The sequence below is a fragment of the Homalodisca vitripennis genome, chromosome 3, assembly GCF_021130785.1.
Source record: "Homalodisca vitripennis isolate AUS2020 chromosome 3, UT_GWSS_2.1, whole genome shotgun sequence".
Taxonomy (NCBI): domain Eukaryota; kingdom Metazoa; phylum Arthropoda; class Insecta; order Hemiptera; family Cicadellidae; genus Homalodisca; species Homalodisca vitripennis.
The window spans coordinates 180,413,550-180,485,638 of NC_060209.1; the positions used below are offsets into that span (position 1 = coordinate 180,413,550).

General features: G+C 33.2%; 1 protein-coding gene across 1 annotated transcript; it reads left to right on the top strand.

Annotated features, from left to right (window-relative positions):
• The first annotated feature begins 39,071 nt into the window (after positions 1-39,071).
• Positions 39,072-50,292, top strand: LOC124357826. Its single transcript, XM_046809890.1, has 7 exons — positions 39,072-39,279; positions 40,603-41,255; positions 41,618-41,851; positions 42,505-42,863; positions 45,485-45,745; positions 47,866-48,142; positions 48,272-50,292. Exons 1-7 carry the CDS (start codon positions 39,249-39,251, stop codon positions 49,490-49,492), a joined length of 3,036 nt encoding a protein of 1,011 aa, XP_046665846.1. The 5' UTR covers positions 39,072-39,248; the 3' UTR covers positions 49,493-50,292.
• Positions 50,293-72,089: the final 21,797 nt, after the last annotated feature.

Sequence of the window (72,089 nt, forward strand, 5' to 3'; positions counted from 1 at the left end):
GCATAAAATACCAACAATTTAGTTACTTTTGTACCATTTCAAACGGAACATTTTGCAAAGAAAACCGTAAACGCATAAGCGAGCACGATAACTTTATAAGTATGCTCACAAGGCGGGAGCAACTAAGATTTTGTCTATTGATAGGCATCAGCTGTTTTAAATAGGTATATAAATTTAATAGATACCAACTACTTTAAAATTGTTGTGAAAATTCCAACGGTACTTTTTTCAACGAAATCCGTCAACGCATAAGCGAGTACGGTCACTCTAACGATACGCTTGCACAAGCCTGGAGCAACAAACAACTGAAAACTCCCGACTAGTTTAGTTATTTTAACTCGTATGTGACAGAAACAGCCAGGTACAGAATAATCGAAGGAGTATGAACCGTAAAGAGACTCTGTTGTGTAGTGGTAGCGCACTCACCCATCATGTGAGAGATCCGTGTTCAAGTCCCTGCCGAGGAAATACTTTTTGTGATTCAATCTTTATTTAAATAATATATCTAATTTAATTGTTAATTTTTATGTGTCAACAACAACTGTATCCCACAAAAGTTCAGTTTAAAAAACAAAATATAATTTCGTGGCTTTACATTATGACCATGTAGCAATCCCATTCTTGATATCGAAACATGTTAAGATAAATGGATTGAATCATTTGCATACTTTTATTGAACTTCTCTGGAGCCTAATCCTTGACCCTTCGATTACAGAGCCGTGGCCTTACAACTACACTAGAAGGTGAAGGTGAAGATTTTAGAAAGGGTGTTAATCGTTTTGCAGTACAGCCTGGAACAGAACATGCAAAACGTCTTGTTTCTTTTCAGTATTAGTGAACTAGATTAAAGGGGGTACTTTCCCCAACATTTTTGTAAGAAAAATTTCACATGTCATATTGGTTTTAAACATTATTTATAATATATATATATATATATATATATATATATATATATATATATATATATATATGTATATGTATAAGTTATATACTATATATAAAAATAAAAATAAATGTAAAATAAATTATATATATACAATAATATAAATAGAGTAAAATATCAATATAAATAAATTTTTTAATTGAATTATACTATTGCGTTTAATTAAATTTAATTATATTTAATCGCTATGAATGTAAGAGATTGTAGATAATGGTATACGTTCTGTTACAAAAGATAAGTATTCACGAACGTCTACACTACAACGCATAAATCTCCGTCAAAAGAGGATAAGGGAATCTAAGAACGTTACATCATGTAGAGGTTCAGGCAGAACACAAAACCACATTGTCACCAAGCTCTGTGATCTCGCCGAGTGAAAGCTCCCGGACTGGCGGTCCGGTACTTTCTCGGGTTCTTTATTTGCATACGCTGCCATGTCTGTGCGGAAACCCAACCGACACTTCAGGAAGTGATAACGGCAAAACGTATATTTAACTTTTACTTTGTATTAGGGAGCCAAGTATTTCCCATAATAACTCGTATTTGGTGAGATCACTGTGATCAATTTGAAAGCTATCTAAACTGACGAATTGATCATACGTCGACGCGTTGTGTAACACCAATCAACGCAGTGGAGTGAGATTTAGCTAATGTGTTACAAACATTCTTGGGTTGTATGATTGACAGATCAAAATCATAAATGCAGAGCTACTTTTAATCGTTGTTGTTTATATTTAACGTCAATAATAATGTCAGAAAAATGTAAAAAGTAAATTTTCTACACTCTTTTGTTACACTCTGTTTACTTAATTTATTATAGTTATCGTCCTGATTGTTAAAGTTTGTTCTAAGTTTATATTTTTTTATTTCTTTTGGAAATTTAATTTTGCTATTTTCAAATTTGTATCATATTGTTAGAGTTTTTTTACGTTTATCTCTTGTTATTGCTTTACAAATTTTAATGTGTTGTCTTGCCTGGACACTAGACTTGTTACGCTTCTTGTTTACTGTTTTTGCTCACCAGCTCCTGACTTCCTTTTTGTCTTATTTCCTGCCTGCATAATTAATGCATGTATTATTGTGCATTTATATAGTATTAGTAGGCCTATATTGTTATATTGTATTAATTATACAAATATTGTTAATTTTTATTGTAAAAATAGTGGATAGCGTTGATGAATAAATAAATAAATTTAAAGAGTGGGAAGTTGGGGAAGAGTACAGATACAGTTGTTCATATAGTTTTATATGTTTTTACTGTCAATTTTAGTAGTGATTTATTCATATAGCGATGTATACTACTATGTACCATTCCATTATGTTTTTTGCAAACAAATTGTTGTAGTTCGTAAGATTTTTTATATGATATATATTTATTTCCCAATGCATAAAGACATCAAGTTATACAGGGTGTACATAAAGTCCTGCACGGGTATAATATTTTCTGAACAATAACAGATAAATAAACAAGATTTGGTACATCAATACTACACCTAAAAATCTACTTTTTGATGGAACTATCAGTTTTCTGTAATATCATGGGAACGTCCCGCAAGGAGTCAGAAGGAAATCTTAAATAGGAGCATAGGTCAATATGGACATCATTTTAAAGGGCTTATCTAGCAGAGTTTATTGCCGCAAACCGCACTCAAAAAGATTGATCCAGTACAAAATGGCGGCTGTTCAAAGATTTTACTTGGTTACATTTTATTAGTAGCCATAACCCCAGTAAAGCAAAACTGCAACCAAACAAATACTGCAGCTAACTACTACATTATGCTTGTCAGTTGTACAGAAGTGAATTATGACATTAGTCATCCTCAAGGGTTACAAATTTGGTCCTAATATATTGATAACGGGGAAAAACCTGATAACAGTAACAATTAGAAATCTCAGCGACCTATGACGATCGGAAACACTTCCTATTTCCATAAAGTGTTGAACAGTTCTCCCTACAGTTGTTCTAGAAATTGGCTGCCTTTCGTGAAAGTAGTCATTAAATAAATGGCATGCTTCCTCGTGTGATCGTCTGTTATTTCCCCAACCAACCATCATAAGAAGTGTTATACGTTCACGTTCGTCAAGCGACATAATGTAGTTGAAGAACTACAAGCAATACGACAAACTCTTTTGTACTAAAGCGCACTGATAAAATGGATGGACAGCACTACTAAAACAAGAAAACTAGAATAGCCTACTATGAATAGACTGGCTAATAGGAAAGTCCTAACTGCGACCCAAAGATAAGAGATTTCTAATTGTTACTGTTATCAGGTTTTCCCTGTTATCAATATATTAGGACCAAATTTGTAACCCTTGAGGATACCTAATGTCATAATTCACTTATGTACAACTGACAAGCATAATGTAGTAGTTAGCTGCAGTATTTGTTTGGTTGCAGTTTTGCTTTACTGGGGTTATGGCTACTAATAAAATGTAACCAAGTAAAATCTTCGAACAGCCGCCATTTTGTACTGGATCAATCTTTTTGAGTGCGGTTTGCGGCATTAAACTCTGCTAAATAAGCCCTTTAAAATGATGTCCATATTGACCGATGCTCCTATTTAAGATTTCCTTCTGACTCCTTGCGGGACGTCCCCATGATATTACAGAAAACTGATAGTTCCTTCAAAAAGTAGATTTTTAGGTGTAGTATTGATGTACCAAATCTTGTTTATTTATCTGTTATCGTTCAGAAAATATTATACCCGTGCAGGACTTTATGTACACCCTGTATGTGACTTAATAAGAAACAAAAATCTATGACAAACTAAGCTTTCTTTTCTCACTCCATTACCTTTGTACAGGTTGCCTTTTATACGTCTCCAGTTATTTTTGCCACGTTTCATTAAACATCAAATCCGAACCACGGCTCATAATTGTAGAGTTACCAAGTACCTTTAATCAAGTTTATATTTTCTGTCGCCATCTTGGACCCATCATATTGGATTTTAAAACATTTTTAAAATTTAAATGTTTGTTGTTTTGTATTGAACACGATATAGCAATCCGTGTTTTACTCCGAACAGGTAGAAACTAGTGCATGTGGATCTAGGTTTAATTCACGTTTTAAAAGGAACACATTTTAAAGTTCAACGTTTTGGTAACCCTCAATGGTAACTTTTTAAAATTAGGTACTGTCTGAGAGCTTTTTTAGTTACTCGTATAAAAATGCGGTGGATGTTCCATATAACGTGATGGTACTTTTAGAGCTCTCTAATCAAAGGATAGATGGTAATTGTCAATCCATGCCAAATTATTCTTAATGAATATGATAATATTAAACATGCAAAAAAGTTTGTACTTTCAATGTGTTGTTCTAATGATGGCATACAGTGAGTTTTAGCCACAAAAATTTAGAAAATACGAATTAATTTATGGTAACTAAATTAAAAGAATAATTTAGTTACCATAAATAACTCATAAGTTATCCCCCCATAAAAGAAACATATGGTATTATGCTGACACAAAACCATGCTCTTGGTCTACTATATAATAAACCAGAATCAGCTTTCTTTATGGTCAGAGACCGCTTCCGCAGACAGCAAAATAGAAAATGAATTTTGTGTTTTACACAAAAAACCTACATAATATTGAAATAAAGTATCTTCGGGCGAGTCCGTTATAAATATTAAGGTGCAAATCTGTACATCTACCAAAAAAATCCATTTATCCTAACTCAAACTGAAAACAAAATTAATTTTGTTAGAAGTTGATGGAAAGTTATAGGCTACACATGACCATGTAAAATTGAGTAAACCATCTAATTCAGAGGAACTTTTGAAATAAAGCCAGTAAAATTCATTTATTTAAACTCAATCATTTTGCTAACATAAAACTATTACTAGTTTTATTATAAATTAAACTACACCATTGTCTGTATGCACTAGTAACAAAATTATTTAGAATATAATGTTAGTGACATAGGAACAATTACGTTAAAAGTGAGATTTCTTGGATGGAGGGAAAAATGTAAAAGAAAATACTCTTAACAGAGTCGCATTTGTCACTTTCAACATAGTGTATTATTTTCTGTTCACGCTATAAAATAAAGCTACCTTTATCTGCAAGAAACGTTTTTAATTGTTCAGTATATAAGAAACTTATTTATTTAATTCTTTTTAAGTTATTTTATAAGCATATTTTTATAGCATTGTATATAAAAATATACAATGCTATAAATGGTTTCGAATGGAGCAAAGAGCCTTCACCCGTGAACGAAATGAGCCCTTTCTTGCAGCAAATTTTGCAGAAGCTGTAATAAGGCACTATATCTGCGTTCTAGCGAGGTCAGGGGTTTATCGCAGGACATCTGGATAATGAGCTCCTCTGCCAGGTACTCTCCCTTAGACCATCTCTTGGAAGTAATTCTTGGCCTGAAGTCAATGAGTATTTCCTTCAATGGTAGCGGTTAGTATGCTTATCGCAGAGAAGATCCGTTGTTAAAGAATGATTGATAATCTGATTGAATGGAAATACCTTTAGTTATATGTGATGTTGGAAAGTGGTCTGAACCTGTCTGGCATTAATACCATCAAACTCTACAGCTCTAACTCTACAATACATCTCATCAAGTGGTAAATCTGAAAGATAAACATTTTTGCTGTTAACAGCTCAAAGTAATATTTGGACTCTTGTGCGTTTATTGTCCCCTAAAAGACTCAAAATTTATTTAATAATGATTTTTCATGATTCAAGCACATTTAAAAATTAGGGATTTGGTTTGTGATTACTTAAACAATGTAGGCATAAAGTTAATATATTGCATTTTAAAATTTTAGAAAAACAGTTAACATTTTCTAACAGTCTCAAGGTAAAAATCTTTGCAATTGAGAACAGACATTATTCTATTGCACCAGGTTCTAGCACCACCTACCGGTCTTTTTTACTTTATTTCACAAAATTTTTTATCCAATTCCCTGAAATCACTAGTTCTACGGTTTTCTCCGAAGAAGTTCTTCAGTCAGTAAATTGGGGTGCACAAGAAACTACCTCCTACTGTACAATAGCACATTGAAGTTTTTGTGCGCTTCATCCGTATTGGGCTGAGACGTACAAACACCACCTTTTTCACAAAAAATGGTTGATAGTAGACCTTAGTCTTACGCCATAGTTATGTTAACTGTAAATTTTTTAGCTATACTAAAATTTTTGCATAGAAATTTTTTTATTTTGATTAAGAATCCATGCTGATTTCTCTTTTACAAAAATCTTCCTCAAAACGTTTTGGACTTGAAAATAAAAAACAAAAAGTTTCATTCATTCAATTACAACATAAAACTATTCTTAAACAATTAAAATGTTTTTAATATATACGAACAAATTTCATGAATATATATAGCGCTGAGGTTTGACGAACAAATGTGATTATATAGATGAGTATTTCATGTAAAGATTTAGTTGACATTTGAAATTATGTTAGCCATTGATACTGCACACTTCCATACTACGTCATCTCTCAATAACTTAACTGTTTTTGATAGATTTCACTGAAAGCTTTAAGCAAAAATTAGTGGTACATGAGAATTATACATTTATAAACAGCTGTTATTTTCTAAACGATGAATAAATTAAAAGTCGTCCATGTGTATGGTAAACCTCAAACACATGGTTAGGTTTGACCTCGTCAGCAATGTAAGAAGCTTATCTGATCGATGTCTATTCCACACAGGAGTCTGTTATATTCACAATACAGAAGAGTAAACAACTCTCTTTATAATAATAGACCAGATATGATTATAAATTGTTGTTATAATCGCCGATAACCATCCATTTTTACTTTCTCCCTTAATAGGAAAAGAACCTGAGAAATTGCAAGTAGTCATAAAAGGACCTTTGCTCTTATTCCTTAGTGACAGAATATTCTTTAATGGGTAAGGTTGGGAGTAGGGGCCGCCTCCAAGATTCATAAGGAAGGATTTTGATAATTGTTTAAATTATGTCTCTTAGAGGAAGGGTACCAACCTATGCAGTCAAAGAGAGCAGGGAAGGGGTGCACACTCATGTCTCGACTATCAACAGCCCTTAACACTTAGGGAGCTCCACCATTTCCAATAGTTTTCTCCCGAAATAGACTAGACATATTGATCTTCATTTGCACCTCAATATCTCGACATTTGCGGTTAGTGATGTGCCGCTCCTGGACATCCAAGTTTGCCCAGATTAAAGTGACACATCTGTTTTTGCTGTACCCAGTCTAGGTTCAAATAGAAGGAACCTAAACAAATGTTTATAACAGTTGTAAACATAATATTTATGGTTTATTTTGTAATTTTTATTTGTAATGATATATATATATATATATATATATATATATATATATTTATTATATATTTATATATATATATATTATAATTATAATATAATTACAAATACAAAATTACCTAAGTAAATACCAAAAGACTAAGAACACGTGATAGTTGGACCACATCCTTGCAATAAACCCAGGTGTTTAGTATGGAACATGAGCTCTACTTCAAAAACATTTACAAGTAGTTCTACGCAAATCGTACAGTATATTTGAAGACTTATTATGTGAATCGAAAAATATTGTTTATCAAATTCAGTGCAAGTTATGCCCTAAAGATTATATTGGGTAAACAATAAATTATATTAGAACAAGGATGGCAGGTCACAGGTATGCATATAAACATTAACATTCAGAGCAACCTGTAGTGGCACATGGTTTAAAACATAATTTAAATTTTGAAGAAACATATTCCGTGAAACCAGTTACAAAGATATCAGAAAATTTTAGCACAGTCTTAGAACCATGGAACAAGCCGATCAGCTTGTTACCAAATCAAAATTTCCAAGTGGGTTAAATTTAAGGTGACAGACAACAAATTAAATTTATAAAATCAAATAATATTTTTTCCAATCTACATAATTCATTCTTAATTTTCATTTTCTGTGTTGATGTTTATATTTATTTTGTTCTTATACCCTATTTTTAATTTTTAATTTCCTGAAGACGGTTCAGCCGAAATTGTTTAATATCTTCCTATGTTTTATAGAAGATTTATATATGTATATGTGGGATTCTAAAAATATTTATATTTAACCAGCAGAACGCCACTGCGAAGGAATTGGTGATATGCAAATTAGCTTGAGGAACAGTGGGATATCGTTTGTTGCACGTTGTTCAGAGTGTGGCACAGTGGGAATGGAGATAAAAAAGCGTGAACACGACAGAAAACTTGATCAGACTATGCAAAGTTTTGTTGGGAGAAGAATTTGGAGTGGTCATTACGGATTCATATTTAAATTTGAAATTCAAAATCGCAAATGTATGACGTCATGTCTTTCTTTGAATTTTAATACTCTTTATATTGTATGAAATCATTTTATGTTGCTATATTAAATAATTATCTTTTGATTTTAAAATAAAAATCTCAATACCTTTTCATTATACTAACAGTTAGTAAGTGGTAATTATTCAAGCCAGTAAAAGTTAAAAATAAAGACAATAAAACATTTAGGTAAGAGAATGAAATGTTAATTAGTGTGAAGAACCTTACTAACATTAACTGTAAGGTACTTTTAACGTAAGCTGTTTCGTTGGGTGAGTTATAACTTTCTCACGGTCTACATAATGGATTCCAACTGGAGTTGTTGTTAGTGCTAGAGAAAAGCCTCTTTCTCTGCTTATGCATCTATAATATTGCTTGAAACTCTGACGTCATTCCGTTCGGGATGTTTTATCAAGTTAAGGGTTTCTCTCAGCAAATGTGCAAGGTTTCAAGTACAATTTCCATTGTTACTTTTGAGTCCGAGATTAGTAATAAAAATTAATTCAGAGTGTTAGTAATCTGTAACTATATCTTCTTGAGATACATTCTCCTAGTGTCAAAAAACCTTTGTTACCTGATTCATGATTATTTTATGTTAATTTGCCTAAATAGTAACTTCATAATTATAGTGTAGACGTCTCCTAGTGAATAATTTTGTTGTTTATTAAGCTAAAACCTTAAAGACATAGGAAAACATTCTGACTTTTTCTTATGTAAGTTAATGTTTTTTGCCCTTTGTTTTAATCCTTTCAATCAGTGCAAGTGCACTTAACGCTGTAAGCAAACCGTACAATATGGATATGCATGTCATAATTCTCTGTGAGATAGTTAAACTCTATGAGCAAACTATATCAAGCTGTTTATAGGTAATACCTTTAAGTGGGGGTTTACATACATAATTGTAAACACATTTAATGCTGGCACACCATTTTAAATTGAAAATTTTGTCAATTAGGAACAGTTTTGGAAGTTTTAATTTATTATCTGCATTACTGGAGCTACTTAGAGCTTATGCACGTAGCATAATTAACTGGAGTATGCCCGGCCATGATTCCCTGCTGATGCAGATTCAGTACATTATCATGACGCTAATTAATATTAATCCAAAGTCAATGAGTATTGAATGTTAATTTAATTAAGATAGATTGCGCAGTCGCAAAATACATTCGTACTCACGATATCCTGCAATGTTATGTGATTTAACGGTTCAACTATGCAGGTATGTGTGAGATTTAAATTAAATTTTGAATTTAAAACACTAGGCAACAGTTTTAATTAAATGTGTATTTTTTCCGATATGTGCACATGATATGAGATTTTGTAATGTTATATAAAGAAGCTAAAGCTTATATTCCTCCGCTGTACCAAATTGCTCCCAGATTTAATGTAATAACTAATTTAATTAAAATGCGGAAAAAAATAATTTTTACTAGGTCCATTTTATGGAATAATGATGTTTGAATGATTGTATATTGGTTGTGTTGTTTATTCGGTACTGAATCACATAAAATCTAGTGGAAAGACTTGGACAACATTTGGAATCAATATTGTTAGGTAACTAGAATAAAACATAGACATATTTTTATATCACGAAAAAGTAGTCGCAATAAAACAATTATTCCAGGATATTACAGTTTCAGTCTAATTTTACTATATGTGACAGCAGTAACAAATAAAAGTCAATTAGTTTATCCGGAAACTCAAAATTAGATTCCTTTAAATTGGAACACAAACAGAGAACCCATGCACTAAAATGAATCAAAAAGCCATTCTTTGATTCAAATTAAGAAAAAAAAGATCAGTGAACTTGAATCCATTGAATCTCAAAGCAATGCATCAGAGACAGACTGAAAAATGTTATACGTCAGAAACCCATCTTAGGAGTCAGTGGGTTATTTTTGCATTAAAAAGACTACTGCACTGATAACCTTAGGAATCGTTTGACATACAGTGGAGATATTTATCACCAATAATGGTATATTGAAGAATAAGGTACATCCGTAAGTTACGCTTTTTCACTCTATCCCTTATACATAAGTAAATTACAAGCTCCAGAAATAATCGTATTTTGGCTTCTCAACTGAACCATACTGTCTTGATCGAGCAAGAAGGTTAACTCTACTTTGGTGACGGATGTATAATTAATTGTAACCAGAAGTGCTCAAGCACGCGTAAACCTAAAAAGAAGAGGCACTCGCAATAAAATTCAAACTTTGATCCTCCTTATCATTAATACTAGACAATATCACCTTAATTCATACCTACTTCTGCTTTAAAAAATCATCTTAGGGCTCCATGATATTACCTAGCAAATTCTATCACTTGAAAAACTACGAATTTATTGGACACGGACTGTATTTCTTTCTGCATATCGGCAAAAAATATTTAAACTGTTACTGGAATCATCGGAGCCAATCTGACAAATATTACGGAATTTTGGCAGAGAAATTCGACTTTTATACTGGGCTCCAAAATACGACTATTTAAAATTAAAATCTAGTTATTCAAAAATAGGTCAGGATATTGGAATATCTTCCACTAACCATCACTTACAGTAGTGTTTGGTATGTCATTAAAAAAATAATATTCCTATGATGTGTAGCGCGAGTAAACCGCTAGTATAAATTATGAAATGCCAGAATTGTGGTCCAACTCACTAATTAATAAATATTATCAGTTTTAATATGCATTGGTAAATTTAAAAAAACTCAACATTTACAAATTGATTGGTTAATCTGATCCAAATAAATTAAAATAAATAAAATCTTATCTGTTATTTTTTTATTTATTAGTAATCTATATCCCAAAACTTTGCATAAATATGTAAATTTCTAAAAGGCTGTATAAAACAAAATAACTGAAAATAAAAATTAATAAAACATATTTGACCGAAAACCTCAATATATTTGATACTTTTTAATCACATAGCAGTGTCATAAAACAAAATATTAATTGCATTGAATTCTTTGTGGTTCGTTTTTAATGAATTCCATATTCATTTGGTTATTGGATGAAGGAACGCAATAGGTAAAAAATTCTTGGTCCATTAAGTATGAAAGATGAGATGATAAAAAGAAGGAGTTTTGGCCAGTAGGTGAAAGCAGCATTACCCTTGGACAGCTTTGTACCTAGTTTTCGTGAATATTTAGACATTCGGTAGCTAGGCCTAGAGGCTATGGTGGCCACTTTGAAAGAGTGCAAATCCAGGATTTCCAAATGTTGGTGACCGCGATAGTTGTTACCACAATCCCGCCAAACACCAATTAGTTTTATGCCAAGACATCATTTAATAAAAAAGTGGTTAAGCACGTACTCATTCATTACTGGTTTTAATTACAACAATCAAAAGGTCAGAAGCCAATTGCTTTTATCATTTACTGAAAAATACATTATAAGGTTACTATGTAGGATAAGTTTTTTACTTTAAACTGTTAATGTAATAAAATAAGAAATTTATTGTCAAAACTCACTGGATTTCAGTGATATGTCTAAGACGGACCAAATTGTCTAAAGAAATTCGCCATAATTGTATCTGACGCGGGTTTTTATCTCATCCACGTATATATAAAGAAAGTGTTCAGACCTATTGCTTTATCTTAACGTTCTTTATAATTAATTACAGTTGTTATGAGTTCAATAAATATTGAATTGCAATTATTCAATCTAAAAAGAAAAAGATGCAATTGGGGTTATCATTTAGTAGTTTTTAAACAACTTTTAAAGTTATATTGTGGTTTCGATAAAATTAAAAATATGCTGACGATAAAAATCCAGTAAATACCGTATGGTTAACATTCTAAGCATTTACAAAAATATAATTTAAACTGAATTCACAAACCATACACAAATTTATTTTCCAGAACATATAACAAACAAAAAGGAAACTAATTGTAAGTAAAAACGCGTGTTAACAAAAACCCAAATGTCTTATGACGGGAGAAGCTCTCGTAATATGCGCAGTTCCCACGGGTGTAGTTTGGCTGATAATGTGTTTATATCTCCACCAAGGGAGCAACTCCATCTTTCCTTTTCGGTTTTCCATCTCTACGATTCATTTCTTCCATTCGATGCGTTGTTTGTGTTTTAAAATAAACTTTTATTTTTCCTTTATTACGTCTACGAGTATTTATTTATATATTATTCTAGCACGTTCTGTTCTCTTTTTTTAAATGCTTAAGAAATTATTGAGGAAAATCTGTTTGTTGTAACAGTTGTCTGAATCTATTTCAGATACATATTCCTTTATGCCCACACCAAAAATATAAAATGAACACATTATAATCAATGCATAATAAAATTACTATTATATTATTATACATTACTTTAAACATTATTTTGAACATTCTTGAAGAATATTTTTGTTTGATCGTTGAGAGGTTGCGCAACAGATTTCTCTAAAACTGCGATGTTTAAAACAGGTTAAATCGATATATTCTTATCTTATAAATAAAAATGAATGTCGAAATGTGTTGGTAAGCGCTAAACTCGATAACGGGGTGGACGGATTCGGTTAATTCTTTTTGTAAAATGTTCATTGAAATCCGAGGAAGGTTTTTATAAAGAAAAAGTAAGTTAAGAAAATATATCTGGAATATTTTGGAATTCAGGAAAAATTGTAGTTTGTACGTTTCATAATTAAAATTAAACTGGCACTAAACAGCTGTTGACAGCTATAGTTCGACAAACTTTCTGAAACATCTGCTTACATTTAAATGTTACCAATAATAAATAAACAGTGCGTGATCGTGTAATGCAGATAGTAAATAAAACATTAATATATCTGTGACCTAATCTATTGAGTTTGCTTTTGTCAACTGATACACGAAACAAATTCGTATATCGTGTTTTTGTGCAGAGTGTTTACTTAGTTAGTGTTTGTTTAGTTCGTGATTAGTGAAAAAATAATTTATATTTGATATGCCTCCTATAAGACGAAAGCAATTTAGGTAGAAGAACCAGAAATGCTACAAACCAAGCTAATTACCGATCTAATCGTACTGCACAAGAACGTGACGACGGAAATGGAACGTGAAAGAATTCGGATATTACAAACGCGTGAATCGCGAGCGCGACATTCAACTAATAATCGCGCAAGTTTGAATCGAGCTGCTTTCAGTTACGATGTGTCAATTGACTACAGTAACTACCAATGTGTTGTTATTGGTTCTATGAACTCGGTTTGCTCACCACTGTAAGGCATTAAAATACAAAAACGAAGCCAATGGATTGTGTTGCGCAAATGGTAAAGTAAAATTGATACCATTGGATCCACCACCAGAACCATTTGTACTCATTGGTTTTCAGGAATAGGAACAGATTCTATACACTTTTTGAACACATATCCAACAATATAACAATTGCTTTCAAATGACTTCATTTGGGACAACAAATGTACTTCGGGAAAATTTTATGCCAACTTTCAAGGTATGTATTATAGCAGTTACTCATAATTATTTTAGCGAACAAAATTTTCTGTCACCAAAAGTTAAGATGTGTCACAAATCTTAAATTTCTTAATCACTTATATATCACTTAGTCATCATATTATATGGTGATTCAGTTTCAGTGACACTTTTATTATATTTTATATTTGATAGATATTAGTTAAAACTAAAATATTACTTTTTAAGATAAAATATTATTTAAGTTTGATCACTGACAATCCATTAATTTATACCACACCATAATATTTTTTTTTATTTACAGATTACAAGGGCAAAATATATCACAGAGCAGGTTCACTGTTACCAGTGTCAGATAGCGACAACAAATTCCAGCAAATTTATTTTATGGGCAATTCACCACAAGAAATTGATCTGCGTTGTGAACATAACAATTTAGTAAAGAGGTCTATTGTAGAAACAATTACAAACTTTATTTCATCAACACAATCAATTGATTATATTGTTTAAAACTGCCCTGGATCTGATGCCATCCGATAATCACAAAATTGTAATCAGAGCTGATAAAACACCTGCAGGTCAACATACAAGACGTTTTAATGCACCAACTATTGATGAAGTTGCTATCGTTGTAGTTGGAGAAAACTTGGAATCCCGTGATATTGTTTTACATCGTCGGAATGATCAATTACAACGTATAAAGGAAACACACCGCTCATATGATGCACTGCAATATCCCATTATATTTTGGCAAGGTGAAGATGGCTACGATTTCTCAATAAAAATGATAAATCCCATTACAGGTAACTAAAATATTAGTTTAGCTATGGCGATAATATCTCAGTCATTATATTATGTATATTTTAATTTTATATTTGAATGTTATTAAAACAAAATATATTTACAGGTTCTGAAACCAACAAAAAAGTCAGTTCAATGAACTGACTTTTTTGTTCATTCCCGAATCATTTCATACCGCCTAATGATTCGGGAAAATGAAGAAAATCACATATTGAAATGTCGGCGATTTATATCACAAATATGTTGTTGACATGTATGTTAAAATTGAGAGATTAACATTCATCAGGAGAGATTAACATTCATCAGGTTGAATCAAACCAAACTCCTATCTGAAGAGTATATTCACCTTCGAGATGCGATTAATACTGATGGAAATGCACAGAATGTCGGTCGGATGACTATTCTTCCAGCAACATACATCGGAAGCCCTCCGCATATGCACGAATTATGCTCAAGATGCCATGGTCGTATGTTCGTCATTATGGTACAGCAGATTTGTTCATCACATTTACATGCAATCCGCAATGGATAGAAATCAAGCAGGAGTTATTCCCTGGGCAATCACCCATTGATCGTCATGATATTTACAACCAGAGTCTTTAGACAAATATTGAAATCTTTAATGGATTTCATCGTAAAACATAATGTGTTTGGTGAGACACGCTGCTGGATGTATTCTGTGGAGTGGCAGATACGAGGATTGCCACATGCACACATTTTGATTTGGTTGGTTGAAAAGATAAGGCCAATGAAGTTGATGCAGTGATATCAGCTGAAATCCCTAATGTACAAGTAGATCCTGGATTGCATGAGGTAGTTATCAAAAACATGATACATGGTCCCTGTGGAACTCTTAATCAAAAATTCACCGTGTATGATGGATGGTAAATGTTCAAAAACGATATCCACGGACATTAATATCGGAAACAATTACTGGTAATGACGGGTTATCCATTGTATCGTCGCAGATCGACAGCAGACAATGGAAAATCAACAATTGTCAAATTAAATCAACAAGATATTGAAATAGATAATCGTTGGATTGTTCCATATTCACCCATTTTATCAAAGACATTCAAAGCACACATCAACGTTGAATCTTGCCATTCAGTGAAATCTATTAAATACATTTGCAAATATGTAACCAAAGGGAGTGATATGGCTGTGATTGGAATTGGTGCAGAGAATTCCAATGATGAAGTTACCCAATACCAAATGGGCCGCTATGTCAGTAGTAATGAAGCAGTTTGGCGAATATATTTTCTTTTCCTATTCATGAGAGACACCCTTCTGTTGTTCACTTAGCTGTGCATTTAGAAAATGGACAAAGAGTGTATTTTACAGCACAGAACGCAGTACAAAGAGCTGCTCAGCCACCATCTACTACATTAACCAGTTTTTTTGAGACATGCCAAAACGATGATTTCGCACAAACATTGCTATATTCTGAAATGCCAAAATATTTATACCTGGAATCAATCCTCAAGGAGATTTATACGACGGAAACAAGGAAACCAGTTCCAGGATATACAGATGTTATTCCACCGATGCGATTGGCCGGATTTATTCAGTACATCCAAGCAATGATGAATGTTTTTATTTACGACTGCTATTTAGTCAATGTACGTGGCCCAACATCATTCCAACAGTTACGAACTGTTGATGGTGAATTGTGTGGATCCTACAGAGAAGCCTGTCAACGTTTGCAATTGCTTGAAAATGACGCTCATTGGGATCAAACTCTCAATGATGCTGTAATATCATCACACGCTCATCAAATACGAACATTGTTTTCTATAATCATATCTACATGCTTTCCCATCAAACCCAATTTATTTGTGGATCAAGTACAAAGATTATATGTGTGATGATATTTTGTATCAAATACGGAATAGAATGGGAAATCCAAATATACAAATCAGTGAAAGACATTTTCAATGAAGCATTGATTTCAATTGAGGACATGTGCTTGATAATGTCAAACAAACTATTAATTCAATTAGGCCTGACCGCGTCCAATCGTCCAATACATGACGCTTTTAACCAAGAGTTGCATCGAGAAAAAAACTGTATGATTTCAACGCTTTGAAAGAATTAATTCAAACAAATCTTCCACTGTTAAATGAACAAACAGAAGTATGTATTTGAAACTGTTATGAAAGTAACAAAATGATGAAAACTGGAGGGATTTACTTCTTAGATGCACCTGGTTGTACAGGAAAAAACTTTTTTGATTTCATTAATATTAGCAACAATTCGCTCACAAATATAAATTGCACTTGCACTCGCTTCGTCGGGAATCGCAGCAACTTTGCTTGAAGGTGGTCGAACAGCCCATTCAGCACTAAAATTGCCATTAAATATGCAAAGCAATGAAACTCCAACCTGCAATGGCAAAGGTTTTGCAGCAATGAATTGATTGTTTGGGATGAATGCACGATGGCACATAAAAAATCTTTGGAGGCTTTAGACAGAAACTTAAAAGATATACGGAGCAATAATAACCGATTTGGTGGTGCAATGATTTTATTAGCAGGAGATTTTCGTCAAACATTGTCAGTGATTCCACGATCAACACCAGCTGATGAACTCAATGCATGTCTAAAAGTCCTCCAATTTGTGGAAACATGTCAAAGTACTTCATTTAAGCAAGAATATGCGTGTCGAGTTGCCCCAAAATGACCAATCTGGAAACATATTTCTCTAAAAAACTCATTGACATTGGTAATGGCAAATTTCCTATAGACATGTTGACTGGCTGCATTAACTTTCCTCAAAGTTTTTGTCAGTTAACTCGATCAAAAGATGAACTTATTCAGAAGGTGTTTCCAGATGTTTCTCAAAATTACAGAAACCATGATTGGTTGAGCGACCGAGCTATACTGGTTGCAAAAGACATAGATGTAAATGAATTAAATTTCAAAATTCAAGAACAAATTACAGGCGAATTGAGGATATATAAATCAGTTGATTCGGCTACTAATTCAAGATGATGTAGTTAAACTATCCACCGGAATTTTAAACTCGCTGGATTTGCCCAGGATTGCCACCTCACAATCTTCAATTAAAGGTTGGATCGGTGGTTATAATGTTGCGAAAATATCAACCAACCGCGTCTTTGCAACGGCACACGGTTAGCGATAAAAAAATTTACTAAACAATGTGATAGAAGCAACTATACTCAAAGGAAAGTATAAAGGAGAGGATGTTCTCATTACCGCGCATCCCAATGATTCCGACTGATGTGCCATTTGAGTTTAAACGACTACAGTTTCCAGTGCGGCTTGCTTTTGCTATGACTATAAACAAGTCCCAGGGGCAATCATTAAGTGTTTGTGGTAATTAATCTAGAAAACCCATGTTTCTCACATGGTCAATTGTATGTTGCCTGTTCCCTTGTTGGAACACCATCAGATTTGTTTATCTATGCGCCAGGTAATCAAACAAAAAACATCGTATACCCACAAAGCACTACAATGATAATAATAATAATTATGATTTCACATGATTAACAATAAAGCGATTACATACTTTTAAATCCTTATATATGTTTTATTTAATTATTTTTTATTCACAACGCCCTATCACCAGGGTGACGGTTTCTGTTCAGGAGAATTTTTTTAAATACGTAGGCAAAAAAACTGCCACATTACAAATCTTTTTGACAGGACGAAGTCTGTCGGGTCAGCTAGTTATTATTAAATCTATGGCAATTCTCTGAACTAATGAATTTCATAGTGAATTCATAATTTTTGCAATTGGCTTTGGAATTTGGGAATTGAATATCATTCCTATTCTATATTACTAATGTCATAAGTAAATATACCATGTATGTAAAAAATATGAAGGCTTTAACGTTTCGACAGTCAAGAAATTAAACTAGTGATAGTTTTAAATATTGGTTTACTTATCTTAACAAGTAAATCCTCACTTTAATAATGTAGTCATACTGCTTATGCAATTGAAAAATCCGTACATTGATATCTTTTAAAATACATTAAAATATACTTGTTTTTCAGCCTACACAATATTACTAAAATATTTGTTTGGGAGGCAATCACTAACAGAACTGGGTGGCTCAATCAGCCATTTAATGAATGTATCGAATGGATAAATAACTTATTTATTGGCTGAGCTTTAGTGAAACATCACTCAGCGGGGATGTAGATTGCATGTCATTATTTATTTGTTTGTCTTAAATTAAGCCTCGGTAGGATGATATTGCACGTTACTACGTCAAATATGAAACTTTGTATTGATCATTCTGAAGAAAAGAATGTTTGCTTTTATCTGTACAGTGTTTGGGATATTAATTGTGACCGGTTTAGTGTATGAATTCATCAAAATCTGGTAAAAAACCATCTATTCTAAAAATCCTTAAGTTGTGTATACAGTAACGAATATTAGAGTTTAAAAAAAATAATGCATTATATTATTATGCGAATTTAATCAAAAGCATATGTGACGTTAGCTTATGTTTAATTTAGGGTTTTTAAGTGAAGAGGAAATTAGAAAACAAATTTAATGTCAAAACAATCCAAACAAGTACGCCACAGTCTAAACTTTACGAAATCTGACTCCTCCATTTAAAGACAACACCTCAGACACAATAACGTTGAAATGGAATATTTGAAAAATCATTTTTCCTGTCTCCTTAATGTTTTACAATCTCTAATAAATAGTTGTCCAATCTCTAAATTTATAAAATAAACCACAAATATGTTTCACATCGGCAGAAACACTGTATATTATGTTTATGTTAAATATTTCCCCACCGTTGCAACACATAATGGAATTCTAGGGCTTTGGTTAGCCACATTAGAAACCAGTTTTGGACGCAAACTATCCACAGATTATGATCACCTAGCAAACTCCTGAGACACAAAGATGTCAATAGGGAAGTGAAACCTGTTCGTGACGATAGCCTGGGACGACATCAATTACAACACCCTGAGACATTACAGGAGTTGCGGAGTCTCTGTCTCTGACAACACTGGTGACGCGCTTGTAATTATTACTCTCCCACGTAGGTTGTTCAACTTTATTGCTATTTTAGAGGCAATCACTAACAGAACTGGGTGGCTCAATCAGCCACTTAATGCATGTATCGAATGGATAAATAACTTATTTATTGGCTGAGCTTTAGTGAAACATCACATAGCGGGGATGTAGTGTCAGCAAGCATATACATGGCAAAGCTATGTTCCCCTAAAGTTCTAAAAATGGCCTAATTCACCCACACTTTGCGTATGGAGTAAGACTTTGGGGAGGCTGTGCCAAAATAAATTTGAGCGAGTCTTTAGACTACAATAAAGGCTGTCAGAATAATTAGGAAGTTAAATTACGGAGAGTCGTGCAGGGAATCTTTTAGGAAGCTTGAATTTCTGACATTGCCCTGCCTCTACATCTTCGATGTGATTCATGTATTGCAGATCAAAATGCATTTTGGTCCGCGGTGAGGACATTCACCGATATGAGACAAGAGACAGGGAACAACATCACAGGCTCACGCTTACGCAGCATCTACCACAGCAAGTTGGTGTCAGATTGATCAATAAGCTCCCGGAAAGTATAAAGGACTCCAACAATTAAAACCAATTCAAAACTCGTATAAAACGCATATTGGTGTCTAGAACGTTCTACTCTGTCGCTGAGTTCATGATGAACCGCTGGGATTTATGAGAGGCAAAGGATCTGAGGTCAGTGAGAGTGTGCTTGAGTGAATGTGTGGAAATGTAAGTATGGGTGCATGTGTGAATGAATTACTATTTACAAAATGATTTTTTAAATTTGCAATGTAATGTAAAATTCTAAAAATTCAATAAAATATGATTTGATTTGATTTATGTTCTGTCTGTCTGCCTTTCCGCACGATATCTAAACACTGACAAGTATACTTTAAACTTTTCTTGAAGCTACATTTCTATATAAGAAAAGAACTAAGTGATGGTACACGAGTAACATAGCACCAAATGGGATATGGCAGAGCGTTAGCGATAGCGAACATACTCGTTTTCAAATACTTCATAAAACCTATTGCACTACTAATCCCTTCTGCGCACAGAAATGTACCACAGCCACTTAGGATATTTGAAGAGTACGCGTAGTCTAATGTTATATTTACAATAATTAAGTAATTTTTTAGTATAGGAAGGATTAACACATAGTAAACTGGCAGTATAGATTGCACTAACCCTGGTAGCTGATCCATCGCGTTATTGTCCCGCATGTGTGCGCGCGTGAGTGGATACGAGTCCAACGGGTGTGCGTGATTGTGTGAGCCTGAATGAAGGCCTGAGTATGTGTGGGGTTTGGGGATACAGGTTTTTTATTTATTCATCTAAAATTATACATGAGCATTAAACCATATGTCATGTAAAAAATAAAATAGTAACAAATTGCAAAATTAAATCTAAACACAGACACAAACTATGTCATAAATTTCAGAAAGTGATTTTTCTTATATTTGTAAATAACCACTTAATTTTACTACTCTAATAAGCAAAAATAACAGAATAATTATAAATTAAGGGATAAGTAATTAACTCATATATTACGAAACGAATTCCGAACCTTCTTGCCGCCTTAGTCTACAGCTGGTAGTACAGGTTAGCGCTTCCCTAAATATTTTGTTCTACACTCATTCGTCTAAAAATAACTCAGTCCTAGTACTTTTTAAATCTTACAGCAGCCTTATACATTCATGTTAAATTTAAAATGCAATTAATCAATAGCGACTCTTCCCACGCACATCTATGCTTACGTGAGAGTCCATTTAAGTAAATAACTAATAGTAAAAGCTAATGTATTTGTTAGATATAAATAAAAATAGCTGCTGTTACATGTGTTATAATGTATGAAATAAACGATTTTTGATTTGATTTGATATCTATTGCTCGTATGGGTGACTATGAAATCGCTAAATAAACAAATTTGTAAATACACTGAGCACAGTAATTTTACATTTTTAGTAATGCTTGTGGTTTGTTATTTTTTAGATTGTTTGTGTAGAATTTTGTTACACTTGTCGGGTTTTTAATACCTCGTTGTATCGGTTTATGGGTAAACGGGTAAGAAGATGATAATGATAGTGCATCAACGTCGGATTTGCGTTTTGGGCTAAACACCTCAACAATGAAATAATGCATGAATTTGAAATTCTCCTTGCAGCTTCAGCGAAGGAAAGGCTTGTTTTATCATGCCATTCTTACACCTACCTGACACAAGAATGCATGCACTTGAACTGTTGCGTAATGTACAGTAAATACAACACAACATGGCCGTATTTGTCTGTGTAGGCTACGACCTATACTGCTGATGTAAGTGAAATTCTGTAGCCTACCTTTATATTATGTTCTAGGCGCATCATGAAAAAAATTAAAATAATAAATATTATATTAAAGTATTTTTAATTTTTCTATTTTCGAGAAGATCAAAACAATTAGTGAATGGGGTTGAACAGTGTATGCTTTAAAAAGAGTTTGTTATATCAAATTAAAATTCCATTGCCATTGAAAAAAAACCCTATAGATCAAACGACGATTATTTATGTAAAGCTGTATAAAAATTCTTCAGCCTTGGTATTTAACCAGTTTAAAATAAGAGTGGATACAAATATGTACGATTTTTGTATTTTAATTGGAAGAGTTCATATATACACGAACAACTATTTGGCTACACTAAGTAAATCTAGTAGCAATTTTTAAAACGCTCAAACACTTTTCGGTTGATAAAAATATAAGAAAAAGAATAAACCTGCATTTATTTTAGTATGTGTGCGTATATTGTATTTTTGTGAACAATAGATAACAATATATCCGATCTACAGAGGAACTATTTACATGTTAGTAAATCAGTATTTATTACTAAGCAGCTACGTTTATGAATTGCTTGTAAAATTTACATTTATGTTCTTTTATTATATGAACTAAATTAAATTTTAATTTATATTTACAATATTCAGCTGGACATTTTCATAATAATGAACAATAGAATTTCATAAGATGTTTTTGTATTTTTACGAATATAAATTTAATTGTTCGTGTTTATTTTCAAGAAATACTCTGAAGATTTGGTTTTTGTTACGAAACAAGCTGTTCATAAAGTCGTGTAATTTTCCTAACTGCCACTTTCCCTTAAGCGGCAGTAAACGTAGCAGTGAACGTGACATTATTAGTTCTGTCATGCAAACATTAACGTAATGGATTGTATCACGTACGCAAGTGTGTCTGTCATCGAGACGAGTACTCGTGCTTCATCATGGCACTAACTATTCGACACTTTATTAACACTTTTTGTAGTTCATGGTATCAAATTATATTATGATTGGTAAAAAACCGCAAATTTAATATATAGTATATATATATATATATATATATATATATATATATATATATATATTATGGTGATTTGAAATGTTTTTGTAGTGGCATGAATTCTTTGGAATTTTTTTTATCACTGCTCTTCTATATAAATTTACTGCTTACAGAAAAATCAATAAAAATAATAAAAAGTTGTATCATTCCATAAGGTATTTCAGGCACTTAAAGCACAAAATATAGGCAATTTAGAAACAAATAAAAACGGATCAAGACAAAATGTTAAATTTTTATAGTTCGTACTCATGTAGTTAATTATTATCAATTCATGTTTTATTTTATTAATTAGAGACATTTTATTTTTAATTTACTATAATTAAAGAAAATAAATTGTTTTTTAATACAGTTTTTCATAAAAAATAATTGAAAAAAAAGAAGTAATGTGAAAAGTGATATTTCACTTTCATACTATAGAATGTTCATATTTTACTGCTGAGTTGGTCTAATTATAAGACTTTTTTAAATTCCTTCCAATCTACGTGGAATAATCAGAAATATTTTAAACATTTCCCGTCTTATAGCTTTGGGTTAAAATTTAAAATAAAATAAAAATATTCCAGCCAGCACTCGATTGAACCACCTTAATGAAAATAATCGAATAACTCACGATTTTCGCAAAATTATCGAAACAAGAACGTAATTAGTAATAAAGCAAACTGTGTGAAAGGCTTTGTAACAAAATAATTTCAATTCGGGCGGAATCAGAGACGTGCCACCCTTTACCACGGACCGATGAATATTAATCAGTTTCGCGCTAGAACCGCCGCGCTGCCGCTACAAGGCGCTCGCTACCCTCGCACAACAAGACGTATTCACTGTTCAGTCGACACGCTCCAGCGAGCTCAGACATGGGTAATTAATTGCCGACGAGGGGGAAGTGTGTGGAATAATTTAATTACTGGCTCCCTGTGAAGAAACAAAGTAAAATATTTGATACAGTTCCAAAAGGATTTCTAGTGTCTCCGAGCTAACCCTAATTATGCTACTGCTCTGTAATTTATTATGGGTTAGAGAAACTGCTTTTGTTACGAGTATACAGGGTCTTGCAGTAAATTTTCAAAATGGTTTCAAGAATTTATTTCACCATTTGTATGAAGCTTATGAGCTAGTTCAGATACAAAAGTTCAGATTTATTAGTTTGATAAATATGAAATTCGATTGAATGATGTTATTTATAACACTCAAAGCGTTCCAAACGCCTCCTTAACCTTTAAGATTGATGGAAGTAGTGAGCACACTTCATGGATTTTTAATAACATCACCTGCAATTTTTGTGGGTGAGTTGTCACGCAAATTATCTTTAATAAATCATAGTATTTAATGGTTATTTTGAAATAAATGGCAGTAAACACAAAAAGTAGGCGAAGAACTTGAACGCTAATGTTTTGTCTAACTAAATGACTACTAAAAACAAGTAGTTTCTAGATTCAGTTTACAGATTGTAGACCATGCATAGAGGTTGATTCTAAATAAGTTGATATCTACTTAGCCACAAAACCAAAACCACTCTGAATAATTCGACTTAAATAAAACCAACACTAAAATCAATTAAAAAAAAGTAAGTAATGGCATTAGTTTAATATAGTTTACCTAAACAAATTTAATATTATTACGCGTATGAAAGACTTACTTATTCTACATAAAATTCTTTGCATTAAATTCACTACATAATTAATTCAGGAAATTTTTTAATACTAAAATTATTGCACCTAAAGTATTACCATTTAATTTTAAATCCGTTTCTGGTTTAACACCGTTTATATGTAAAAATAGGATAAACAAATGTAGATAGAGTAGTAGGATTCATCTTATTTGTTTTTTAGGTTAGAAAATTATACAATTTTAGCCTTGGTAATTTCTATTTCCATTAGTTCCACTCTTTCAGCTCGCATTCATGCAAATCTGTCTATAAACAGGATAACTAAACTGTTTAGACCCGATTTTTGTTCCTATGTTTAGTACTATAATTATCGTTAGATTTTTATCATTCTTCTTGTGGCACGTTTCATACAGAGAAAATCAAATCAAATTCTTTATTGTTCATTGACATGAGGCATGCATGGAACATGGTCAGAGATTATAAAACCGATTAATACTAAACAGAATAATACAACATCACACATTTACATAACAGTTAAAAACAGTTTAAAAACATAAAATATTACAACTTAAACTACAAACTATCTTATCTATATCGTCCACTAGGCTGGAGCACCGCTCACCAGTTCGTTAATGGAGTAGAATGCTTGTCTTATTAGGTATTTTTTAAAGTTGTTTTTAGAAGACGTCTCAGTCTCGCACGCTGTGATACTAGAAGGCAAAGCATTAAAGATTTTAGGGCCCATATATGACATTGATTTTTTAAATGTGTTATTATGGTGTTGCGGAATGATTAGAGCATCTCTGTTTCTTGTAGAATACACGTGGTTAAATGATGGGAAGGATTGAAGGTTCTTAAATGTAAATGTGGCAACCGAATAAGTGATGGCAATGTCATTAGGCTTTCCCTAGGGAAAACCTCCCGACAGCTCTCACGATGACCCAGACCACATATCAGTCGAACAGCCCTCTTCTGTAGGATCAACCTACCTGAAGCCGTCCCCCAGTCAATCCATATGTTAAAATGGGCACAAAGTAACCAAAGTACACCAGCCTAACGGTATCTCTAGACAGAAAACTTGTTAGGTACCTTAAAGAGTAAATGATGGCACCAAGTCTTTGACAGACATGACTGATGTGATTTGACCAATCAAATCTGGAATCAATGTGGAGTCCCAGGAAGCAGACCGTTGAAGAATGCTCGATAGGTATATTGTCAAGGAGAGTAACTAACGCACTCTCATTCGTCTAAAGTGGACTATTGAGGTTTTTTTCAGGATTGAGAAATAAATAGTTAGCAGAAAACCAAGAACTAAGACTCTTGAGTGAAAAAGCCAGCTCGGTGGAAAGAGATTGAGCTGTGTCAGCTTGAATAAGTACACTGGTGTCGTCCGCATATTGCACCAAATGGCCCCTCACAGATGAGTTAAGAAAAGATAACTAAAATTTGTTATTAACGCTTTGAGAGGTCCTATCAACGCGTAAAATTACCTCTGTGTAAAACAAAGTTGTATGCCTTAATTTATTATGATTACCACATAAAGGGACCGGGAAGCGTGAAACTACCATATGATCTTGACACTATTACTTCGACGAGCTGGAACCGCGAGAAACAATGAGGGTCGTGGGACGGCAAGGACATCCTCGGCGGGGAGATGGGCGGCTGGAGATGTGGCTTGACCCTGGGCGACCGGTGAACAATGTGCGCAGGCGCAGGATCTGGAGAGGGCTCAATGACGTCACGGTCTACACGAGGGCTGGAGTGAGTCACCAGTGACCTCGGCGCAAACAATTACATCTGGCACCCAGAGGGGAGAGGCTCTCATCCTTGCTCGTACTCACAGAACGATAACTGAGTTGTGTATTGCTTGACAGTTCGAGTGTGCATACATTACCATACTTTAGCGTTACAGAACCCTAAGGGAAAGTGTTGAGAAATTAATAATTTAACGTAACAGACGGTGAATTCGCGCGGCAACTTGTTCACCTGTACTTAAGCGTGCACTTTAGTCGCTGCTGGATGAAACGGTTTTGAAATATTAAGTTACTACATATATCTGGCTTTAAACATTTAAACTTTAAGCATTATATTTGGCTAAATAGCTATTAGTTGTTTACGATGAACTGTTGAAATTGGTGGGATACCCGAAAGTGGTCGATTTGTAATTGTATCGGTAAGTCCTCTGCAACCATTAATTACACAGTCTCCTAGGGGGTTTTTCAAAGAAAATGATAGAATTCATTACATAAATCTGCAGTCAGTTTGAAAAAAAAGGAACCTAATGCAGCCACTGCATGAATATTAGACATTTCTATCAGATCAGTCTTCAAAAAGGTCGCTTACAAAAAGCCAAATCTATAACTCATTTTATTTTCTAGATGTCCTGTGGATAGATAGATAGACTCAATTGTATAAAAAAAGAATTTTATGTCCCTCCGAAAAACAAAGGAGAAATTGTGTCAGCCTCCTCAATTACAGGCTGCAGTGACGCTTAACCAATTTCCATATAATGTGCAAATATATAATTTATATAATGAATATAAATGTGGAAATTTAATTCATTCATGTCTCTTTAAAATAAAGTATCATGCGAAATTTAAAGTTTACAGATGAAACGTTACTCGAGATATACTGCCATATAATATATTCTCACTTTTGTTTATCAAGTTAGGTGTCATAGCAGTGTAGGGAAGGCAATTCAAGGCAAGAGATTGGTAAAATCAAATCTTGCCTCCAATTTTTGTCATTGAATGTTCACTCTAATACTTTTTCTTTTAACTCTGTGCATGCAATCACACTTTTAAATCGCATATGACTATAGCAAGTGTGTTCGTCTATTCATTATTTATTATATTACATTAATGTATTTATTGTAGTAATTTCTCGTTGCCGTCATGACCGTTATTCTTACAACTAATGCAAAAATATTCGCTAACGCTCAGCCAAACTCCATCATCGTAACGCTGCCTACATGAAAATGAAGGTTGGAAAGTCTGCATGGACTTTAAAGTATATATATCAGTTCGTTATCAAGATATCGACTCAACAGATCGATAGAAATGATATTTTTTCCAAGACCTTCTTGTATCATAGACTTTGCTAAAGCTCAGCGAACTTGTGGGAAAAAACTGTATTCATAAGAGATATTATACTAAGATCTTGTGTAATGGATGATCTGAACCTCTGACAAACAACAAATCATCACATTATTTCAGGATAGACTCTGGTGAGTATGAGTTGTAAATGCAAACCCTTGCTGAAATTAGCTTTCGAACACGGTTCTGTAAGGTATTAGGGTGAGACGCTATCCACTCAGGGATAACTTATATTTTAAAATAAATATTTGCAACAATAATATATTACTAAATAAATAAAAAGAATACAGACTCTTTTACTGGTGTTTATTAATTTCCATTGAGTAATTCTCAGTATCACTGTATCTAGTAAACTGTTTGTTTTCCTCCAGTTTCATAATTTCCAAAGGGTAAAGCCTTCAATATCGCTCCAAAATAAGGTGCCTCTCGACCGCCTTCATTAAGCTTCAGAGTGCTGCTTTGCTTCGCAATCTCGCTCCCTTTAATAGCCCTCAATTTACTTAAGCCAAAATTACATCACCACTCTAAACCCCTCGAAGACAGTTCTCATGCTTTGAGAGAGCAGGCTGCAAACTTCAAGCCTCGGTTTTATTAAAATCGTGGCGTTTTATTTTGTCATAAATAACTTTTCTGTGTTATATATTATGTAAAAATGTAATATTTTGAGAATAAACATTCATGTTAAGTTTATCATTAATAATTGATCAATTATTTCTAGTATTTTCTGTAATTTATGTATTTTTAACATTGAATTAACAATTACAAATTAAAATACTGCACGCTACCTATTTCTCATAAATACATAAGTATTAATAAGAAGCCATTCAAACAAGTAATATGTAAAAATGTTTCAACCTTTAGGAAATTGTTATTAAAAATAAATATACCATAAAAATAATTATATATTGGCAATCGATTACATTTACTGTTTTTCAATTTGGCTACATTCCTTAGTCTACTAATAGTGTTCATGAAGCTCTTTAAGGTGCAATATATGAAAATTGGTCATCTATTATTTTTGAATTGAAGAACCTTTAATCTAAATCTATCAGCTTACCTAAGTAAACTAAGCTTAACAAACACTCTATCGGCTTACCTAAGCTTCTTCTCCTAAGAATCTTAGCCAAACAATTTGCCACACATTGAATTGTGATAAAAATCAAACTGATTGCATTGTATTTGATTGATTGAGTGATTGTATTTGTAAAACAATGTCGGAACTATGTTTCTAATATTATTGGTTTGCTATGGTGCGAAGCATGTCTGTAAGACATCAAACATTTTAATTACAAATCTTCTAACTCTTAACACTAGTATTTATTTCGTATTTTTCCTTTTATCAATCCGTACTTACGCGGTTAGAAAAAGGGAAACAAAAATATATAAACTAAAAGATGGATTACATAATTTTCAATGTCAACATCAAATAGTGATAGTCCCGATTACGAAACGAACCTTGTTACGACGTTACCACCTCGTTGGAGGGAGGATATGAGACTGAATTGAAAATATTTTGAATAACATATTGTTCGCGGTAACGTAAAATTGTATCATAATTACATCAATTGGTGCCATATAGGGCACCCAGCTGAAAAAGCTAATTCAACTTTGGTTAACAAAGAATACAGTTTTGAAATATTTTCTTTCATTTTATTGAGAAAACCACGCAAAATTGTATACATTGGTACACAAGTCTGGAAACTCATAAATACTTTTTTATTTTGCAATAAATTCTTATCCTTAATTTATTGCAGTATAGCATTTCTAATTTTTGACTGTAATAAATTGTTAAATCTCAAATTTAATGTAAAGGCAAGATTTTTAATATTTTATTATATTGGGACTAACCGCTAAAATGTATTGGGTATTTGGTATAAAATGTATGTAATCGCTACGCAAGCCTGAAAACTTCCAAATATTTGTCTGTATGTCAATAAATAGTTGAGCCTCATTTATTACAGTATAGCATGTATAACTGTTTTTATTTAATACATAGTTGACTCTTAAGTTTGATATAACAGTGAGTGATATATTGACGCAATAAACACATACCGAGCAACCATACAGTAGTCTGCTACAATAGAGTCGGTAGTAAATTCCATTGAGACTGTAACAAGAGCAGCCCATGTAACACATTTATCTTGTTTTGTTGCAGAGGGGTGACAAGAAACTCCCGCCAAGCCGCGCCGGGCATGAGCTGACAGTTCCTGACCACAACAGCTATTAAACAATGGTCCGCCATCTTCCTTCCGTCTTCTGGCTCGTCCTACTTGGTGAGTAGGAAATAAGACAAAGTTATTTCGGTTGCCTACTGGAAATTCGCAATCCAAGACGAATATTTACATAAGGAATACCTGCTTTAAGAAAATGCTGATTTTATTGATATAAGAAAATTGTTTTCTAAGAAAAATGTATTATACATAAAACATTAGTTTCTGTACATAGCAGTTATGATATTTTTTTAGTCAGCATTATATTTACTAACAGTTACCCGCGGTTTCACAAGCGGTTTTGCACTGTATGGCCACTTTCTGATTCAAGACAATCATATTTCCGACGCCAATGTTGAGTTTAACATGTTGATCAAAAAAATAAATCAAAAAGTGTATATTTTCTACATCGTGATTTACTCCGTTTTTAGTTATTTTGTTCCATAGCTGATTTTGCTTGTTTCCCGATCAAGAAAATATATATCACAAATCAGAGAAGCTTACTTCTTTTGAAAACCTACTAATATGGGTTTTATATCAGTTTCTACATTTACTATATAGTAAAAGTTAAGAAAGTAACTTCGTCTTTTGTATATAATACTTAATATTTCCTAAAGAAATTACAGCTAAAAGTACATTAGCAATAACACTATTTACGTGTTTGTTTCTTTATAAAATGAAAAATATATTTAATTTTTTAGAACATCTAGAGCTGGAGGTGATATATTGGTTCTAAAGTACAGACCAGCGAACACCCATGTAGCATAGTTCTTGTCTACTGCTTCAAAGAGACCATATTATGTTTAGGACATTTACAAAAATAGATGAGTACTTACGTAATAACTGAAATAAAAAAACACGCGATAAAAATTAATAGTTACTCCATAGAGAATGTACACACTATAAATGTAAGAAATAGAATAAAGTGGTTAAATTAATATTCAAGATATAGTTTTTGTGTAAAACAATGTTTTTACAGAACAGTTGATCATATTTGACTAGCTCTTCCAATTGAATAAATTCAATTTCAAATAAAGTCTTGTCGTTCATCCAGCAAATATAATAATAATAATATGAATTCTCAGAACAATTTTGATGTCTGATGAATTTTACTGCAATGAATATTCACGTAATGTAAATGTATCTTAAAATATGACTGTGTACAAAAACGTAATCATGCAAATGTTTTGTATATTAAATTATTTATATTAACATAATTGGTGGCTTATAACGTTTAAGTGCATCTCACATATAACCAGACAGATATGGAAGAAAAGAGTTCAGTGTTGTTTATTGGACACTTTTTCTTACTTATACTCAAAGAACATTTCCACAAAGTTTTGACAGAGAGTTCACAAACAATGGTGTTATAAATTATAGAAGCTCCAAGTTTCTTGTGACTGATAAGGTTGAGATATATGCGCTATTTGTGGCTTTGTTGACAACCAATTGTAACCCCTACTCCCAACCAAGTTTCCTTCTTTGCCAACTTGTTAGCACAATAGTACCTCCGTGGAGTTATTCATATATCCTTTCTCACTATGTTAACGATAGGAATATAAATCCATATATTATGTATTACATGTGTCCCCCCACCAAAGAAATTTAAAAGGTACGGAACCTGGTTTTGTATAATTACCATAGCCACACGCAATCATTACGTCTGACACCTTAGTTCTGGCTCTTCGTGAATATGTAAAGAGTTGATGTTTGTTACATTTCGATTGGCTAAAGATATATGTAATAGAGGGTAGACTTTAATTGGCTTGACAAAAGATTGGCACGGTCCATTTCTTGAGCTGTTGGTTGAGCGTTTTGAGAAGCTGATCACTCGAAGAGATATATATATCGAGAACGAATTGAACTACGGACTTAAAATTGTAAATGAAACTTATTTTTATCTACAAGTCTCCTACATTTTAGCAGATCTTCACAACATCTTGAGATCAAATTGAGCTATAGACATTAAAATTGTGTGAAACTTAATTTCTTTATATGCAAACCGAGTTTAATGGTGCACGTTCGAGCTTGGAGGGAAAATCCTGTTACTCAGCGAACTGGCAAATATTTCTCTTCCGTCTATTTATCTGCCTGTTCGCAGGATGTTTAGACAAAAAATCGAGATATAACTCCTGTAACCCTAGTAATTTTCCAAAGTTAATACAAATAATTATTGTTTGACTGCTCGACTTTTTGGAATTCAGTGGTATTTTTGGTCTCCCAGGCAGTTTTAGAGCTAACCGAAATACTTGTGTAACCACTTGTGCTTTAACCCTCTATTTGATGTTTTAACTGGAACTGGTTTAATTTTTACTCGTATTTAACTAGTCGAATTCAGTGCGTCCGAATCTTCGGAAATTAAATCACTCATCAGAATTCTCATTATTCAAGACAGGAGTACCTCAGGGCTCAGTGCTGGGACCTATTTATTCCTTCTTTATGTAACCAATCTTCCTGATTTCTTTACCAACTAATAATAAGATTTCTCTTACTGTTTCCCTTTTACAGATGATACCTGTTTTATTTTTAATGACTGTAATAATTAATTTCTCTCGCAGTATTTTCTTGAAACTTCCGACCGGATGTTTATTTGGTTAGCTGCAAATAAAACTAAATATCAATCTGTCTAAAACTAAACTCTTACTCCTCAACTACACAAATCGTTTCAAAATAATTTTCTTCTTTATAATAACTCTTTAAAAAGTTCTTGAGGTTTCTTTATCCAAAAGAGTTTGAAGATTAGACCAATGAAAAAGTAGTAGGGAGTTCTACCGATCTTGTGGTACTTTAACATTGGCAAGTTTTTAAGTTTAACACTCCGTGTTATATAATTTTCTAAAAAGAAGTAATTTTGATGTTTTATATCACCCTTGTAAATAACAAATTCAGACAGTCTCTATTAAAGAATTATCTTTTGTATTTTGGTCCAACATTATTTAATTCTCTTCCTTAGTCCATTAGAAATCATAACAGTTAAAAAAAAAAAAAAAAAAAAAAAAAAAAAAACTCATTCTAAGGAACACTTGATCGGAAGAGCTTTCTATAGTCCACGAGAGGCTCTCGGAGAACTCCTGATGTAATGCAGCAGGTGTACAAGCGTTTTCTTAAATTTAGTTTCTTAGAGTAGTCAGTTATTGCATTATTATTGTAATTTTTTTAGCTGTTTCAAAATTTTTTGTTTTATTTATATATATATATATATATAATTATTTTATTTTAGTTTTAAGTTTGTTATTATTAATTTTGAATTTATTTAATGACTGTATTGGCATACTGTTGACATACACAAAAATGTGATGTACAGTTGTGTAAATAAAGATTCAATTCCATTCAATTCGGTTTGGAAGTTCAAAGCTTCCGGACAGGAAATGAAGATTTCTTTATATAATTAATTTCCCGTTTGCTGAGAGATCTCTTGAAATCAAAGTGAGGGGTTGCATCCCGATTTAATTTAAAATACTCAAGAAGAGTACATTTTAATTTGTTTGTTTAATCAGAACAAATTGGGATTAGTTTTATCTCATTTTTATTTTGAACGCAAACAAAAAGCTTTAACTAATATGCCAATAAGGAAACGGCTTGGACAACTCTGGATTTTGTAATTTATGTAACATCCTTTAAATTTAATATGACACTGAATTTTCAAATATATAATTTTGTTATGTATCAGATATACCTTATTGCATTTTACGAATAGAATTAAAGTGTTTAGATTATAGTCGTTAGTTCGGCATTACTAGGTATTATAGATTTAGTAAAAAAACTTTGCATTTGTAACCAAATATAAATAGTACAATTCATAATTAGCTACAGAATTTTACTAATTTATTTGAGATGAATAAAAATTATTGGTACTCTTACAAGTGTCTAAATAGAAAGTGCATTGATCGTAACTAATCGACTTGAGAAAATAATCGATTTGCGTGAGTCAGTCAGTATGCAAATGTCGGAAAGGATAACTTACGCAACGGCCGTCTATTATAACAGCTGGCCCACCGGTTCATAATTAGTGTCCGCTTTGGCGTAATTACGGCTGTAGGTGCAGAAGTGAAATGCCAGTGTCAATGCTACCGCGAAAGTAAGAGTAGATCCAGATCTGATGACCTTAAACTAGAAGAGAACCGGTTCGGGCGTTCACCCTTTACTAGCGGTTCTGCGGAACTGGTTATGCGGCATTCTGGCGGACGCGGGAGGTGTCTAGTAGGCCTTCCATTCATCTGCCGCTCTCCCGCCACTACAGCGATGACGTGGGAGTCACTTTCGTGCCCAGATCGGCGTTAGATAACAGTTTCAACAATAAGGCGTAATCATCCACTACAATTAGGTGAAATGGGCATCACCTCGTTCTCAGAGTGCCACATATAATGATGGGAAACAGAAACTGACTTCGAAACACATTGTTTACACTAATTACCTACACTTTCCTACACTATGAACACATAATACATGTACTCTATAGGCAAATTATTTCGATACATTATTTACACTAATTACCTACACTTTCCTACACTATGAACGCATAAAAGCTTTAAAAAATATGTACTCTATAGGCAAACTGATTTCGAAACACATTGTTTACACTAATTACCTACACTATGAACACATAATACATGTACTCTATAGGCAAATGAATTTCGATACATTATTTACACTAATTACCTACACTTTCCTACACTATGAACACATAATACATGTACTCTATAGGCAAAATGATTTCGATACATTATTTACACTTATTACCTACACTTTCCTACACTATGAACACATAATACATGTACTCTATAGGCAAATGATTTCGATACATTATTTACACTAATTACCTACACTTTCCTACACTATGAACACATAATACATGTACTCTATAGGCAAATGATTTCGATACATTATTTACACTTATTACCTACACTTTCCTACACTATGAACGCATAAAAGCTTTAAAAAATATGTACTCTATAGGCAACTGACGTCAAAACACATTGTGTACACTAATTACCTTCATTTCTCTACACTATTAACGCATAAAGGATGTATAATACATGTACTCTATAAGCAAACTGATTTCGAAACACATTGTTTACACTAATTACCTACACTTTCCTACACTATGAACACATAATACATGTACTCTATAGCAAATGATTTCGATACATTGTTTACACTAATTACCTACACTTTCCTACACTATGAACACATAATACATGTACTCTATAAGCAAACTGATTTCGATACATTATTTACACTTATTACCTACACTTTCCTACACTATGAACACATAATACATGTACTCTATAAGCAAATGATTTCGATACATTGTGTACACTAATTACCTACACTTTCCTACACTATGAACACATAATACATGTACTCTATAGGCAAATGATTTCGATACATTATTTACACTTATTACCTACACTTTCCTACACTATGAACGCATAAAAGCTTTAAAAAATATGTACTCTATAGGCAACTGACGTCAAAACACATTGTGTACACTAATTACCTTCATTTCTCTACACTATTAACGCATAAAGGATTTATAATACATGTACTCTATAAGCAACTGACTTCGAAACACATTGTGTACACTAACTATCTACACTTCTCTACACTATGAACGAATAAAAGATTTATAATACATGTACTTTATAAGTAACTGACTTTGAAACAAATTGATTACACTAGTTATCTTCATCTTCCTACACTATGAACGCATAAAGGATTTATAATACATGTACTCTATAAGCAACTGATTTCGAAATACATTCGTTACACTAACTATTTAGACTTTCCTACACTATAAATACATTAAGGCTTTAATGCTTGTACTCTATAAGCACGAGTTTAGTATAAAACTACTTTAAAATACTTTGGAAAAAAGTTTATTGTACACTTAATTGTATGTAACTGGTCGAATGGTAACGGCGTAACTGTAAATACCATTGGGATAATTAAGAGATAATGAGAAAAAGGACCGAACGCAGATTTCTCGCGTTTTTTCAATTTTTTATAATATGTAGTGTTCTGTAGATCAGAGCAAGTTTATAAATCTTGTGCTGCAGTTAATAACGCCGCGGTCAACGAAAGCTGCTGTTTAGCATTGACCTTGGCATTGGGAATCTTCCACTGAACTCGGTTTCTAGAAGAGTCTACCAATTATGCTATAGAAGTTATCAAAACCAGAAACGTAATAAAAACTACTTTATTTCTAAGAGTTTCGTTGAACATTTAGTATTGTAGAGTATTTGGTTTCCGGAAATTTGTTGAGTCTTCGTTATTTGTAAATGGAAGATGTTTAGTCACCAGTGAACTTTGAAAACCACTGTCCCTCTTACATTTCTGTCCCCAAAAAGCCATGAAACTCCTTCAATGGTTCGTTCGAAATCTAATTAGGATCATATGTTATAAATGGGATAAAGAATTTTACAACCACCACGTATATTTTAAGTACACACTTGTATTATTGCAACACAATATTTTTCTAATTTTTGCCATAACGAACCTGTACAAACGTTTCCGGCAATTTTTCAAATTACGTTTAACTGTATCACTATTTTATTTTAATTAAAGTATTTACTACTTCTATAATTTTATTTTTGATGAGTAGCTTTTATTATATATGGACTATGAGAAATCCTGCAATAATAGAAGAATAAACAAATATAGAGAAGTTCTAATAAAACGTGCAAACTTATATTTTGCTGAGTATATATTAATACTCAATGTCACAAATTAAAATTTAATATTCTCCTTTTTTATGTGTTTTATTCTGTTTATTAAATAAGCTCAATAGTTTCTAACTGTTTTGTAAATAAAGCAAATTTCATTCATTGCTTCGCGATTTTAAAAGGACCTAATGCTTATGATTAAGCAATATATTATAGACAAGCTTTAAACTTTTTTATTACTTTATTTTATACCTATTTCAGTTGAACTCTTCCAATAGGAATAGCAATCAAACAGCAAATCCACGACTGATCCAAATGTCGATTTCATCGTAAAAGTTGCGATTAAAGTTTAGCCTTATTCAAGTGTGGAGTTCAGTAGCACGTTTTTCCATTTTAAATTCAAGTGCTTCCCATAAAAAGCTGGCAAAAGCGCGCTCTGTTTGTACTTTCTCGGTTTACGTCTACATTTCATCATCTGCGTCTGCTTATTTTACGACAGTGTAAAGTAAATGCGCTCTCCTAACCCATTTTACGACCTTTGTTTATGTTTTCTTAATTTAAGCAACAAATTGCCAAGATTTAGATTTTGATATTTGAATTTTACACCTTCATTTTAATGATGTAAGGTACGACCCTTTTATATTGCGGAATAGACAAGTCGTTTCTTCATCTAGCCATAGACTTAGGCAGGTAGCTTAAACTTACCCCAGCATGATGTTTTTAAACAGTGTAAGCCATGTTTATTTTATATGTTAAAATATTGCTAGGAATTGTTTAAGTTTTGAAGGTATTTTTATTGTTATGAAGGTTATTCCCAGGAATTATTAAATCAATAAATCAGTGGTTTTCCAGCATTAAGGCAAAGTATAGTCTTTATACTATACTCCTAAATTAGTAGTATTACTATGTGTGTGAATTTATAAAATCATTAAAATGATTTAAATAGTAATAATCACACAATTTAAAATGTAAATTTTCATTTTGTACGAGGCCTTTCGAAAAACTATGTGGGCTTGTGAAAACGGTCTATCTAATGAAGAATCCAATCAAGTTGAATCTTAGTATAAGGTATGGTTTTATAAATTTGTTGGCTAATTTCGTTCGCAAGCTTGCTACCCTTTTACCCAGTTTGAAAGCCATCATATGTGCGTTTTTTATAAACGTGTAAATAATATAAAAAAACAAGAAGGCTAATAACATTTCAAACAATTTTTACATTCAAAACATCTATTTGCACCACGAATAGTTTTCAGATATTGATTATATATATATATATATATATATATATATATATATATATATATATATATATATCTTGATATATATATATGATTTTAGAATAAATTAATAATATTTTGCTACCACAAAATCCAAACTTTTTTACTAAACCGGAAGGACTGTTTTTTTGTTGTTGATAGTATAGTGTAATTTTACGTTTATTTATCTTATACTTTTTTATAGACGATTGATTATTTATTCTTTTACAAAAGAGTTAAACTATATGTGTTCATGAAAAATATGTATTAGCTGATGTCTATGACCCTTATACTGTCATACATCGAACAGCTTCTCCAATTAATTAAAACCTGATTTATAGGGGATTTGAGATTTCAGTTTGTGTTTACAGTCTAACAACGATATTTCCTAAAAATTTTCAATATCTATAAAATGTTGAATAGCCTATGTATATTTTCTCTTACATGCTGTTATTCTACTTACTATATTCTTAAGTAACTTAGGCCCTAGTTTTCTACACTTCTTATTTCCGTTAGTGTCCCCTGGCCAAAAATCGTTTCATCAGCTAAGTCTTGAACCATAATGTTTCAGTAAGGATGTCTAAAAAGTAGTATTTTGGATTTACCCAGCAAACTCGTCGTCCATTAAACAAATTGTGTATTAAAACTAAGAATCAGTAAATACCCACATTTTTTAGTATCAATGTAAGTTTTTTAATTCTCCTGGATTATCCTTAATCATTCTAGTGTCCTCAAATTCATGGTCTTTTCAAATCTCATGTATGCCTGGAACCTATTTTCTCAGCTTTCATTTCCAGGTTTTGAATATTTTAGTTTAGGTAAGTTATATTACGTAGTTTCTGCCTTGGTGAACCCTTAGGCAATATTAAGATGGGTTACCTATTTTCAGTTCAAAAATATTTTTCTATTTTGACAGGGTTGGTATGCCCGAGTACCGTGTTCTGCCAGCCGGGTGGGCCGGTATACGTGAACCCAGACCTACAGCTGGTACAGGCTACTAATATATTTTCTATGTTGACAGGGTTGGTATGTCCGAGTACCGTGTTCTGCCAGCCGGGTGGGCCGGTATACGTGAACCCAGACCTACAGCTGGTACAGGCTACTAATATATTTTCTATGTTGACAGGGTTGGTATGTCCGAGTACCGTGTTCTGCCAGCCGGGTGGGCCGGTATACGTGAACCCAGACCTACAGCTGGTACAGGCTACTAATATATTTTCTATGTTGACAGGGTTGGTATGTCCGAGTACCGTGTTCTGCCAGCCGGGTGGGCCGGTATACGTGAACCCAGACCTACAGCTGGTACAGGCTACTAATATATTATCTATGTTGACAGGGTTGGTATGTCCGAGTACCGTGTTCTGCCAGCCGGGTGGGCCGGTATACGTGAACCCAGACCTACAGCTGGTACAGGCTACTAATATATTATCTATGTTGACAGGGTTGGTATGTCCGAGTACCGTGTTCTGCCAGCCGGGTGGGCCGGTATACGTGAACCCAGACCTACAGCTGGTACAGGCTACTCCAGCCGCTGCTCCTGAAGCTCTTCCTTACACAGACCGTCTACGGCTTCCTCGACTTTACCACCACAATCGGCAACACCGTCATGGTTTTCTCACCACAGAGCGCCCCAGCAGGTAAAATATCTTATTGATTTACTAAATAAAATGCGTTCAAAAAAATAGAATTAATAGTGAAAAACAAGAATGGGACATAAAGACTAGAGTTTCTAATGCAATAATCACATTCTTTCCAATATACTTCCAAGGAATTTATATAAAAATTATAAGCAAAGTAGTATGTATTGAACTAAACCGTTTTAAAAAAAGTATGGGTGTAGAGGCAACTAAAAAGTTATTGACGAGCAATTATCATCTTGTGATGTATCAAATAAAAAAATAAAAAGATCACAGGAATGAAATTCATTGATCAATGGAAGTGTCTCTTCAATTTTAATTAATGGACGGATCCTCTCTAAATCAAAAGTGATAACATTTGAAGTAAATCCTCATTAACTCTCCACATCTTGAAAATGGTGTAAGATATCTGTCTTACAATTTATTTATTTGATTACTCCCAAGATGCTATCGCCATTTCGAAATTTGATGTTGAACCCCTAATCGATTTTTATGAACAACGTGTAAATGATATACAATACACTATCAAATTACTATAAAGAATACATTACAAAAGTTTGAATTTTCCATTCATATAAACATTAGTATTTATTTCCACCCTGTAGGATACTTTTGACCTCTGGAACCTTACAAAAACTCGTTCAAGGCCGTATAATACCCTTTATAGAGTTTAGCCCTTTATGTGTACAATGCAATTCTAACTTTCATTGAAAAATAATAATACATTTTCTAACAATACACTGTTTATAACAAAACAAAACAGAGTTGAAGTCCTTTAGAAAATCCAATAGATTTAACACATATGTTTCTTATTACTTTTCAATTTAAACTAAAACTGTGAAACTTGAATGTTTAAGATTACATTCAACCTACAACCATCGCCTGGAAAGAAAAAGGCAAAGTAACAGTCAACTATCTAGTGTTCCTTATTGAATACAAAGACTATTGTAAAGTCATACACTGGTAACAATTGTGTGTGACACAGGAATACAGACAGATTATCTATGTTGAGGCATGCAAATTAAGGTCGAGAGTCGGGTGCAGCTGTGCGACCTGTCGGCCGTGGCCCTGACTCCACCCACAGTGTCTTTTCAGCCTGCATGGGCGATCCCGTCTAGGCAAGCATGAGTCACACTAGAGGAGTATCTGTGTTTAATTGTCTATAAATTGAATCGTCACATAAACATTGAATATCTTAGTAGTTGAATAATCCTCTTTACTTAAAAATTAACAATACACTTTCACAATTAAATGCTTATTATTCTTCACTTGAAAGTTTAGTAAGTGAAACAAGTACTTACCCAACATTAATCTTGATTTCAGATGGTGGAAAACCGACTCCTAAACCAGAAACTACCACCACGACAGTCATTGAAACAAAACCTCCCACAACAAAGCCACCAACAACCAAACCCCCTGTAGAAATTAAACCGAGTAAAACAGAAGCGCCACCGAAAACATCGGAAAAGAAAGCGACTCTTGAAAAGCCTAAAGAGGTCGTGAAAAAGTCCTCAGTAGAAGTCAAGGTCAGTCCTCCCTCGTCAGTCGTGTTCTCAAGCATTGTGGAGGTTCGAGGAGGCCCTCCTCAGGGGAAGACTCCAGAGATCTCCAGCAAAGTGGAGGTCCGAACGGGACCTACTACTATCAAGAGTGACGTAATCTCTACAAAGGTGGAGGTCAAAGTTGCGCCATCCAGTGTTGTCGAAGTAAAGTCGAGTGAAGTCAAAATATTAACGAACGTCGTTCAAGAGTCGAAGACGGAGAAAAAGAAAGAGTTCCCGAAGCCCATAGTGAACGTGAAAGTAGGAACGCCGAAGCCCGAGGGAGTTCCTAAACCGGTGGCCATCCTGAGCAGCAAGGTTGAGGTAATCAGCAATTCCGAGGAACCTGCAATCAGCGGCAATAACGTGGACAGTCCTGCTGAATACGACTTTCTATCAAGGCAACCTTCTGAGATTGTTGACGAGACTTACAGGGTATGTACTGAACTGTATGATTATTCTTGACCTTTTGCTTTAATAATGGCTATTTCCGACCGATCTCAATATTTGACAGTGTGTCCTTCATATATCAAAGATTTAAACGTGTACTCCAAAATGCGTCGTTCCAGATTGTATTTTAAGAAAATTTTTTATAAAAACAGAATTCTATAGTTTTGTAACTTAAGGAAGAAAGACATCTAAAAAGTTTAAACATTTAGTGAAGGAACTCCTAAGTTTTTTCTGTACATGAAATATTTTCTATCTATGTTTGTTTACCAGAATGTTTTATAGGAAACACTAGCTAAACCAGGCCTCTTCAGTTTTCATGTGTTCTAAGATTTCTACATTTTCTACAGATAATTGACCTGAGACCAACTATAAAACTCCACCACAAGAACGCTAAGCCTCGCCAGAGCCCCAGCAAGGCGAGTCCTCCGGACGTGCACCCCACAGGGCTGGTTACTAGTATGGGAGGCACTGTAGTCAAGGACGGCCTGACAACTGTGCACGAGACCAGCGTGCTAGGTACCTACATTTCCGGCAAATACGCACAGGTCCTACAGAGTACCTCACACATCTATCAATCACAGGTAAGTCCGCCTGCAACTACGGTAATCATATTATAATTATTTTTATACTTATAAAGCCAATGTAAGTACGATGGATATCCAACACCAACCCCATAACACGTTGGTGTCATAGTAAATTAGCTCGTAACATGTAAACTACAACAGTTGCATGTTCCGTGTTTTGATACCGTGAAAGCTAAATTGAATTCTCTATACTCTTGTGTGTTTATTGTGAATCCAATTTGAAACATGCCTCTCGAGGTAACCCAGCTTGCGATATCACAAAACTGTTGATATTGGCGTATTTGATGCTGAGCTCAAATTTGCTAAAGCATCAGTCCTTTCCCGTAATCTATTAGCTTTGACTTGACAAAAAGATTATTTTGACTTTATCAATAGATTAGACGATTTTCAGGTGAATTGGGTCTAAATTTGTGTTCAAAAATACAAGAATTCATCATGGAAACTGAATAATGTCATATGCAAAATATTTGCTATTAATGTAACAATGTTAATTGTCTGCCTTCGGAAAACCCTGCATACTTAAACCTTGGCTAAGGTCATTCAATTTTACTGGCCTAAGATAGAGTTACATTTTCGTATTATATGGATTCAAATGTAAGTCTCCATTTTTATACTTCTTTAATGAAAGATACTTTTTTAACACTTTGCAGAAGAAGCCCAAGCCTTCCCCAGTGCAGTCGAAGATACTGAAGACCGCCGCACCCTCTCTGAAGAACGCTCGTCCCAACCTGGAACCCACTCCAGTCAGCACACTCCAGGAAGATTCCGCTCTACCTCTGGAAGCTCTGTTTAATTCTCCAAGTGGTGGTAACCTTATCAGGACCTCCAGAAGGCCAGCTGTCGGTGGAACTCCCTTCAAGAACAGATTTAACAGGAACAAGGGAGGATACAGAGAGGAGACCAAGGAGCAGGATCTGGAGCCTGAGCCCGCAGAAGAAGTCACTCCTGCTCCAAGCTACAAGAAGAATAGGAACCGTGACCGTGCACCTCAACAACAGAGAAATTACAAGTGAGCTCTATACAATAACGATAATAAACAATGTATATATATATATATATATATATATATATATATATATATATATATATATTTGTGTCCGTGTTCCTAACTTTTATATGCAACTCTGTTTATGTTACTGTCAATCATCAGAATCTCGCGTCACTCTCTAAACATTACAATACCACTTCCAGCCACCTTACACTAGGATCCAAACGAATCAGTTGTGGATTATTGCAAAAGTTAAAAATCAAAAGAAAGAAATTATATCAGTCTTAATAGAAATGGAATACTCATAAATATAAACTAATAAAACAGTTAAATTATTTTTCTTATTTCATTCTTTTTGAGAACATTTCATAGATTCAGGAAAAATGTCGTGCAACGAAAAGTTTTTAACTGTATTCGTACTAGTTATATCACAGCTACAAAACCTGGCAATAAACAGCTTGTTAGCGCGTTCGAACTTTTTAATTTAATCAGAGAACATTTATACTGGTAGCGAAACTGCTTCCCTTATTTTACATTTTAAAAATGTTGTATATATCATTGTAGTTCTTTGTCATTTTAACTTTCAGTCATTTGTAAATTTTACTAGCTGTTTCCCGCGGCTTCGCACGCGTCTCTTAAGCTTTGCCCGTATATTTCTTTGCTTTCAAATAGTGTTTGGCTATTTAATAAACGTAACTGTGTCGTAATTGCAGTTCATAATGTGCAGGCGCTTTGATAACTGTTATATCTTGCAGTACAGCCTGGTGGTGAGTTACATCAATGGGCATTGCATATAAACCTTCTACATAGAAAAATACAAATTTTCATAGTGATCGGTCCAATAGTTTCTGAGTATATAAAGGACAAACACACAAACATTCATTTTTATATATTACTATAAGTGTAAAGAAATTTAAAATAGTAATTAAATTATATATAAATATATTTTTTGTCGCATTATATATGTTTACAAAGAACAGCTGATTAAAAATTTGAAAAGACTCTTTCACTTAATAACATATGTTTGCTGCAATGCATTTCTTACGGATATTTCTGTAACCAGTGGGGCGGAATCCTGAATCGGGAAAGGGATAAAAAGTATCCTATAACCTTCTACAGATCAAGACGAACAAATTTAAAAAAAAAATTAGGCGAATCCGTCCAGCCGTTTGTGAGTGATGCTGTTACAAACGAACAGTTTCATTTTTATATATATAGATTGACACTTTGGGGAAAGTTTTATTATGATGGGTACAAAGAAAAGATTGCTCAATGAGATACATTTTTGTTTCACAATTTTAAGATATCAGTTAAGTAGGATCACAAGGACACTACGCATACATGTAAACAGATTCCTAGAAAGTAACTCGTCTGCCGACCCATTGTTACACGGTTTAGCAAACATTTGTCAGATGATAAAGCATACCATGAAATGTTTTCAAGCATCAGTATACAATAATGATGAGTGAGCATGAAATTCAATCATAGCCCAAATGAGAAATCCGAGTCTTTACAGATTTCATGGGCCCCGTTGAATTGAAGACACAAAGATTGGACATCAGATTTAAGTAACATTAGCGATCTAAACATCATATGACTCATGAAACTTTCTAACTAAAGTCTTGCACACTTTTGATCAGCTGGCCTACATGTATTTTCCATATTTTATCATTGTTCATTATAACAGTATCATCCATATGGTTTCCCTTGAATCGATTCTGCCAAAGCCCCACTAATTATTCTCAATACTGCAAATCATCGCTTGCCCCCTGTGTCCTGATTCAATAACCTTTTTCTGTGAACTATTAATCTTCACTGAAAGGTTTTAGTAGTTTCCTAAGTTTGGGTTTAATTAGGGAAAGTTTTATTCTTATTTCTCTTCGAAACATAAAATGGTAAGATAAAAAGTCCGTATAATTTGAAGGCAGACAAAGCTGCATGAGTCTTTTTTACAGCCCACACATATCTCTCAATTGGTCCATTGGAGTTAGGATGGTACGGGATGTGGTTTTGTGAATAATCCCACAACTGTTCAAAAAGCTAATTAAGCTAAGTTCTTAGGAAATAAACTACTTTTAATTATGTGACACGCAGGTGTTAGGAAAACTAAGCAGTGAGAATATTTTTTACATTACATGCGCTGTGCACGAGGACGTAGCTCCTTTGCCTCATAAGTTGGGATAAAAAAACGATTTCATCAACCTCGTCACCATTTATAAATATACAATAAATAAATGAAAAAAATTCTTCTTAACAAAAATAGGGTAAATGTACTTTTATTGCAACAATAGCAGTTGCAAAAACAAAACATTGACCATATGATTTAATATTTTAATAACATGTGGCATTTAAACATTAACATGTGATTTAATGTTAGCGTACTGTTAATACTACTGATAACACAAATATTAATAAGTATGTGATTTGTGATTTTATATTTCGTCAAAAGAAACTAAAACCAGGTAAGGGATATATTTATTTAAAGTGTTTTTATCGCCTAAAGTTGTTTTCAACTAACATGACACGTTTTATGAATACCGGAATTTAGTTCATGTATTTTAAATAAACATGAAAACATGTAGTGAATTCTTTACGGTATACATTCAATAAATGTTCATAAAGCAAATACTTTAATCTTCTAGGAACAATAGATTTGGCCGTCCCTCTCAACCCGAGCTCGCTACGGTTTCTGTGTACAGTGAGCCAGTGACTCCCTCCAACCGCAAATACCAGTCTTCGCCGAACAGAAGAGGTGGATTCCGACCGAGCAGTAAGGGTGACAACGCCGTGGACAGCAACACCAGGGAATCTCGCAGAGGATACAAGCCCAAGCCTTCCCCCGCCCAGTCAGACCAGGGCTCGACCAGCCTCTACAAGTTCAAGCTATCCAGGCCCACCGGCCGGTAATATTCTAGTAATATATCTGTAATCTGTAAGGCCCGTGGAGGACAAGGGGTTCAACAATTGCGGGGAAATAACTGAGGACATGATAACCTAAGAACAAGTAAAAAGATTCTTCCCCAAATTTTTTGAACAACTTATACCCTTGCAGTGCATCAGTAATTGGCACTATAGCTATAGAAACTACGATTTATTATTTGAATGTATCGAAATAATTTTATGGAATATAGTATTTCCATAAAAAAATTAAGCCAAACACATCAATGTGGCATGTTAAAGTGAGGAAATAATTAGTAGTATTAATATTAGTTAGTAGTAGATTATATTAGTATTTCAATGAAATTACATACCTAAAGTAAGTTTGTTTAACCCTCCAACTGGCAGTCATTTTTTCCTGTAGTGGCGGCATGTTTTCGAGCCTCGTGCAAGGGTTTTAAAAAAAATTTATTAAAAATATAAATTAAAAGTAATATATATATAGAAGTATATATTTTTGTGTTCAGAATTAAACATATAATAATATTAGTATTTAAATTTGGCCTTAAAAAAATTTTTACTAAAATTTTTTTCATGAAATTCAAAATTTACGATTTTTTTTTTTTATTTGGGGGGACCATACCTAGCAAACCAAGTTATAGTAAGAAAACTATAAAATAGAGAGTACCATTGTGTGTCAAATTTATTCTAGTTTCAGAAACACATAAGCATTATACAAATTTATGAAAGTATAATAACACTATATAACAAAAAGCAGCGATGCGCATAAATTGTGAAAATAGGGTGTATATGTAAGAGTTTGCTAATAAAAGTTTTACTAATACAGTTATACATGTTATATTGCATATTTTATTACTCAGAATGAAGTAAACTATACAGCAGTAGTAAAATAAATTCCATAACTTTTTTTTGAAGAGTCGAAAAAAGTTTCATTTTGTAATTACTCAAAACTTTTGCGAAAAATTTTTGAGAAATTTATTTATTCTAAAATAAATTTATTTGCACTACTGCAATATTTAACAATTCACCACACACTAAACACAACACTAAAACACAAATAAACCTACTAAAACTTACTAATAAACACGACTCGTCACATCAACAACTCAGACGGCATCGACAACATGGCGGTCACATCTTTTACGTTCCAAACTACGAACTTGGTACGTTGCAACTACAATACAAAAAAGAATAAAACTATAGTATTCCTTATGCTTTTTTCCCCGAATCCAATGGTGCATGAATCGAATCGATACGTTGCCGGAATATACTGTTATGAGTGATTATGCAAGGGAATGTTTGTTTATCAAAATTTTGACGAACAACAATCAGCTAAGGGTTATGTTTATCAAAATTTTGATAAACAACAGTTGAAGGGTTAAACTCATTTTCTTTATTAACTTATGGAGTTTAAATATATTGTAAAAATTAACTTCATTAAATAATTATTGACAAAACTTATCAATGCATATCGAGGTGACTCAGAAGGTACGCCAAATATATATATATATATGAGAGTACGAGAATATAAGTAAAACGAAATGCAAATTCTTTTTTTGTTTTGCAGGCGAAATTAAAAGTAAAGACTAAACAGTCATTTCTCATACTCATCCTAAGTCTATAAGTATAAGTAAAAAACATTTTTTAATCCTCATAACAAATATCAAATTTAAGAGTACTTCGATGGGTAAAGATAAGTACTCCTTCACTTGTCAGTTGCACTGGATAGAGAATAATTGTAATAGATAATTTGTCTTATACATCTTTTACTTTTATAAATGCAACTTAAAGTTAGTTTTAACGTAAAAAGTATGTACCTTACGAAGATATGAACTATATTGTGCTTAACGATTGTGTGAATACCTGATGCAATAGGAAAATTTAGGTTTCACTGTTGAAAAAATCTGCTGAGGTTTGGAACAATTGTACCTATTTCGACTTACAATCTACAATTTACGAGTGTTTTATGATATACATTGAATTTCTTTAGTCACAACAATTAAATATGTATTAAGGCTTTATAAGAAATATAAAATGTTTACTGTTGAAAATAAATTACCGGTACTATTTTGAATTAAAGAGCATTGTAAAATAACGTGATTTCTAATATTTTTACTTTGTTAAGTTGGCAATACAAAACCACGCCGAAGCCTAGAATACCGATCAGGCGGGTGGATGAAGGCGCAGACAATACGACATCCCAGGCAGAGAAGGAGCCATTGACGAGCGACCAGGAGCAGCAGGGCTCTGACGTGAGTGATTCCCGGGACTTGGACAACTTGGTAACGGCCACCGAATCAACGTTGCCTCTGGAGACAATCAAGGTGGAGATATCGACCCCGGCGGAGTTCAAGAACACTTACTACGAGATTGCTACGATAAAGTCGCCCTATACCTTCCAGGTAAAAATTTCCCCTAGACATTTCTTATGCGTCATACAGAGATAGCCTTGGGTAATGATTACTCTGTTTATCTCGAAAGCGCATTGCAGAACACTAGTAATTACTATGTATGATGTGTCGTTTGTTTAGGTGGGCTCAGTGAAGAACACCAGGTACATCACGGTTACGTCCACCGTCGAGAAAAGTCTTGTAGAGCCGACTGAAGCGCCGGGCCTCTCCCCCACGGAGCCACTCACTGAGAACATCCTCGCTAGTACGCAACACATCTATGACAATCAGGAGCCACCCTTGGATTCGTCGATCGCCACCTTGCCCCCGATCGGACTGGCGGGCGACGCCGAGACACCACCTCTGGAGACCATGACTGAAACGTTCAGCACCACCCAGCTGCTTCTCAAAACTCACATCTTACCGGTAGTGTACGGAGGCATGAACACCAGCAGCTACACTTTGGTACAGTCCTACCAGATTACACGAATTGTGACAGCCACGAAGACACTGCCACCTATGGAAGTTTACCAGTTCGTACCGAGCAAGACCCTGAACGAATTCAACACCCGTTTAGATGAGGCCGGGTCGGAGCTCCACCTCGAGTTGGAATTCGGGGATAACAATGACCAAGATGACGATGAGCATCCAGGTGCTGCCAGAGCGTTCCCGCCAGACCTAGACTTGTCGAATGTGGGGTCAGAGTTTGACCTTTCGGACGTCGATAAGTCGAGATTCCCCGACGGTCATCTGAGGTTGAAGAAGGCACACCATTCGAATACCACCCCTCAGCCAGAGGCCACTACACCGTCTCTGTCACCTGAACAACTCCAACAGTTGGCACTCCTGCGTTTCCTCAACCCCAACGCTAACATCCCTCAGGTGATCACGCAGTCGAGGCCGGTCATCAGGATGGAGACGATCTACGAGAGTCACGTTATTCCGCTGTTCAACGGGCAGTCGACGATCTTCAGCACTCTCTCCAGACCGATCGCCACAGTCAGCAAGACCGAGTACGAGTACGTGACCAGCACGCTACCCATGCAGCAACCGCTTCTTCCTCAGCAGCAACCACTCAATCCTCTGCTGCAGCAGCAACCCCAGATCAACCCTCTCCTGCCTCAGCAGCCCCAGTTTGCGGTAACATCTACTCCCGTTGTGACCCAGACTGTCGTCACGGAAACTGACAGCAAGGTACTCAAACTCACTTTCGGCGCCAAAACCGCCTATACGACCCTCTTCTCTACACGCGTGGTTCCCACCCAGCTCACCACTTACCTAACGGCCTCGGTGCCCGTTCAGCCGACCGCCTTTCCCGGGTTCTTCCCCGCGCCATACAATCCTTTCTCTTTCGTCGGTTGAGAATCCAAAGATATAATATAGGGAATTAAGACTTTTAATGACAATGTTACCTCGAAAACTATTATTGCTCACGAATAACGACAGCAAGTAAAGAAATAACAGGGTTTAAAAATTAAGCAATCAGAACTATTTATTAATTAAAACTGAATAACTAATATCCTTAAACAATAAAATACCGTACATATTCTATTAAGGAAGGATTGTATTGCTGAAATTACACATTCACGTATATGATTGAGTTGGTGGAATGCTGAAGATATTGTAAAATATGTAAATATTTATTGCACTTTTAACAGTTACTATAAGATCCCTATCCGATGTTACCAGGTAGTGAAGCCGTCAATGTTTCTTGTGATATTTAATGATGAAAAGCTTGAATAGAAGTTTTTTGGACTTTGCTGGATAGTGGTGTTCTAAAAATGTACTGCGTCCCGGTGCTCTCTAATATAACTGTAGGTTTAAGTGTTAAATTCCATTTTTTACAAATCAAAAATCATGAGTTAGATCAATTTGACGAAATTTAATATGTTTTCCAATAAATCTATCCAAATAGGTCTATTGCAACACCACGTGGTTTTCCGAAAGTGCAGTTCAATTCATTTTGCTCAACACTGAAATTAACAATAGAAATACAAGTATTAATTCGCATTAGTTTATATACTTTCCTAAAATCATCTTGTAAATATCATTTCATATTCATTCTCTGTAATTATACCTTTTAGGTTAAGTGTATGTAAGTGTACTATATGTAAGTTTTGTAATAAAAAAGCTAAAGTCAATAAAAAGCTATAAATTTTTAAGTCTGTGTTTATTTCAGTAACCATTAAACTACTGTGTCACTGTCTATTAATTTTTAGGATTCAAGCCATTTTTAAAAGAGATCCTTTAAATAAAAAAAATTGAACTACCAACTATTTTTTAATATTGAAGCGGTTTCTATTTATTTGCCACGTGTTCTAATTTTATCTATACTTCCGGCACCTTTAAGGAGAACATTCACCCAGCGGAACAATAAAGTGCTGCCTTATTGAAACTAAGGTTTAAGAGCTGCAATATATTTTAGAGGTTCAAGTTAATACTAACAAAGCGCTAAAATCAATCCCCGGACCCTTATTTGTTTAAAAGCCCCGGGATGATCGTTACGAGGTCCATCCGTCTCCCCGAGGCGCTAAATCTTTCCCCGGCTGCCGCTTTCACCCCGCGTTACTCTGGCGGTATTTCCACTTCCACTCCACATCGATTGCCAAAGGTCAATCTGTTACAGGTTCAATACTGTTATACGTTACCTAAGCCGAGACAAACCAAGCATTAAAACTATTATTATTGAATTATTTTTATATAATTTACTGTTGAGATTATTTTAGAAAATTTGATAAATTAAAATTGTACACAAAAGTACAATCATACTGAGTAAAATTATGTATAGATTCAGCCGGATGTATTGTAAAAGGATATCAATGTGAAACTCCATCAAACTTAATAAAATAATTTTGCAGCTTTTTTGTTAGGTTGTTAATTGGTCCCACCCCCTTTAAAAGGGGTGTTATAGTTGGGGGGCAACATTAAAATCTAATTGCAACCCCTTTTGAATTCCACCTTGAGACTTAAATTCGATTGAAAATTCTAGGCGATAAAACATGATGTCACTTAGAAAAAATCACTACAATTTACCGTGTAAAAGTATAGGCAAATGATTCTCAATATTTTGTTGAAAAATAAAGTTGTAAATCCAAAGTTACAATGCGAATGGAGCGGGCAGTTCAATGTTAAAAATCAGCTAAACATTATAAAGCAGTAGTCTTAGTCAAAGGAGAAGGAGAGGGCCTATTACTCACTTTAAAAAGTGTAAAAATTAAGATGCTAGACGTGATGTCACCCTGTTAAGTGAACAGTGACAAATTTACAACCTAACATAAAACTGTAAAAAGTGTTTTATTAAGTATATTAGAGATTTTACACTGATAACTCAATCCGTTTAGATTATATATAGATAATCAGGACTCAATTTCCACCTTGTATAGATAATACAACCCAGAGATTATGAATATCAGCTCAATATTATGTTAAAGTGTTTTATATTACATAGTTGCAATAGGAAATATTAGTAGCCTTCAAGCATAAAATGCACCTATTTATGAACAAATCGGGATTTTCCAGACATTTGCCATCGTTCAGCGATTCAGAAAATGATCAACACTACGTTTGTTTTAAGATCTGCAATCTGATCTCTTCCGCAGGTGAATAACTAACATAAAAGCAATGTACTAGAGCGCAACCAAAATCAAGTCATACTAGAGCGTTGTGACATACATAAGTCAAGAATTACAACAACCACGTTGTGTGGCAACTCCATGCACACTAACAAAAAAATATACTGTATAAAAAAAATACAATAAGTATTAAAGCTGAGCTTCAGAATACATGTTACAATACAGGTTGGTGTGGTTGCACTTGCCGGCCAACCGCATAGAACTGACCAGAAGCCAATATTAAATGGCGATCGTCACGGCAGACATAATATAGCCGCCAAAAACTTAGTCATTACTAATACCAAAGCCCCTGCAGATGCATTTTAAAATAGTGTTTCCGACTGTCAGTCTGTGATAAACTCTCGATAGAAAAATCATAGAGTGTTGAAATTTGGTACCTATGTACCAACCCTATGTTCTTCTTGGCCATATCGCTATTGGAAATGAAGCCCATCGGGAGTCGCTCTCTGAGCCAGAATGTTGTCCACTGAGGGACGAATGTGATCCTTCCACGCTTACCCAAAGGCTAACGTTACTACCTATAAAGTATATCGCTATTGGAAATGAAGCCCATAGAGAGTCGCTCTATGGGCTAGAATGTTTTCCATTATGGAGCGAGTGCGAGCGTCCCACGTTGACCTAAAGTCTAACGTTACTACCTCTATATCACTATTGGAAATGAAGTCCATAGAGAGTCGCTCTCTAAACATCAATGTTTTCCATTGTGGAGCGGGTGCGAGCGTCCCACGTTGACCCAAAGTCTAACGTTACTACCAGTACGAGTATATCGCTATTGGAAATGAAGCCCATAGAGAGTCGCTCTCTGGGCTAGAATGTTTTCCATTGTAGAGCGGGTGCGAGCGTCCCACGTTGACCCAAAGTCTATCGTTACTACCTGTATATATCGCTATTGGAAATGAAGTCCATAGAGAGTCGCTCTCTGGGCCAGAATGTTTTCCATTGTGGAGCGAGTGCGAGCGTCCCACGTTGACCAAAAGGCTAACATTACTACCTGTATATTTTAAATGGTACATATCGGCCCATTGGGAAAATTTAATGTAGAAAACATTACTGTTTTAAATCCAACCTAGGTACCTAATAATACATAGGCCCATAAATATTGCTCCTTTTGTCTAAGTATCAAACTCTAAATTGACGTCAGAAATATAATTAATTCGAAGCATAAATCGTCTTAAAATCGCCTAACAAGAAATAATAATTAATCATCAATTCATGTAACCTCTGACATTCTTTACCATGATAAATAAAATATGGCTACGTTATGCATGATATATGGCTAATTCCTTTTCAAAAATGTCATAGAGCCCTATTATTACATCGTAGTGAATTCAACAGGAAAACTGTATACTTTGTCACTGGAGTTCCTTCACATTGGTTTAAATTATATAAAGTATTACTGAAATCGAGGGAGCCATTCAATCAATTATATGAAATGTTGTATATAAAGTGCGGGCGAAACCGCAGGTATGTGTTAGTAATATAATACTGCTTTCTTGATTGAACGATAATTAATTATATAATTTTAGAGATATTTGGTATGATTATGAATTGTAAAATTATCTGTTTAGTAGAAAGTAAAAAAAAACATTTAGCCAAATATAAGCTGATGGACTTACTTTAGTTTAGTTAGTAATCCCTTAAAATTTACCACTAACCCAACCAAATCCACTTTATTTAGGTTTATAGCTCTATATCCAACACTGAGCTCTTCAGAGCTTTTAAATAAATTAGGGGCAAGGGATTGATTTTAAAGCTTATTGGAATTTACTTCAGCCGCCCCTATAAATACTTCATTCCCCCATGTAGAACACGTATTTCCTCGTTTATTAAATCTGCTGCCAACTTTACGACGGTTCAGAGCATAATTAACTATTTGCTACTGTCGTTTACGCTATTGCAAATTGCATTCGTTATAGCAATAATATTTTCATCTTAAATACTATAAATCATAAGGTTTAGATAAATAAACGATAAATAAAAGAATATATACTAGGTGTCCAACGAAGAGGTTTTAACGTTTCATTTTATATTACTTGCCCATTTATGCATCGAAAATTTTCAAATTCTACACCATTCATGAAATAGGTTTAAAAATATTCTGTAAAAATTCAGCTCTCTAGCAGTTGTTGAAACAAAGTGGTGGAATTTTGAAGAACTGTACTTTAAAAACAGTATTTTTTGTTTTTTAAAATTATTTATTGTCATATTCTAGAGAAATAAAACATTTCAATCTGAAAATTAGAACGTAGCCTATTAAAAACCCTACAATTACAGCCCACGATTATTCGAACTGTAATCCATCCACAGCGACACACTGATAACAGCCCTTACCAAATGAATCGTAAGTTCTTACAAAGAAATTCGGCGGTACCCGGAGAAGTTCATCTTCGATGTACTGTTTTAATTTCTCATCATTATTGAAGCTACGAGTATAAACTTGTTCCTTTAAGTAACCTCATATAAGGAAATCACACACAGTTAAACCTGGGGATCGAAGTGGCCAATCTAAAAGATCACTTCCACAACCAATCCAACGGCCATGAAGGTTGTCATTCAAATCACTTGACAGGATTTGCGTAATGAGGAGGATCACCATCTTGTTGGAAGATTGCTTGATCCATTTCTGGAACCGTAAAATGAGGCAAGACTTCATTTAAAACATTTTCATACCTATTTTTAGTCATTGCACTGTCTGAAATGTCATAAGATAGCACCCAATTACAACTGACAGCTGACCAAACAGTGACTCCTTTAATTTGGGAGAATTTGTGGATTACCCGTGTTGCAATAATTACAATTACGCATATTTACAGAACCATTGCGGACTGGTCTGAAAAACAATAATATGAGTATGCTAATTAGGATCTTGCTCATTAAACTCAATGACATGAGAACAAAATTCAACTCCCTTGTCGAAGAAGATTATGGACTAGGCGACTTTTGTAAAATTTAATTTATTTTTTCTTAATTATTCTCTGTACAATGTTACAGAATATAAGTCCATCCAGGACTTTGGAACACCAGTTTCAAGTTCAACCTTCCTTAGTGAGTTCGTTTTACCTGGAGAGCGGAACATTGATGCGCATACTGGTACTTCTCTTTCCTCATTTAATCCTCAAGATAACTTTTTTACGACACTTCCAGTTTCGTGAACTTCCTGAAATTATCTAATTCCAATGTTGCCAAACCAATAGCCGACGCCAAACACTTCACTTCTTGTTCAACATTAAAAGCTATTTCTCGAACTTTAATATCAGTAAATCTGTAATGTAGGGGGATAAATTGTGTTTTTATAGCACAAGCAATATTCTTCAATCAAACATCTGTTTGATGAGCTGTATAATGAGTGTTATTAAACAGCTGTTCTTTAAAACTGCAACGCAGTAATCAAATTAGATAATTCAAGTAATACATTTTTCGGAATAAAAATGGTAACATTTTCAATATGTTTCTATTTTGTTTCTTTGAAGGTTAAGGAGCTTTAATTTTTACAGAATATTTTAAAAACCTACTGTATTAATTGTGTAGAGTTTGAAAAATGTTCGGTGCATAAATGGGCAAGTAATATAAAATCAAACGCTTAAACCTCTTCGTGGGAAACTTTGTATTTAAATATCATTCTATAGTTTAAAATCTATGAGTTGATGAAATGTATACATTTTCAACTACAATTTCTGGATTTTAAATTTTATAAAAATTTTACAAAAATATAAATTAGCAAAACAACATGTGACATGCGGCGTTCAAAACAGTTTCATTTAAAGAAATAACTGTAAAAATGCTATCGCTTGGCTGAAGAAAGGTTGTGTTGTTAGTTGCTGTAACGTATCCTTCTCAACAGCAAAGGACAGGATTCTTGTAGCAGGAGCGACAATAAAATGCGTTATCAGTCGTACGACCCCCAGTTGGCCGATTCCTCTGTTTACCTTTCCACCCAACTTTATTGTGTCGTTATTGTGTCCACGTGTCACTATTCCCAGAGTCAATCTCACAATTCATAATAAGAAAGGTATCTCATAGAGACAACACGCTTCAATTAAAGATACGAATAAAACTCTACACCACTCCTCTCGGCCATAAATTATTCGCTCTTCCTAATTTACTAAAGCTGCAGGCCGGTTTTATAGATATAGTAATATAGTAATTATAGTAATAATTAATTTATAGTATCCTGATATATTTTAACGATGTTCGAACTAAGGATGGTACAATCGTTATCTCAGAGCGCTCCCAATGCTCTGATAGTGCTGTTGATTGTTGGAGTTCGCTTTGGGAAAACGATTTAGACAAAATGCTTCAATTAAAGATACGAATAAAACCCTACACCACTCCTCTCAGCCAGAAATTATTCGCTCTTCCTAATTCACTAAAGCAACAAGTAAATAGGCCTGTTTTATAAATAGGTAGTAATCATGACTTTTATAGTAGCCTGGTATATTCGAACTAAGGAAGGTACAATCGTTATGTCATTATCTCAGAGCGCTCCCAATGCTCTGATAGTGCTGTTGATTGTTGGAGTTCGTTCTCCGCAAAACGATTTGCAGTCGGCATCAAGTAGTTGTTTGATGTAGTAATTTTGGGTTAAATATTTTAGTTAGGAAATTGAAGACAATACCCAAATAGATACTAGTGCTTGAATGGGCTGATAATAGTTGTTTCGGTAATGAACTAAATCCCTCGAGATACATTTTATCAGTAAAATATCAAATTCTAGGTTCTAAATTTTCTTATTAAATAAATAAATAAGTGATATGAATGTGTTTACAGCTAATTAGAAAGAAAGATCCAGTATGTTTGTCTGATTTAACGCTGGTCGCTATGGTGTTGGTTTAACATACCACAACATGATAAGCAATATTTTTATTTATTATCTGTCTGATATATACCCTAATCGGTAGAAAAAATACAATACTACAGAGTATCTGGTCAAATACTACATACTTGAATTTATTGCATGATATTTATTGTGTACATGTTTAAGGCCTCATTAAGCGTGCAACTATTATTAAATCTTACATCCACGTTATTTACAAACGAATACTGCGATCTAGGCGTAACATTTTTTTTCAAATTTAAAAACATCCATTATTTTTTTTTAATTTTGTTTATTTAAACGGTATTAACCTTTTTAAAATTTTAACTACCTGCCATCTTGAAGGGTGATATGTTGATATAATAATAATTTTCATTTTATTTGAGACCGCAATTACATAATTTGGCCAAATTTATGTTTTTTACTGGTTTCTGATATTAAATATAAAATATATTAAGCACATACAGGTAGAGAGATAGTAAGTTAATTATTTATAACCAATTTTAATATCACATATTTTTTCTTGAGATGAAGAACAAATTCATACATAAATACGCATCAGTTCATAAGCACCATGTGTAAATAAACATCCTGTATACATTAATATATATTTTACTTAAAAATGTAACCGAGATGTTTAGCGGACACTGTGACTATGCGATGTTAAAGTATAAATGATTTTGTAGTTTTCAGTAATTTAGCAACGCAGTACGTCATAGGAGTATTTATTATATAAATTTGCTATATTAATTTTGATCCATGGTTTATCTTTTGTTTAAAACTTGGTGTCAATATAGATTAGATATAAAGCTGTAGAAAACTAAGGTAAGGTACATTGTCCTCTAAATTAAAGAAACAGGTTACATTTGTATATTAACTCAGTTAAAACCTGCAGAGTTTTTCTGCAAGTGTTATGAAATGTGTGAGAAGTAGTTCGCACTGCTTGGGAATATAAAAGTACATTCGCCACTGACATACAAATGAGAGTTGCTTAAAACTTTTCACTTCATCACTTAGACCAAAATTTCTGTTGCTGTTCACGTACTCCATGAACGACAAAAAAGTCCATAAACTTAACACACAATTCTGCCGTTATATCGACTAAGAATATGGGAAGTATTATAACAGTGGATCATTTCACTGCTATAAAAGAGTAACTCCCACAGAAAATGAAATTTTTAAGTTTATTAATAACAACACAATTTGTATTTATACTCAATGAACTAAATAATAGTAAAGAAACATTAAGGCGCGTTTCTGAGAAAATTCAATTTTGGTAAATATTATATAAAAATAGAATTTATCCTTTGAAATGAGCACATAAAACAGTAAGTATTAAAAAAATTAAAATGTTAGATTATAGATTACAATACCTACGTAAAAATATTTAATAATATCAAAATATGTATACTTGCTAATACGACCAAGATACTCGGTGTAATTTGGAATAACTTCCAACCATAATACATAAATATTTGTAAATAATACATGATAAAAGAAGAGGTGTATATTTAATGAAGATTGTTCATTTTAAAAATATTTGTTTTTGATAGTTTGGATTGAGTAAAAGGTTTATTTTATTACTACTTTTAATATACAACTTTTATCTTTTACAATTTACTGTCTTCTCCATTCAAGAATGTGTGGACATTGAACAGAATATTCATAATCTATTAATTAAATTTTTAAACCATTTAATAATGACATAAACTCCTGTAAGCAGCTAAGTAAACAATATTTTGATAAGTTTTGGAATCATCCCTGGTAAAAACTGTAGACTTGTATTTAGCCCTTCTGGCATGCTTTCGACATTCGGTGACAAATTTAATGGTAGACGTGAGTCTTAAGTTTTGTTAAAATTAATACATATACAGATAAATCAGGGGAAAGTGTCGGGACAGGAATGGAGGGCAAGGACTGGTAAGAAAGAGCACAAATACTGGTAGCCATAAATATTTACAGTTTATAATTTAAAATCTGACTGCGCAGCCCAGTATCTCTGGTAGTCATTTTCTACCAACTTTATTGAGGAACTTGATGAACTCTAGAGAGTTTCATTACAGTCACTGAGAAATAAATCTAAATTACCAAAAACTCTGCACTTAGAGGCGTCCAGATATCGTGCCAAAGTGTTGCTAGCTGCAAAATAACAGTTGTTGGCGTAATTATTGAGACTGTTTTTGAGACTGACAGGCAGTTTATTAGTTTTAGAAACAAAACGTAGAATAAAAAATACCAACAGGAAAAATCATTACACTCAAGTAATTTACAGTTACAATTAAAGCGTCTATAACACAATTCGTCTCTTCCAAATATAAGATCGGGTTTTCGGCTTACATTTCTAGTGTTGACCACTTGGTTAGTGGCAGAGTTCAGCCAGTATCAAATTAAGTCACAACCTCCTTGTTATTTACAGCATTTTGAATCAGTATGGCTAGTTATTATTGGTTGTTAAAGTTTGGAGTCATCCCTGGTAAAAAACTGTGAACTTTTATAAAGCCTTTAAGCATGCTTTAGACATCTGGTGATAAATTTCATGGTAGATCTTAGTCCTGAGTTTAGTAAAAATTATTACATAAACAGACCCAAACGGTATATACCCAAACGGCTGCCTCCTTCTAATATACTATAGTAAAACAACAGGCAGTACTTAAATAATGAATATGCGTATGCTTATTTCAGTCTTTATTTTTGATAGGCAGTTGATTTAAACTTTGAATAAACTGATAACAGTCGCAACTTAGACATGTATAAGTTAGGGTTGAATACATACTGGTTAGAACTTTTGCAAATTTGCATATTACCACACCGACTACACAGATATTCCTCGCATCGCATGCAATACGTTATTGCGATGACTACACTAGGTATCAAAAATAAATATACATTGAACAAAAGAGGGGATACAAGATTGTATTTGACATAGGATAAATCACAAGAGGTACGTGACACTATTTTAGCAACCAATTCACCAAATTATTTTTCTTTCTGGATTTTTAAAACTGGAATATAGTCATTGTCAGAAAATATGTGTTTTTAAGTTAATTCTTATCCATCAAAGTATTATTTTTAAAATTGACGACTTACTGAACTCGTGTATTAATAAAAACAGGTAAAGAATTTCGTATTTCCCCCGAGAAAATTAGGGCTAAGAAACTCTACCATACACGTTAACCTCGGAACCCACTGGAAATCTATCCTATTCTTCACGTCTTAAAAACCCTGAAACAGAATAAAAAAGACTTCCGAATCACAGCCATGGCTGGAGTGCAAGCAAAGACATGTTGCTCATCCAAGTAACTCATCCAAGCAACAGTAACTCATTCAAGGAGCAGCTACGCTCGACGTTGACAACTTTGTTATCTTGCTATAACCACCGAAGTTGCTACCCTACACCATTGGCCAAGGAAATACATTTATAATATTTATTGGTAAATGGATATTGTATTTATATTATTTAATTATTAGTATTCATAAAACTTTAGTAAGTTGCATACATTACAATCTGATTTGATATCGAATAAATAAATGTACTAACAAATCTTTGGTGGTCATGAACGTTTCCTTCAGTACCTGTTAATAGTTCCGTAAATGGGCGCACTCAAAATTAAATTAGGACTCAAACTTGAATTTAGTATCGTATAAGCACGTGATAACGAAAATTATTTCCAAAGGGTATTATTTTGTAATGGTACATACCGACCGAACGGTCTTGCGATTACCAATTGATAGATGACTCTATCTATTGCCAGTTTCTCATTATCGTTAGCCGTTTCTAATGTTATAGCCTGTTAGTTAGTCCACTGCATGAACACGGATTGCTCAATTAGGCCGAGGGATTCAGAGTAAGCTGTATTGATCTCTATACGGCGCTACAATATACCTCAGCTCATCCACCCTCAATTAACAGGTAATAACAAGCAGATTTCAGCAATCCGAGGAAAAGTATTAGGATATATAGTGCAGTAATAATCTATCAAATCTGCTTTGTACATGAATATATAATATTTGAGAACGCTAAAAACAAAATCAAATTTTATTTATTCTCATCACAACTTCACAATACGTAGTGTAATATTATTTTCGTCACTAAGAACAAACGTGCACTCAAACGGTGCACAATTACAACTAACCAATTGAAATTAATAAATGTTGCTTTGTGTAGGAATTCTCTACTTGCAATAATTGTCACCTAACGCAAAAACCTTTACTAATACTTTTGCAGTTTTTAGTTCTACGATGAACATTTCGGATTCGAAGAATGTATCTCAGGGATAATATATATATATATGCAAACAAGTTTCCCATCAACGTGTTGATGGGCGCATCCATTCCATTTAATTGATGTTCTATTAAATAAAACGGGTGTTAGTTATTGACATGATAATAAAATCTAGTAGACGATTGGTTCAAATATGATTTGTAAAATTGAAATTTTGTTACTGCAGAGTCTAAAAATACTTCAAATACGTAATCTTCAAGAAAGAATAGATTTACAAATGTATTAGCAAATCACGAGTACTGGCAGATAGTCAATTGGTTTTATTTTAATTATAATAATTTTCCTTAAGCTTTACTTTTTGCATCAGTCTGTTATTATATGCATGGGTAAAATTAGAAGATACAAATTATTTTAAATAAATTTGTATTTGTTTTATAAATTTTCTATCCATGACGGTGCCAGAAGAAAGTAGAAGGTGCCAAGAATCTGCCAGGAGGTCTCGCCTGCCTCTAGGAAGTCTCCTATCACACTCGAGAAGTGAATTCACGAATTACTGTGCGTGGGATGTAATTAAAGATTACGCCAGGTGGAACTTTCACCCGAGGTAAGAGGAAGCTCAGCTGACCTTCGACCTGAGTGCGATTACTGGTAATGCGGGACAACAGGTGACTCCCTGGAGCTCGTACTCCAGCACGCATAACGCAGTGTCTTCCTGCTTACATCCATATCTGGCCAAGCAATCTTTTGACTCTAAATCGTTACATTGGTTTATACGCTGTTACGCGCTCTGTACTTGCCAAATCAGTAAGTTTTAGTATAACTTGTTAGGAAAGATCAGATACACTCAGTAATGAAAGCATTAACGAATTTCATTAATTATTTTTAGTCTCATTCAATACTTTACAATATGTTTTAGGCATTTTAAGAAGAATTTATTTAAGTAACTTTTTTAGGGTATAAGTTTATCTTGACATTATTAATGGATATATGTGTTTTCCAATCAGTACACAATCAATTGTCTATATATTTTCTATATATATATATGACAAGGCGGATGCTGTTAGAGACGGTGAGTTCTGTATGTCTTTCTGCTCGTCCAGAGGGCTACAATACTATCGTGAAAACCTGCCAATTTGAAGTTTTCATTTTTTTCCTTTATTTTTTTCTATATTTTTTTTTTGCTTTTTGTTCTTTTTAGCACGCCGCTACAGTCCTTCTTTGCAAAATTCCGCAGACATCATCCTACTTCTAATACCTACTCAGTCTGCTACTGAGCTATCATTATGTTAATGTTTTAACATTTTACTAACGGGTATATATTGACGGAATGTCGTTTTAACAAATTTGAGAAAATTTTACATATGCGTATATTATCTTTATTTTTTTACTTTTAGTTTTGTTTGCCATTCAATAATACACTTTATGTTATAGTGGTACAAGAATAAGTCAACGGAAAATTGCGCAGGGCCTATACTAGTGCAAAAACAACGTGTCACAAAAGGTTTTCATTGATGGAAGGTATGAGAAGAAAACAGTAGTTTCTAGATCTTTTTCTATTGAACGATTAACACTAGTAGTCAGTCAGTAGTTGGTTATCATGCTTGCACATATTATTTCATGCATTCTTTATATCACTTAATAAAAACCAGTGTTGGTCTCATCTTCATGCGAGCCTCGTCTTTATGACTACTCAATGAGTTTTTTACAGATAGTATGACTGAATGTGACGCATAATATGTTTATTGTGATTTCTGGCTTTTAGGTGTCACAATACTTTGATATTATTTTAATCTGCATTGCAGTTATGTTTTTGCATATCTATCTATCTGAGGAAAAGATCAGATTATAGATCTCAAAACTTAATATTATTTTGTACCCTTGCTTTACACCTGTTATGTTTTATTTTTATTCTCTGAGCATTAGCGAAGCCTCTCACTCGTGGGACTCGAAAAATTCCAGTTTATCTGTCAGTCTGAAAACGCGAATTCTCGAAAAAGACATGTAGACTTTTTTGGAATGAAGCTTCATTTCTACACGAAGAACACCAAGATGGGGCACTTCACTGCATAGAATTTGGCTGGGGTTGCGAATTCTTTTACTTTGGTACTATGGGTAACCATGATACCAATGAAAAATGGCAGAATAAATAAATTTGTAAACTAACTGCGCACACTTACAAGAGATTTTAAACATGTGAAGTTAACACATGTAGTCTAACTATGCCAATAATAATAATAATAATACTCTTTATTGCATTAACAATAGTTACAATTGCATTGCATGCGTCATAAAATGGAATTTAAGTTGAAATTTAAATTGAAACGTTAAAATAAAACCATCATAAAATACATAGAACATCATTTTGTTGTGATTTTGTGCGCATACTTTTATAATTTAAACACTTATATGAAACCGATTTAATTATTATAGGTTTGAATATATAATGTAGTTAGATATCCAGAAAGATTTAATCCGTTGACGTAAATTTTAAATGGAACTTAATACTTCACAAGGGTTTATTACTTTTCTCTCGAGTGAGTATTTGTTGTTCTATCAATAATGAAATGAGCTATAAACTTGAAAACTGCCATTGTGCGCGGTTTGGCCTGTTAGTACCTTGTACTACCGTATGGACACTATGCTGCAGTTTTGTATAAGTATTAGATCTTTGTAATACTGCGCAATGGTAGCTCCTCTTTTATTTTGTTAATGAATTTCCATTTTTATCGAATAATAGTATTTTAAAGCAGTAAATGAAATGTTTATTTCACTGACGTTAGAGATTGGAGTTTGTTTTTCTGGAACAAAAAATATATAATATGGAGATACATGCTTTAGAGAATTAACTCAGGACAAATGTTTTAAAAAACATAAATTATAACTATATAATATAATTAGATTGCTACGCAGTAAAGATTTTTAAAAAGAGTATAAAGCTTAATTATTTTACCGGTTACGAAGTAAATAGTCACATTCAGTCCAAAGATGACTGTGGGTTATTATCCCTAGGTCCTACTCTATATACAAATGTTTCCTGTTTAAAAACCATTTCTTGTAAATTATGATTCCCTCCTCTCTATCCCTTGATCGTATCCATTGTCGAGATTGAACTAAACACAGTTTCTTACATTGTGAAAACATTTTATTCCTTCCTAGTATTAAACATCTTTGCATTTATAAAATAATTTGAATTTGGTTGATACATAGTTTGTTGCATTAATAACTTTCTTTGTGTAAAATTTGTTTTTGCCAATGGAAAGATTGTAAAGGAAACACGTACTTCCGAACATATGCCATCGTTCATTGATACAAGAAATCATTAACAACAAGCTCTCGTTTGTTTATTGTTATGTTGTTATTGATTTTTGTTATGCGCTAGGTGAGTTATTCACCTGAGGAAGAGATTTGATTGCAAATCTCGAAACGTAGTTACTGATTTCCTGTATTTCAGAATAATGGCAGATTAGTTTTAATGTGTTAATTTTAAAGCGTGCTGGTTTTAAAAGTTTTTAGTTCGTAAATACCCTTTTAGAGATTTCACTTAGAATATTTATGAGTGGTCATTGATTTATAAATATCATAGTACTATGACCTCACTAAAAATCAAAAGGTTTTTGTTATAACTGAACCACTAATATATAATAAAATACACATTATGTTCTATAATATGCTTATATTTTGAATTTTGCCTTTGAAATAATCCAAACAGTGAATTTATCATTAATATTTATTGCCTTTTATCGTGTGAATTTGTGATTTATTTAATATATATTGTGGGCTTGTTAATGTGATATACCAGAATATTGTTTATAAGTGTAATTGCATTATCTAAATAAGAAACACCTGACTGTTATGAATATGCAACTATTAATATTTATGGAAAGTGAATTTCATTAACGAATTGTCAATATTGTAAATAGTTGGCTATAAAGTATATTAGCAGATGTAATTTGGCGTACTACGCTCGAACTGTCGAAACTATCGTCCAATCCGTCCTATATCATTAACCGTCCTGTGGTAATTACGATACAATCAATCACACAAATCACGCGGAGTGCCCAGGGCGCGAGTATTGACCTCTGCGTGACATGACAGTTGTGTCCAAACTTGCTTGTTCTAGGATTTCATAATTCATTACTACGATGTGGTGTGAATCTTTTGTAATAAACCCTTTTTTATTCTATAAAGCATTTGGTTTGGTTAAAGTAAAACGGTGTTAACCTGCCTTTGCGTGATATATTGCTTGCATATACACATTATCAAAAGACAAATTATGAAGTCCAGTCTGTTTACAACCAGTTGTTTAAAAAATGAAGTCCATCAGTAACTAAGACTTTACAGTGAAATTGTGACATCATCCTATATTCATGAAATGTTGCAGTCGGTATTCGAGAATAGTTTGGAACCGAGTCAAAATAAGATGAATTTCTTTGATATTTGAATTCTTTACTGTACCATTTAATGAAATAGTATTACGTTTGTCAAGTTTATGTCTCTCCTAACTTTGAAGGGGATGAAATAGAGTCATAAAGCACAATACAAAACATGTACAGTAGTAATTAAACCTACCTAAAGACGTGTGTAGCCGAAGTTCTATTTTGTAAAATACTCTTTAATTAAATTTCGTCACTGTGGTATTCATATTTTATAGTTGTAATGGAATAAGGGTTTTTGCTAGTAATAACGTAAGACCTTATCGACACAATGGTGGTTCAAACTGTTAATAGATAATAATAAGTGGATAGTGATCTTTTGAATGCTACTCTATTAACAGATCAACAAGTAGTAAGAAAAGTATTTTTGTCTTAATACCCGATTGGCTTTCTCAGTGTGCAACATGTTACTCTTGAGTTTTACGTTTCCGCAGTGGATGTAAGAAATCCTTCTTTCCATTCACCAAGTATACAAAAATTTAAAATACAAAACTAAAATAAGTTTTTTCATTTTTTTAAATAAAATGAGTAGCCAATAATCCCTTTTTAAGCTTTAATCTGCCTGTCCTCACGGACCAATGGCTTTTTTGATTCTCTTATATCTCATCAAAGATATTAAGAGGGGGGTTTGATACAGTACAATGACGTTGTTACAGATCAAAGTTACTTGAGTTCTAGGCTGTATATGTATCTCGCTATCCCTTACTCAGATCCAAAATCCAACTATGCCATCAACAAAAAAAAAAAAATAGATTTAAAATTAAATAACCAAAATCTATAAAAGTTCGTGGGGTTGATGACTGTTCTACTTTGTACAAATTTAACGTTGAAAGGTTTGAGAAACGACTGTATAAGGTCATTCGTACTCGGTCCACTCAGGTACCTCGGTTGATTGATATCCAGCTGTTGCTGCCAGGGCCGTGTTGATTGATTGTCGTGAAGAATCGGCGAGCCGCGGCCCTGCGGTAGGTCCCAGGTTCAAGGCGGTCGCCAGTCATCTTCTTATTGTCCAGGGCGGCTCCAGTAGCTACTCACTATAGAAGATGTGCCACAACAGTTCACACTGAAAGCCGAATGCCTGGCAGTTTTCTATTGCCTACAAAGAGTGTGGCCGTAACATTCTTGCAATAATCTTGTATGTGTTTTAATAAAAACAATTCTATAGTATTAATTTGTTTTTTGATTTACTGATAACTTTACGATTAAAACATTTCATATTGCATTATATTATAAGTCAATCAATGTTTATTACTGTCAAGACAACTATTTTTATTCTTGATGCAGTCTAAATCTGGATAAATCAATGTAATAATGATGATATTTAAAACTTAAGTAGATTCTATTGAAAACGATACAAATACAAAATGTCATATTCATGATTCGTACGTTTTATAGAAAACAATAACGATTTTAGTAACTTGTACTCGTATTAATTTATATTCATATTTTCGTTTTATCCCCACGATAATAGCGTATAGCCCTATAATCGGTGGCCACGCTAAAACGTTACTATATAACAATTAACAATACAAAAATTTGATTATTTTAGTAAATATTTCATAACGATCACCCTTTATTAAATAAAACCAGTTGATTTACTTTTATATGAGGAGAAACATTTAAAGATTCAAATCTGATGTTTCAAAATTGAACAAGGAATACGAATAACAAGTAAAATATATTCCAATTACATATACATACAATTGAATACAATATACAATTATAAAATATAGTTCTTTAAAATATATATAAATATATCGTATTAATTCATCTATATTTACTTAAATGCCAGAATTAGGGCTTTGAAAAAATTATATATATATATATATATATATATATATATATATATATATATATATATATATATCCACGTCTGTATATACTAACAGTAAAAACAAAAATAAGCAGTCAATGACAACGATGCTCAATTAAGACCTCGTTACCTCGAATCATGATTGTCATTATGTACCATACAGTGAAAATTCATAATGCCAAAAATAATTGAATATAGTTTTTATACAGGTAAAATATCTTACTAAAATATAATAATTTCGGTGAAATTAACATTTATCAGTAGAGAAATACTTTTAAGAAAAAAGTGAAAAATTAATTTATTTGTGCATTTTTGTTTTATTTATTGCTAAAACGCAAGTTAAATTTATTTTACTTTGAAATTCACTTATTAAAAATTAACATTACTTTTAAGAAATGTAATAAAAAATACTCAGACAAGTCATTCTTTTTATCCAATTCATAAACAATAACTTTAGACTTATTTGTAGTTTTATTACATATAAAGTATAAATTAAATTGGGTATAAAATATTTAAAGTATTAGTAATATATGTACAAAACATAAAAAATATCTTTGGTGGCAATAATCTTCAATCTCTAACAGGAAATGTTTCAATGGAAATCAATTAAAGAATAACGATAAATTCAAATGAAGAGATTGGGGTTTTACCTTATAAAAGGACTCTTGAAGAGAAGGCCGGCCCAATGATTACCACACAAAGACGTGTGGGCTACTGTGGGTTTCTGTAACAGCCCTCATTTACATCTCCTTCATTCATTCAAGTGGCCGGAACTCAATAGAGTTTTTACAATAACACATTGTCTAGCATGAGTCGACAGTTCTGACACAATGTTTGTTTCTGCTACGTAAGCATTATTGGCAAAAAATATTTCATTACCACTCGGAACTCTTAAATGACTTACATATTCAATTGTTGATATAACATGGTAATTTTAATTAAAGTATTTTACATCTATTTAAGGTGAAGAAACTAAAATGTCAAAGTTTTAGGAACTGTTCGTTAAATGATCCGCTCGTTATACTTGAGGCAGACAAACTAGCTCTCTTTATAAAAAATATTTGAAGATATGGGGTTAAATTTAATCGTGATACTTACTCTACAAATAATAATTATAGGCTAGTCTCAGTTTTGCCTGCTGTGAGAAAAGTATTTAAAACCCTCTTTTTTATTAGAATTCTTTAATTTGTGAACAAACGCAACCCATTTTCTGAGGATCCGTTTCATGTCAGAAAGTGAAAGTCGACCATAAACGCTGTTGTGGGTATATACGAAATGGTTAAAGAGGGATTAGAAGATCGAAATTCCAAATTGAGCGTGTTTATTTGTTTCTCTACTTAACAAAAGCATTTTACTGCGTTAACCGCGTCAGATTGCTTAGCCATAGAACACAAGTAGGCCAAAATTCATACAAATTCTCACCCCTGAACCAAATGACGTACGGAATCCCTTAAGGAACAATCTTCAGCCTAATTTTTTTCTCATGCGTATAAATGACATAGGTTCATCAGTACGATGTGGAAGACTTGTCGAGTGTGATGTTGATACAACCCATTTTTTCAGTAACAATTCCAAGATAATTCTGGAATAACAAATGTTTATTGACAAATAACAAACCTAAGTCTTATTGAACGATTATTTGTTGTAAGTAGATAAAGTAGATTTTCAAAGTTTCTAGAATATAGGGAATTGACTTAGAATGTCTTAATAGATAGGTTTTTTTCTAAATAGCCTTCGGTTATTTATATTTTCAGTTTCTTAGACAGATACTGACCTACTCAGGTGTTTTATGATGGCGTATTGTGGTTTGATCTACCCCCATCTCACCTACGGTTTAATATTGTAGGGTACTAAAGCAAATTGCCTGTTATTTAGAGCGTTCGAAATTCAAAAGAAAGCAATTCGCATTTTCGCATATATTTTAAGTTCACAGAAGCTTTCAAGGAAACCATAGAATAACTGTAAGTATTACCTTTCCCCGAGCCTCTAAATTTTTGAGACAATTATATTTGGCATGTTACATGTACCATGACCAGAGGGCGAGACATGCATGATAATGAAATAAGAGGCAGAGATATGACCAAACTGACAGACTCAGGACGATGATTTACAACCACTCACCCTCACAGGAAGGAATTCGTCAACAGCAACTTCAGAAAAAGTTCCCAGAATCAATATAGATGGCTCAACGCCACAGGTGTTAATACCTCGTTTGAAACGTTTTTAGCGTTCCAAGCATTTTGTTATACTGATAAATTTATGGCATACGACTGGGTGACTGCACATCACTAGTTTGGCAACCGCTACTAGAAGTAGGAAAATTGGAAAGAATGGAAATCGTATGAGTGGGAATGTAGTATACCCGATATAAACATAAAGTGTTCCGAAGTTGTATATCCGTTTAATATACCGCAGTTTTTTTATTTTTTTTTTAATCCTCCTTCATTAGTATGCAAAATACTCTCAGAGAGAGGTAATTTTGAATCATGACGTAACTGTTGTTGGAAGGGTTTATTCCATATTCACGTACACCTTCTCATCAGTGCAGCGTCTTGAATCTGACGCTGTCACAGAATTGACTTCTGGAATCTGGAGTCATGTTAGTCTGAAGAGATAAAAAAAGTGAATGAAAAAGAAGTTTAAGACGAACAATTTACATCATTAAGAACATCAGAGACAGCTAGATTAAGAGATATAAAAATAAAGTTTAGTCCAAGTAAATTGTCATCCAAATCCTGCATTTGATTAGTAATTTCCTAGTGATCACTTGAATAATCATTTTTTTTAATTGGCTCGAAATAAACTCAAAAATATTGTAAACATCTTCAGATTTCAAATGAAAATACATTTTTGCAGTGAATTCATTATTTGCACATTGCTTGCATGTTCAAATTCTAAATATATTTAACCTTTTAAATATCTTTCATCTAAAACAGGTTACATTTTTTTTCAATCTTATCTTTTTGAGATTCTAAATATGGAGCAACATCAACAATTGTTTAGTTTGAACTAAATTTAATAAGTTGTTAAAAACCTTTTATAAGTGATACTGTATGAATTTCTATAATATGATCTTTACAATTTGGAAAATATATTTCAAATATAATGTCATCATATAATTTACTAATCAGTTATCTTCGAGGTTTTATAAAAATCATTAAACCGTTCTATCCAAAAAATCTATAAAAATAATTAAAGTGTCACATAGAATATATGGTGTACAAGGTGCGTTGGACGTTTTTAACCTTTTTATATGTTCTATCAAGTTTTCTCGCGAAAAACCACTTATTTTTCTGGGATATCTCCTAATTGTTCAATATTAAAGAGACTTGAATCACTCTTATTTTATAAGAGATTTCTTGATTTGTTTTCTGCTTTAAATTTACATAGTTATAAATTTGGATTTCTTTCGCTCAATATTTAACGTAATTAAATTACATTTTCTTTAATTTTCTAAATGTTGTCTAGAGCCGTAATGTCTATTATAATTTGTTTTTTAAATCTTGATTTTTTAATTATAAATTTAATTTATATTTTATTTATATAAATTTATAAATTTAATTTTTATTAAATTTATAACTAAATATTTTAGTTTCTTTTAGATTCTGAAATGGTTCAGAAAAATCATGTTTCATTTTTAATTTCTATGTTTGGTACTTTAGGTTGTCCTAAATATTGCTATAGAAACATTTTTTATATTATTTTATCAGTCTCTTTACGGTGTTTTGGACAATATTTACATCGAATTTCTCCAAAAGTGTTTCAGAAACGTTATTTCTGATCAACTCCTATATACACACATACACCGATATGTATATATACACACCCGTGGATGCAAATAAAAACTTTTTGGAGAGCCCCGATTTACTGGCTTCACTCCGCTCTGTCAAAAATGTTATCAAAAATACTGATAAAACATAAGTGTCTACCGTAACTTTAATAACTTAATATAAGTTGAGTTATCAAGGGTGTAATATATTTATGAATGGTATTATGTTCCACGGTCTCGTAGTTGTAATGTGTGGGCAAACGTGTGATTAAATAAACAAGGGACCAATACTCAAATCCTGGGAGACCCTGTGCTGAGCAATTCTGTCTGTACCGTAATTGAAATATACTCTAATCGCGTGGAAAACCTGACATATCACTGCAATTTCACTTCAGAATTTATGGAGAATTTATAATTGGTATTGAACCAGTTCGCTTTACCTTATATTAAGTATAGTTGAATAAAATAAAGAAGAAGAAGTTTTAATTATTTGATTATTGGAAATTATAATACGTGTCCGTACTTATTATGCAAGTTTTTTATACTGTAGAAACGACTTTTTAATTTGTTTAAAGCCATTATGTCAACCTCGTTAAAACAAATTCAATACGTATTTTCTAGTATCCTATAAATTAGTTGTTTTATTTGACATGTCATTTTGGCAATGAATTGGTAAATAAAATGTGAGATGAAACATATGTACATGAATAACCTTAATAATACAGCACGTGGTACTTTTATCAGAAGTAATTTCATTGAAACATAAGCAGTACTCTCTGCACAAGTGACTTTTGATTCAATTATACAGTGTGTCCTGTAACCCTATGGACAAAGGTATAAATTAATACTCAGATCAAGATAAACACATGTTTATGAGGTTATAATTGTGTTATCTTACCTGAGTAATAATGTGATATACCTTTTTCCAGAGAGTTATTGGAAAAAGGAGTTAGGGTATATTTGAAAAATGATTTGTACTATTTAGTTTTGAGTTTACAAACAATAATATTTTTTGTTATTTCTTTAAATTACACGAATTCTCAATTAACTATACATCTAACTCATGTAAGAAAACTGTGATTCTTGACTCCAAGGTTAAGAATTTATTTACAAAGTTAAAATTGCATTCGTTATGTTGGAGATTGGCCTTTACCCAGCTGGGGTTCCCCCGCAGGTCCAATTAATTGAGTATTAGCTTAATGAGATTGTTACTCAATTTAAGGGAGGGCTTGCCATTACCGGGGATAGGGTGTTAGAGAATTAAATTGAAAAGTGGA

What these genes read in the sequence shown, in the direction of transcription:
- LOC124357826 (XM_046809890.1), top strand. Translation starts at nt 39,249, where the DNA reads ATGGTTTTCTCACCACAGAGCGCCCCAGCAG. An exon ending in TTGTTGACGAGACTTACAGG is followed by an intron (nt 41,256 to 41,617) that starts GTATGTACTGAA and finishes CATTTTCTACAG; the next exon opens with ATAATTGACCTGAGACCAAC. An exon ending in CTATCCAGGCCCACCGGCCG is followed by an intron (nt 45,746 to 47,865) that starts GTAATATTCTAG and finishes TACTTTGTTAAG; the next exon opens with TTGGCAATACAAAACCACGC.